The 72089-nt window shown below is 43.5% G+C and overlaps 1 protein-coding gene across 1 annotated transcript; it reads left to right on the forward strand.

The window, feature by feature from the left end:
* Window positions 1-7929: 7929 nt before the first annotated feature.
* On the forward strand, window positions 7930-25323 carry TMEM275 (transmembrane protein 275). Its single transcript, XM_028733586.2, has 2 exons — window positions 7930-8613; window positions 20874-25323. The coding sequence occupies exon 2, from the start codon at window positions 20953-20955 to the stop codon at window positions 21499-21501; it is 549 nt and encodes a 182-aa protein (XP_028589419.1). The 5' UTR covers window positions 7930-8613; window positions 20874-20952; the 3' UTR covers window positions 21502-25323.
* The last annotated feature ends 46766 nt before the right edge of the window (window positions 25324-72089 follow it).

Below are 72089 nucleotides of genomic sequence, written 5' to 3' on the forward strand. Positions count from 1 at the left end.
CTGTCACCTGTGGGTGCTCTCCTTCTGGTCCCCTCATTGTCTGAAGTGAGATGGGTGGTGACAAAGCCCTACAAAAGAACACGAGAAGAGCCTTGCTGGATCAAAGATGGCAAAGGCTCATCTAGTCCAGCAACCTGTTTTCACAGTGGCCAACCAAATGTCTATGGCCAGCCCCCAAACAGGACGTGTGCACAACAACACTCTTCCCATTTGTGATTCCCAAGCAACTGGCACTCCAGGGCATTCCATGGAAGTATAAATAGACATTGTGGCTAGTAGGATGCTTCTGGTTGTGGTGCCCCAGCAATGGAACCAAACCCTCCAACGTTTTTCAGCTGCGCTGCCACATGAGTCAGCTGGCTCAGCGCATTGCACCAAAAGGCACACAAGTCAGCTGCTGCCTCCCCTGCCACAGCCTCTACCTGGCAGTTGCTCACTCCCTTCCCTCCTCGCTCCCTTCCTCCACCCATGCCACACCTCATGCCACTATGGCGGCAGCAGAGAGGGACCGGCAAGAGCATTGCACACATCTGCCACCTACACTCCGGCAGGGAAATGCCTCCTCTGCGCACAAAGGTCTCATTTCATGAGGATTCCAGAGCCAAGCACAAATGTGGGCTGCAAGTGCTACCTGCAAGCGCCAGCTGATCTTCCTCCCTTGTTTAGCAGTGGCGCTGGAGGGAAAAACAGGACATTCCCAGAAGAAATCAGAAGGTGGGATGGCTTCTGAAATTCCATGAATGTGCTGGGGAAATAGGGACCCTTATGGGTATGTGGAACTCTCCCCCTGGTGAAGTTCATCTGTTGCTGTCCACATTGCTTTTTTAAAAATCCCCCAGTGCTTTTAAACAAACATTTTAAATGGTTGATTTTATTCTGCTGCTGCTTTTAGTGGCTGTTTGAATGTTGTCTTATCATGACTGCGTTTTTCTTCATTCCTGTTTGTTTTGCTGTTTTTAATCCTGTAAACAGAATTATCTGCTGCATGGAGCTTTGGAAATATATTAACAAACAAACAAACAAACAAACAAACAAACAACATCTTTAGGCCTTCCTACATAGGATGGGGGGACGCGGGTGGCACTGTGGGTAAAAGCCTCAGCGCCTAGGGCTTGCCGATCGAAAGGTTGGCGGTTCGAATCCCCGCGGCGGGGTGCGCTCCCGTTGCTCGGTCCCAGCGCCTGCCAACCTAGCAGTTCGAAAGCACCCCTGGGTGCAAGTAGATAAATAGGGACCGCTTACTGGCGGGAAGGTAAACGGCGTTTCCGTGTGCTGTGCTGGCTCGCCAGATGCAGCTTGTCACGCTGGCCACGTGACCCGGAAGTGTCTCCGGACAGCGCTGGCCCCCGGCCTCTTGAGTGAGATGGGCGCACAACCCCAGAGTCTGTCAAGACTGGCCTGTACAGGCAGGGGTACCTTTACCTTTACATAGGATGGGAGATTGTAACTGGCTATCCCACCCTTAAAAACAGATGTGGAAAAGGAAACAACTGTTCTTCTATTCTTCTTTCCTTCTATTCTTTTTCGCTATCCCATCTCAAAGCTGCTGCGATTAGCCCTGCTAGGAAGGGAAGTCACGTTCAAAATTGATGCCTGCATTTTTCTTTAGTGAGGCTATCAGCCACCTCATGGGGTGATTTCATTGGGGAAATTGTGTGAGGGGAAAAGGTTAAGCACCCCACTGCTTCATCTGAGCCAATTTTCCATCTATCTCTTCTCCCACTGGATCAACTGCTTTAAAAAAGATTTTGGGGTTTCCAAAAAGCATAATAGTATAAGTCCTATTGCCTGTGACTAGTCTAATTTAAACATGTTTCCTTGGAAGTAAGCCTAGCTGCCTTCAGGTGGGACTGTATGAAGCAGACTGTATGCTCTGATTGGTGTGTACAAATACCTGAAATATAAACATAAATAATCATTGAATGAATGAATGAATGATTTCCAGCCACATAAAGTCTGCTTTTCTAGCATCAGCTGACACCTGGGGTGGGATTGGACAGAATGTTCATTATAATGCAACAGGTTTCTTTAGAAAGTTGCTTTTTCTGTGAAATAATATTCATTTTTTCCCTTTGGATTTTCACTTAGCATTCCTTATCTCTTAGCAGCATTCAACTGCTATAATTTAAAATGTAACATTTCATAGACCTGCTCTGTGCTTTTTTTTGGCTTTTCATCCTTCAGCAGCATATTTCATTTCCCTTTTAACCTTTACTCCTTTTAAGGCTGCAATCCTAAACATTGTTATTAATTTGTAAACCACATTAAATGCAGTGGCACTTGGAGTAAATAGGAATATTATTGTACACTGTATTTAATCACCCTGCTGTTAAATGTGTCCAACTACTTTTAACGCTTATATATTTTGTAAACCATATGCAGTTGTTTTGAGCTAAGGCATACCCAGAGTAGATCTCTGAAAAATCAATGGACATAAGATAGGCAAGTATATTGATTTCAGTGGGAGTATGATTTACAGTGCAATCCAAACCCAAGATCCACTGACCCCAAGACTGGGTGTGACATTCATAACTCCAGCAGCATACAAGTCCCAAGAATGCCTCTGTTATTAACCTCAGCACATGCCCTGGACTGCAGAAGCTGTTGTGTATTGGCCAGTAAAAAATTCCAGGTCAGCTGTATTGACACTACCCTAAAAGGCAGAAAAACCTACCAGGGAACTGAGGCAATGAGGGGTCTTTAGCTGACATTCATACGTACTCTCTTTGGGTTGAAAAGCATGAGGCAAGTTTTAATCCTCAAAATCTCACTCCACATTTACTGGATAATTGCTTCACAGTGTACTGTTTGGATCATTCCAGTATCTTGCACATGGGGAAACATGTTTGCTATTATATAGTAACCTTGATACCTTTTGTTTCTATTTACTTGTTCACAAAATATAATAATGGGCTCTCATGACTTGGTCTTTTTGTTACATAAAGATTCTGCTACACAGAATTTACCTAACACATGGGAAGAGGGAAAACAATGTCCGCAATGAAGCTTTGGCTCTTCAACAAACATGAGTAAATTCCAGTGGATTGCCATTGTCTGTTTCCAGCCATGGCATATGCTGTGATGAAAGACTTTGCAAAAATGGACCCAATGCAGTACCATCTGCTTGACAGTTTCCTGCAGTGGTTTGTTTTTCTCTTGTGGACATCGGTCAGTGCTCAAATAAAATAGTGACAGTCATTAGCTAACTAATCCAAACAGTTCAGGGAACATGTATCTCCAGGGAATGGTAAAATAACTGAGAAGCAGGGCTTCAGATTTAACAGCTTTGCTAATTGGTTTGCAAATGGAAATGTCTGAGAGTTAAACACTGTTGGTGCAAGAACTCCCAGAAGTTAATTAAAAAAATATTTGCCTCTTGCTGATATAAGACCAAAGGTAGCTGCAAGACAGGTTGGTGTCTTTACTTTTCCTCTCCTCCTGTTGATTTGATTGTATGTAAGTATCTCTTTGTGATTGTTGTCTTCTTTTTGTCCAACATCTCTCCCCCCCCCCCATAAACTGTCATGTACATTAAGCTTAATTGGTTTGAGAGGCATTTCTCACTAAAATAGTCCCACTAATCTATCCCCTTGTGTTCTAAGGATGTTTAGCAAGGTTTTAAGAGGACGAGATGGTTGGATAGTGTTCTCGAAGCTACCAGCATGAGTTTGACCAAACTGCGGGAGGCAGTGGAAGACAGGAGTGCCTGGCGTGCTCTGGTCCATGGGGTCACAAAGAGTCGGACATGACTAAACGACTAAACAACAACAACAACAAGTTTCATGTCCCCTGGACTTTGGAGAAGGAAATTCAAAATTCCCCACTTTCTAAATATTTTTAGATTATTGATATCACTGACGCTGGAAAAAACAACTTTCCTAAGGTGAAAAGTGAACAGTCTTCTGAGAAACTGCATCTCATATGCTTTACCTATAAATGAGTGGATTCCTCCAGAGGAATGCAAAACACTGATAATAAAATCATTGTTGCAGTACGAACAGATCTGGTGGCAATGTAAAACATTTCACAGAGTGTGAGTGATATTTACTTCCATTGAATATAAATCCTGCATTTTAAATACAGAAGCTTCTGTTGAGTCAGAGTCTGATTCCGCTGCAATACCGAATCAGCTTTATACTGCTGCATCTCCACAGGAATTGTTAATGAAGATAAATTTATGGTGGCTATGAAACGTTATTGTATAATCAATACAGATTAAACAGAGCCAGTCTTGAACTAAATAGTTGATAAGTAATTTACCTGAAAAGGGGTGGGGTCAATGATCCACATCTAGATGCAAAAATCAAATTTATAATCCTATTACCATTTGCCCTGAAATGAAAGTGAAGGCAAATGCTTTAGAAAAGGGACCATTATGTTACTTATTTCCTCAAGGTACCAAGAACCTGAAAGGAAGTTATTGCAAAATAATGTTTCAATGGCATTCGAGTTCCATTTAAATAAATACTAGAGATGCAATTTTGCTATACCTTTCTCTTTCCAATTTTATTTAATGTCTGTGGAACTGTAGGGGTTGTGTCTAAATCTTTAAAATATTTCAAAATATGACAGGATACGCTTTACTCTACAATCCCATGGGAATCCTGCTATTCAGCTGCTTACACTACAATTATGTATGTGTTTACTCAGAAGTAAGCCCCTTTGAATTCACTGAGACTTAGGTGTATAAAGAAAGCAAATATGAAATTGGTGTGAAAATATTAGACATGGTAAGGATGGAAGTGGTATATGGTATGTTGGGGAAATTCCAAATTGCCAGCAGCAAATGGTTGGCTATTGAGACTGCAGAAAATGATCGATGGTATAACATTAACAAATGTTATATGTATATGTAAAGGCTCTCAAAATCTGAACCACATTTCTGATTTTTTTGGTCTTATCTTAATTGTTTCAGTATTGACTTGTGAAACGTACAGTGCAATCTTAAGCATGTCTACTCAGAAGTAAGTCCTAGTGAATTCCCTGAGTATTAGGCTGGTGGGTTTAGGACTACAGCCTCATTCAGTACATTGCCTTAGGAAAATAACTTGATTAGCTGTAGCTTTCTTGCATTTAAAAAGCAGGAAAGAAAACCAAGAAAATAGATTCCATTTTGTCAGTGTGTGCAGCCCAACCACAGTTATTTGAATAACCAAAGGATTTGGACAATGGCCCAATAACTGGATTTTCAAATAGATGAGAATCCCATAGAGCTATAGTTGCATTGGCACGCACTTCATAGCCACAATTGGATAATTCGGACTTTCAGGTGAAAATGATGTTGTATAAGGAGTCTATTCTTTAATTCTGCACCTACCTGGGGGGGTTAAGTCTAATTGAAACCAAGGGGAAATATTACTGAGTAGACATGCATAGGATTGCGTTGCAAGTTTAATTGATGATAGATGATACAATTCGGCATTTATTGTTATGTATCTCACATCTTGGCTGTGAGTTCTGGAAGACCCGCTCCCTGCCTTGAAGACTTTCCATCACCTGGCCTGGAAGGGCCCAGTTGCCAAAGCTGAGGCTGCTGAAAAGGCCAGAGACCACCTTGACTGGCTCTTGGCTGCAGACCCAGGTCACTGAGCCTGAATTTCCACAGCCACCACCTGCCATGAACCACTATTGGTAGGATTGGCAGCAACAGCAGCAGTGAAAGTGCACTACCTAAGGAAAGTGCCGCATTTCCCAACCAACAATATATTGCAGTGTTAGCGCTTTGAAAAAGTGATGATTGTGAAACAGAGAGGAAAACCTGATGCGACATTAAATGTGTCCTTGCGTTTAAGGTGCAGGGTTTATAAAATGCAAATTACATCAGCAGTGAAGGGAGTGCTGATTATTAACAGGATCAATGAAGATTTGCCCTGATGTAAATAAGATTGTATTAGGATTATATTCCCTTTCCACACCTGCTATAGTTATCACCCCCTCCCAAGATGATGCACATTAGATGCAATTGGGTCCTGAGGGCTTTCTCCCCCTTCAGGGATCATATCTGGATCCTGTGGAACAACTGTGCCTTTTATTTGGCTTTGTTTTATTATCTGGAAACTATATACCTCAATATAGTTGCCTTAAACCAAGTCATCAACTTCAGATAAGTTAATTTGAAGCTTGCAATCTTTTACTGCACTCCATATCGGTTCCCTGTCAGTTGCAAATCCATTTTGAGTGCTAATTTCCTTCGTCAGAAGCTTGCTGTTTATTTAATTCCTTTGTCAAACATGGATTTGCTTCATGCAGATCCATAAAATTAATAGATTAAACGCATGCACCTTTACTTCATGTTTATAGTTTTCTGTTTTTTATTCCAAATTATCTATTGCTTCCTCTACAGTAATCTAAATATATTCAGTTAGCGTGAATTAATCAGCAATGTTACTCTGCAGGGCGAATGAATCCCAGGATAATTTAGGCACATCTCCTAATTCACAGTCTTAAATCACCCACAGGTCTTGTTGTAAATTCAGAGCTTGACGTAGACTCTGCTGTCACTCACCTTTGTCAACCAGATAATGACAGCCCTGCTGTTCACATTATTGCTTATATCATTGTAAAAGAGAGTTCCTTCCAAAATCCTTTCTGTACGTATGAAAAGGGATAAAGCATCACTGGATTTCTCAGCTTGCTACAAGGGCTAAACACTACGGTTGTTGGTTGGGGGCTAAACACCCATTTGCATCTTGTAGCATCTCAGACATGCTGTGTGAAAGGTGGGGAGGGTGCAGTAGGACTAAAAGATCTCTAAGATCTTTTTCAGTCCTCTGGTCCTCTGATTCTACTCACACGCCGCAAAATGATGTGGTAAAGTGAGAACTCTGAGGTTGTAGAGTGGATGGAATTCAATTCTAGGCTGAATGCTATCATACATTTTTTAAAAAAACCACACACACAACATTTCTCTCAGACTGCAAATAGAAAACAGCACACATGGGTGTAGACTCGGCTAGAACCTTTGTCCCCGATGTGCTAGATTTCTGGAGTTTGTTTTTAACATTTTGGAGTTTGTATCGGGAGGTTTTTAATGCTTGAGGGTTTTATTATGTTTTTATATGTATTGTAAGCCACCCAGAGTGGCTGGGGAAATCCAGCCAGATGGGTTGGGTATAAATAAAACAACAACAACAACAACATGGAGCTTTTAATTGGAGGGGGATCATTTAAAAATGGTAGCCCTCTCTTACAATCTGAAGTGGTCCCAACTCTCCACCCTATGAGTTCAGAATTCCACCCCCTCATTCTGCTTATAGGTCCAGGCCTGACCAATTTGCACCACCAATCAGACCTAAGCAGATCCCATAAGCATCCTAAAGAGAAGGAGGGGCATTGCAGCTGATAACCTTGCCGATGCCATCCTCTAGCGCCTTTTACGCAGTTTTTCCTAGACAATCCAAGGGTTTGTCTGAATGCCTAAACGTGCCTTCTGCTGATATCTCATTGTTGTCCTTCCACTTTGATGTCCCCAGCTTTAGAAGGATCCCCGAAGCCTTTGAAAGGGAAGAGAAGAAGGGGGGGGTGTCCTCAATGAACGCCTTCTTGTTTCCATTCTCGCTTCTATTGCTTGAATGCTGAATGAAGGAAGCCACAGTGTGATGTTGTTTTGGGTGTAGGTGGGATTTAATGGTCTGCGAATATACTTTTTTTTAAAAAAAGTCAAGGAACAAAGGCACGAGGAAGGGACAGATGGCAAACAATAAAACCCATTCCCCTTCATTAGAGATGCAAGTTTGTGCAGATCTGTGCCAGCTGCATTTTTCAAACTTATCCCCTGCTGTTTGAAGGATCGTGGGTCTCCCGGTAGTTGCTGCCTTATTAGAAAATTTCACTAGGCAGAAAAGGAGCGGCGGGGAGAGAAGTTAGGTTGATTGGGGTGGTGGTGGGGGGTTAGAAAAAAGAAGAAGAATCAGAGCCACACTGCCCCTGGCGTTGATAGTCCAGAAGGCAGCTAAATTGGGAGCAGTTGCTATTTTCAGCACCAAAGCTGTGAACAGCGTCAGGGAGAGCATGGAAGGGAGTCCTAGCCGAGGCTGGGTTGTTGCAAGAGGCTGTCGACCAGCTCGAAATAGGAGCGGAGAGATGTAGTGGTTGTGACATCCTCCTGGCAGCAAAGCCATCGAGACCCGGCTCCCTGCATCGCTGGACTTGGCGACCAGCCGATCTCCCTGCTGTGTGCGTGGATGCAGCGGCCGGGGGAAGAGGGCAAACATGCGGCACGTGAATCTTTCTCTCCATAGGAAAAAGCGTAACATCCTCCCTGGAGGCGGCTCCCCAAAGCAAGGCACTCTACGCAAGCTCCGATCAAGACCACTTGAGGCTCCAGAAGATCCGTGCAGCCGGCACCAAGAATACCCTCCTCCCAGGGAGCCTAAGACCTCAAGGATGCCTCAGCTCCGTCTAAGTTTCTCACGGTTGTGATGTCCCGGTGGAGTTCACCCGTCACGGAGGACCTTCCATCTTTCTGGGTCTTGTGAATCGCCTTTCGTCTAAGCTTCCCTGAACCCGTTCCTCCCTTCCCTCTGAGGTTTTCCTAAAGATTAAATGGAAAAAGAAAACTGTCTAAGGACGCAGAGCTTCTCTTGCGCTCTTCATAGTGCGATTCAAGTCCAGGTAATTTTCCCCCTATTATAATAAACCTATTTTAATTTTTTAAATTAAATTTTCATACTCTAAATAATGAAGTTTATATTAGTTAAGAAATTGTCAGCCCCAAATACCACTTATTTGGGAGAAAAACTAGCTTGATTCACATCTACCATGGAAGAGTTTTGAAATGGTGTTTGAGGACAGAGGCTTCCATTCAGCTCTCTGCCGAGTGCTTGGTAGCTTTTATATATAGACTATATATATAGACAGTGCTGATCATAATAAAGAAGTGAAGGGGGGGGGGAGGGACAACTAATCAGCCAATTATCTGAAAATACAATGTGTTTGCTTTACATCTGATGTCTCAGCACCAGCAGTCCCAATCCACAGGTTGAAAGGTCGCTGAAAACCAGTTGATATTCTTCCCATTTAGACTAAAATGGAAGAGGTGTCCCTTAGATACGCAACTTCCTAACTGCTTGTTGCTGTCTATTAATTCAACCCATTTCCTGCAAGCTGGAGAGCATTTGAAAAATTCCGTAATTCGAGTCTCCTTTTGTGGAGTTATAACACGGAATGATTGCTTGCTGCTTGAGCTTTTCTTTTGAATATCTTTGTAATATTTTTCAATTCTTGGGTGAGCCTCTATTTTTCCATTACAAAATACCACACTTATTCAGTTTGCAGGTTTTCTTAAAATATATGTCTGAGAAATACACTCACAAAGAAAGTAGACACCTCTCATGCGTAAAACACTTCAGCAATCTCTCTATAAAACATGTACTTCAGTTTTCTATTGATCTAAGGACTGCCACCCCCCCTCTTCACCTTGAGGGTAAACTTGTAATTCATTAAACTGGAGATTACAGCTAATTGATTTACCAGTAACGGAACCCACTTATAGTGGACCATCCTATGCTTAGAAGTTATTATATGAGATTTTGGTTACAGGATGGAATCACTCTAACCATGCACAGGATTCTATAAACTGACAAATCAATATGTACCCCAGGTCCTGCTCTAAACCTCAGTCAAGTGAATGAAAATTGGAGGATAGAATCAATGTACTGGATGTGGCCATTCAAAGTTTCTTTAATCAAGCAGTTTTAAGTTGTTTAATTTAAACCCTTTAAGGCTGCCATTCTAAGGTTGGTCTCCTCCAACCTTATATATATCTTCCCATTGTTCACAATGGGAGAGGCAAAATTGGGGTGGCACCCTTGCCAGCTTCTGGGGCTGGTGTAATTTTCACTCTGGTTTGGGGACATGCTAGGGGTCGGGTAGACTGGAAAGGTGTTGGATCTTTTCAAAACAAGCCTTCTGGTGCATCACTAGCATGCTCTGTTCTTGGCTCTACCAAAGTCAGATTTCCAGTTTTGGTAGGACAGAGGCTGTGCACATTTCTGCAGCAGGGATTAGAGGACATCTAACATTAGATCTCCCACCCTGAGGTCAGAGCTCACTTTCAGGGGCCAGTAAGTGTTGGTGCAGTATATGTTCAAAATGTCCGATATGTAGATGTTTGGACTGTTATTCATAAGTTCAGATAAGGAGTGAAGGGATTCCTTATTTCAGGTGAAGTTCTTTTGGCATTCCCTGATAATACTGAGTTGGCTGGTCTTCCAAGATTGATAGAGTGCTTCACAAGTTTAAAGTACTCTCATAGCATACTGTCAACATAGAATACCTGTGCTCAGAGATCTGCATTGGTTGCTGATTTGCTACCAGACCAGGTTCATGGTGTCATTATTAGTATATAAAGGCCTTAACAACTTGGGACCACTTTACCTACCCAAGTAGGCCTTACCCCATATATGACAATTTGACCGCTTTTATTGGCAGAAATGGCACTACTACAGGTGCCACATAATACCCATTCTGCATTTGTAAGTACTTGATATTTCAGTGTGGTGGCCCCTACACTTTGGAAGTCCCTGCCTATTGAGATCAGGCAGGTGCCTTCACTGTATTCTACTCGGCACCTGCTAAAAACATTCTTGTCTAGACAAGACTACCCAGGTGCTTAGAAATTAGATGCGAATTTTAATCTTTTTGTATTTAAACTTTTTGTATGTTTTAAAATATTGTACTTTTTCTTGATTTTCTTGTTTTATCTTTTCGTAAACCACTTTGAGGGTTTTGGGGTTTTTTACAATCAAGCAGTATATAAAATTTTATAAAATAAATAAAATATGCCATCCCAGTGCTTTATCTGACTCTAAAGATTGTTAGTTAAAGTCAACAGCAGCCAAAGCCATGAACGCTCTGTGGTATTCTGTAAACTATTTAAAGTTTTCACTCTCCCTACATAGTCACCTCTATGAACTGATGCAGGGCAGTTCCATACAGAAAAATGAAATGTACTCTGAAGTACGCATGTTGCAACTCATTATCGAGGCCATGCTTTCAGGCCACATCACACATGCTACATCTCCTAAATTGATTCAAGATCGAGACTCCAACCCTTCTGCTCACCATATGGAGCTCGTGCCAATTGCTCTTCTGATGGTAAACGTCAAGAGTTCTATATCATCAGCTCAGGGGCTAAGTCAATTTATCTGTGACACAGATACAGCTTAAGCCTTTCTGATTTCACACCAGATTCCCCAAATGTCAGTGTGTAAGCATATCAGCAGCCATTAGATTTTAGAAACACTGATTGACAACAAATCTGGAGAAGTAGCAGTGTGATCCCATGTATGTCTACTCAGAAGTAAGATTCATGGACCTCAATGAAACTTACTCTCAGGAAAGTATGTCTGGTCTCTCTGATTTAAATGAAGTTGACTTTCTGGTAAGTTTAAATAAGATTGCACCCTTAAACTTTGTGACATGGAATAAGATTAAGTGAAAAAGATATTAAAGGCAGCTAGCAGTTTTTTTCTAGGCAGTTACAGCTGAAGTACAGATGCAAAGTATCTCCCTTGGAAGGAAAATGGAAAGATAAATCTTTATGGAAGTTATTATTATTTTAATTTATTTTATTTCAAAAGATTTCCATACCACCTCTCAATTAATAAGAATTTCTCAGTCCAGTTTACAACAACAGAATGAAATAACAACTGAAACATTGTGCATGGAAAAAGAAACAGCAATGCTATCTGTAAAAAGCTGGGGGAAATGAAAATGCACATAAAACAAAACAGCACAGATTATATTACTCTGGTTTCTCTTTGGATTGTATAACAGCACAGGCACCAGGTCAGCCTCCCATGGGAACAAATTCCACAAGCAGGGTGCCACCACTGTGAAAGCCCTGTCTCCAGTCACCATGCACATCACCTCATAGAGCAGGAGCCTCCAGAGAAGGGCCTCTGAACCAGATATACCGGTAAATGCAGAGGTAGCTAACCTACCATTCCCATCACCCCTGCCCATTGACAATGTTGACTAGGGCTGATGGTCACACCTAGAAGACCACAAGCTGACCACCCCTGTCTTAACGTATGGGCAGGTTGATGTGGCAGAAGGTGAAGGTTGATGTGGTTTGAATGTAAGCTGCCTCAAGCCCATGTGGAGTTGATGGGATAACATATATTAGATGACACTATTTTAAGAACTTAAGACTTGTCTTGCTTGATCAGTCCAAAAGTATCTCTATTCTAGCAACAGTAGCTAGTCAGATTCCATCGAGGGCTTACAAGCAAAGCAATGGCCTTCCTCTGAGGCTTGTCCATAATGGCTGTTATGCAGGTATCTATAGCTTTTGAACATAGAGGTCCTATGAAGGGATCATTTCCGCCCCCACCACATAGACATTTGCTTCAGGTTGCATGTGGTTACTCTTCAGGGGATACTTCTATGTCCAAATACCTTACTGGTTCTACAACCAGAGGCTGGAATCCTTTACTCAACTATGTGGCAAAATCCTACTGAACGCAGTGGGAATTACCTCTGAGTAGACATGTCTACGATTGCATTTTGACTCTTTTAATATACAAATAAATGTGTGAAATGCATGCTAAAGGCACAAATCCCTCCTTTCTCAAAAAGATGGCTCTTAAAATATATTGCACTTTTTAAATATATATTGAGTATATCGATGAGGCTGTAGAATCGTGCTGTAAAACGGGCCCCATTCCTGAAATCTCCTCCCAGTAAGATTGAAAAGACGCAGTGCTAATTATTCTTCAGCAAGGTTTGTTCTCCTGTATGTTTGTCAGTACTAGACCTCATAATATCTGGGGCAGAAATTGAGCTAATGCGGGTGGCTCCTTTCCAATCCCTCAGGTAAGGGGGATAATTTTTTGAAATAAGTCACATATTGGAACAGTGTGATTCAAAATGAGAAAAAAACATGAAATGCTTTGAAGCAGGAATTGCTAGCAACAAGAAGACATTTCTGCATTGCAGAAATAAAAGTCATTTGAACACACACACACACAAACACACACACACACACACACACACACACACCACATACATCCCAGGCTTTTTGATTCGGACATTTGATCAGTTGCTGAGGAACTTGACCAGGAGAATGCCATTGCATTCATTTTCTACTTGAGGGCTTCACATGACTTCTGATTGCCTCTATGGGAAATAGTGAAGGGCCTTGGCTCAGTGGTAGGGCATCTGCTTTGGATACAGGTCTTAGGTTCAGTCCCTGGCATATTCAGGGTGCACAGGGTGAGACCCTTATCTGAAACCCTGGAGAGCTTCTTACAGTCAGTGTAAGACAATACTGAACTAGATGAACCATTTGTCGGACTCAGTAGAAAGCAGCTTTCTATGTTCCTATGTAAATGGGATGCTGGACTTTGGTCCGTTGGTGTGATCCAGCATGGCTGTTTTTAAGTGAGGTCCTTAGTATGTACAGCTGTATGTTCATGTGCTCCTCCTTTCATACAATGTGTCAGATATGCAGGTTACCAGTGGAATCAGGGGAGGAACCAGAATGGGCAGTCTCATTCCACACTTCACATGTTTAGTCTCCAGTTAAAAGGTAAAGGTACCCCTGCCTGTACGGGCCAGTCTTGACAGACTCTAGGGTTGTGCGCCCATCTCACTTAAGAGGCCGGGGGCCAGCGCTGTCCGGAGACACTTCCGGGTCACGTGGCCAGCGTGACAAAGCTGCATCTGGCGAGCCAGCACAGCACACGGAAACGCCGTTTACCTTCCCGCCAGTAAGCGGTCCCTATTTATCTACTTGCACCCGGGGGTGCTTTCGAACTGCTTGGTTGGCAGGCGCTGGGACCAAGCAACGGGAGCGCACCCTGCCGCGGGGATTCGAACCGCCGACCTTTTGATCGGCAAGCCCTAGGCGCTGAGGCTTTTACCCACAGCGCCACCCGCGTCCCTTTAGTCTCCAGTTAACTGTTTGTAAAGGACTTATGATGCAGTCTCTCTCTCTCTCTCTCTCTCTCTCTCTCTCTCTCTCTCTCTCTCTGTGTGTGTGTGTGTGTGCATGTGAAGTTCTGTATTTGCAAGGGGCTCACTGTGGTGTACCTGCCAGTGGGGACTGAGCCACCCAACGCTGAAGCTGGAGTGATAACATAACACTCGTTCCCAAGTGTCCCGCTTTGCTCCTGCTCTGTTGCAATAAATGACAGCCATTCATTGACATGGGAGAAGGTGGAAGTGTGCATTTCAGGGCACCAGTTGGGTGAGGAGGGAGCTAAACCAGCCAACTGATTCTAGTGATCCCAGACAGTGAGAATCAAGCTTGTTGCTATCTTCTTAACCTCGACTCTGGGTCATGCTTGAGTGTAATAGAATGGGGAAGATTGTTGGGAAATGATGTCATGTTTGCCCTTGAAAAAGCAATTAGTGTTTCGGAGAAGCTAACCTAACTGAAACCTGATATGAGCTCTGGCAAGCTGCTGACAGATAGTTCTCTCCTAAGCTGTGCATATATTCTGAACTTACCATATGCGACGTACTGTACTAAATCCAAATACTTCATTGAGATAGAATAAACCACCCTTGAATTCTATGGCTTGAATATATTATGGAAATTAGTGCTTAATGACAACTTTTATTTTACTTCTGGTCACAGGAAAAGGCAACATGCAGTGAAATTCACTGATATCCATCTCTATATTTCTGATTTTTAATGACTTGGTTGTGGATTTGGAATACAATGGAGATAACTGTGCAGGGAAAAATATTCTATATGAAAATTGATTTATTGGAAAATGAGTGATGTTTATTTCTAATTGGAATGACAAATCTAGGGAAGGCTGAATTCATTTTTTTTGTTAGTTAAAGGAATCAACCGTATGTACCTGTTGCTTCCTTCCTTTTCCTCCTTTTGTACTATGCTATGATGCACTATAAAAATTAAGATTAGGGGGGGAAAGATGTTGAGATTCCCAGACCACCTGAGAAGTCCACTGTGAGGGAAGCTGGTACAGAACGGGCTGGATTGTGCCAATGACTTATAAGTAGCTACCACTGCTCACTCTATCCAACCTAATTCCTGGTGAGTGAAAAACCCAAGACCTCCATTTTATTTAGCCTACTTTTAGCAAGCTCTGTCTATCCTGACTGCAGCCAGGCATAACTCAAATCATGGCTCTCTTTACCTCTCCTTTAGCCAAGTACGGACATGAGCAATATGACAGAAACTTTGAGCCATGCGAAATATCCAGTCATCTTCAGAATCCAATACAAAAGATGTATTGGGGGATGGGGAATCTTTTTCAGCCCAAGGCTGCATTCCCTTCTAGGCAACTTCCTGAGGGCTACATGCCAGTGGAGGGAGGGAACAGAGGCAAAGGGGTGTGTGTTAAGTTGTGGGTGAACATATCAGATGACACAGCGATTCTTCAAACAGCTCTTGTTTATTCACAGGCCAGGACAGAACTGAACTGAAGGGCTCAGTCAGCCTGCTTATATACAGCTCCAGTACCATGTTACAACTTTCTAAAACTATCCAATCACTGAACGTCAATCCTTCATTTGCATAACTCTCTACAGTATCCATCCAATCACTGAACGTCACTTTCGATCCTTCATTTGCATAACTATCTACAGTATCCCCCTGCTGGGCCAGGGTGAGAACTTCAGTTCATAACAGGGGGGGAGCACATTTCAGCCAGACACTGGGTGTGGCTTGGGAGAGTTCTGAGGACCAGGTAAAGAGGCCTTAGAGGGCTGTATTCAGCCTCCAGGCCAGAAATCCTTCAACCCTGATTTAATAATAATAATAATATTAACAACAACAACAACAACACTATTTATACCCCACCACCCATCTGGCTGGGTTTCCCTAGCCACTCTGGACAGCTCCCCACAGAACACTAAAAACAGAATAAAACTTTAAACATAAAAACTTCCCTAAACAGGGCTGCCTTCAGATGTCTTCTAAAAGTCAGATAGTTGTTTATTTCCTTGACATCTGATGGCAGGGCGTTCCATAGAGTGGGTGCCACTACTGAGAAGGCCCTCTGCCTGATTTAAGACAGTGAAGCTGGATAAATTAGAGGTAGCATAAACAACAGTTTTAACCATGAGGCTACTAAGGCCTTAGGCCCTCAGTTTTCCAGCTCAGTCACTAGGGTGCGGGGGTGGGGGGGTGGGGTCCAGTGACAAATCTGGGGGTCTCAAATTTCAGTGATGCCAAAATTTGGTGCCTCTTATGCTCCATTGTAAATCACAGTTGCAGTGCCCCTGAGGCTCTGCACCCAGTGCAATCAAACCAGCCATGCTCTCTTAAATCTTCCTCTGGAAGACTCATGTATTTATGCCATCTTAAGCCACTTGGAGGAATGACCCCCTTTTCTCTCACTAGAGTCCAGGTTAGGTGGGGAAAGGGATTCACAGGTGGAATGACGTACTCCATTCACAGCTGTCAAAGGGAGTTTGAGGTAAACATCACAGAAGCAGGTAATTCTTCTGAAGATGAGAGATTTGTGCTTCTCCAATGCAAGAAGGTATGAGGGGGAGGTGAGACAGCTCTGCGGGACAGACACACTTCTTAATTTTGCTAATTTTTACTTGGCATGCGTCTTGAGAAAACATTTAGTAAGAGTTCAGAGTACATCAACATTTTGTGTTTGTGTAGGTAGGTAATGTTATTGATGAACAGTACAGTTATTCATCTCACCACAGTTTCTTGTTATTAATTCAGTTACTCACACCCAAGCTTTGCATTACTTGCATCATTCTAAATTCTCTCAGTTGAGGAATTTTAAACTCAAATAAACATTTATGGGTGGCTAGGGCCCCCACCTTTATATGTAAAACAACAGACTATTTAGAGTCCAGTCAAGCTGCTAGTATAAATTCTATCCTGTTTTGCATAGAGTTGATGGCAGGTAGTACTTTAGATCTCATATACTTGGCGTGGGGGGAGTTATCAAGCAAATTCTCCTAACTTGAATTTGATGTCATAAATAAATAGGCACTGGCCATCTTTTCCATTGTGCACTGAGAGTCTGGAGTGACGTTCTGGATGCAGGTATGTGAGGTGTGGAAAGATATCTTATTATCCAAACACAGGAGGCTGCTCTCCAAGGTTCTAGTTGTGCTCATCCACACCATCAGCTACTGGATCCTTGAAAACTAGGCACCCCAGAGGACTGGATGTGAGACCTTCTGCTTGCACAAGTTATGGCCCCCACCCCATTTTTTTCCATGCTGCTTTTTCTCCTAGGGATCTGAGCATGCATGGTCCTTTCAACTCTTTCTTTATCTACACAACAACCCTGTGAAGCAGATTAGGCTGAAATACAGTGGGTGCTTCCAGGTAGGGGTAGGTTGTTGCGACGGATCGTGCAGATTCAGTTTTTCTGTGTCTGTGATTGGCATGTTAGCCAAGAAAGATCATGCTCCATATTTCATAGAATCATAGAACTGTAGAACTATGCCCTTAGGTTCACAAACTTGTTAGACCCAGTTCCTAATGAACATAGCTTTATGTATGGTTTATGTATGGTTTGGATATCTGTGAAAATTCCTCTCCCCACCAAACAAATAATTCTATATGGTTGAAAAGATGACCCAGTATCTATATTTTATGCAAATACCTTGAGCAATGTGAATCTTAAGAAGATAATTCAAGGTATCACTGATCAATGCTGCTGATTGAGTAGCCTATATAATGTCTTCCAGAATAGCATTGTTCTTCCTAACGCAAATCAATCAATCATGCTTCTTTAATGAAGTGACTGTGGCTTTATTGGATGGTAGTGACAAGAAATGGGAAGTAATGGCACAAATGAATTGAGTAAGGATATTGATTGGATTTGACCACTGAGGAGAGGTATACTTAAAGTGAAGGGAAATCATTTTATTCCATGTGAACACGGGACTTTACTTTTGGGGTGGTACATACCACCCAACCACTAGGTGTTGTTGTTGTTTAGTCGTTTAGTCGTGTCCGACGGTTCGTGACCCCATGGACCAGAGCACGCTAGGCACTCCTGTCTTCCACTGCCTCCCGCAGTTTGGTCAAACTCATGCTGGTAGCTTCGAGAACACTATCCAACCATCTCATCCTCTGTCGTCCCCTTCTCCTTGTGCCCTCCATCTTTCCCAGCATCAGGGTCTTTTCCAGGGAGTCTTCTCTTCTCATGAGGTGGCCAAAGTATTGGATCCTCAGCTTCAGGATCTGTCCTTCCAGGGAGCACTCAGGGCTGATTTCCTTAAGAATGGATACGTTTGATCTTCTTGCAGTCCATGGGACTCTCAAGAGTCTCCTCCAGCACCATAATTCAAAAGCATCAATTCTTCGACGATCAGCCTTCTTTATGGTCCAGCTCTCACTTCCATACATCACTACTGGGAAAACCATGGCTTTAACTATACGGGCCCCTGTTGGCAAGGTGATGTCTCTGCTTTTTAAGATGCTGTCTAGGTTTGTCATTGCTTTTCTTCCAAGAACCACTAGGTAGTGCTACCTATTTTGACTTTTGTGTACCTAATGTGCTAAGATTTATATCCAGCTTTGCTAATGTACATAAACTATCTGATTCCTTTCTTTTTTTTTACTTCTGTGCTCTGCTTCACAATGAACCTGAATGTTTCCCTTTGAGCTGAAGACTGCTCCTAGTAACAACTGGATTCTATATTTTCAGCAGCAACAACAAAATTGGGGCCCTCCCATGATTGTTTCTTCATTCTAAATCTTCATTCCAAGTGTGGGGACCACATTTTGGCCCCAGACATGAGGCTCCCTAGCTCTTCGACTCTCTTCCTGAATGACTCGGTTATAACCAAAAACTGTTTTAGAAGGAGACTTCCTTTGCCCCTCCCTTGGCTGGGGACAATGCTGCCTGTGTGGATGAGATCTGAGTAAGAGCGTGTCAGAGAGCTGAGTTTTGGACTCTGGAAAGCTAGCAACATTTCTGGGAGCAGGCTGGCAGTCTCCCTGGAAAACTATTATGCGGAAGCCATGGATTTGGGCTATGTGTTGGAGTGGTTTAAGCACTGCCTCTGCATAGGTTGTAAGCAAACACAATTTTGTTTAAAAGGCCAATACCAGGGAGACGAAACCTGGGGAAGGCCTGCACCCCCTAGAACCTCTCACTGCTTGGAGAATTGGGCTGTGCCTGGCAACAGTAATCAATACATGAAGATAGCTTTAACCCACAAATCTATCAGAAATTTAATTTGAGAATTTACTATGTAAAGCTTACATACGCTGGAAACTTCTTATAAAACAGGAAAATGAAATCAGTGGTGCTTTGATGCTTTTAACATCCCATCTCTGCTTCCCTTAGACTTCAGTATTAGCCTTGCTCATGATTTTTCAACACACACACACACACACACACACACACACACACACACACACACTGCTGCAGCATTTTCTTTAAAGAATCAGTGGCCTTGTAGAACAGGAAAAGGGATGGGAGGATGCACAGTCCTTATACTATTCTGCACTGCCTCTCTGATGAGAAAAAAAGCAGGAAGCTTCAAGGCTGCCTCTTCTGGCTTTAAAAAGCTGAGACAGTTATTGGGGACACAAGAACTGCTGTAGGCTTAGGATGAAGAGTGTGTGGGTTATCGCTAAAGGAAGTTAAAGTAAGTATTTTTTCCTTTTCTTTATTTTCTGTGTTTGCCTGGGCCACCCAAAACATGAGTTTTCTGGGCAGTTCGCAAAAGAGAGAGAGAAAAAGCAACAGGAAAAATGAATTGCGATATCAAAATACAAAAATGTAATATCATAAAACAATAAATTGCTGCATGCTCCCCCTCCCCTCTTTCCCCAGCAGATGAAAGGCAGATGGCACTGCAGATATACAATAAATAACAGATCAGGCATTGTGAACTAAGATTCTAAGATCACAAGCTAGGATCAAGCTACTGTACAGGTTACATTAGCTATGCACCTGTGTCTTTATGTGTGGAGCCCTAATCTTGATAAAAATAGCAAGGAGGTTAGGAGGACTTTAACCCTTTGCCCCCTGCTGTGTTCCTACTCCAAATTAGGGCCTATAAAATACAATGTCTCTCTGCATTTTCTCCACACTATGCATAATGTTATGTTCCTCTCTATACATCTTGCATAAGTTGATATGCATTACTCACCTTTTTTTGAACTAAAAAGCACCAAACATTGCAGTGTTTCCTCATAGGAGAGTTGTCTTAGCTTCATGATGGTTTTTGTTGCCTTCTACTGAACCTTTTCCAGCTCTGTAACTATCTTCCTGAGGTGTGTCAACCAGAACTGAATGCAGTATTCCAAGTGTGGTTGCGTTTCAGGTCGACTCTTGCAGGAATCAAAGGATCACAGGGTCGGAAGGGTCATCTAGTCCAACCTCCTGCAGTGCAAGGGAAGGAGATCTTTCTTGGCTGCTCATCCTGAGGCAATTGCACTTGGCTCCAACCAATGTGCAAACCAGAGCTGGCTCCAGGTTTCTGTGGGTCCTCAGACATGGCGCCAATTAGCTAACCTGGAAGAGGCGGGACATGCAAACTGAGAATTCTCTTATGCTGCATCTGATCTTCACAATGTAAATGCTATAATTTCCCTGGGCCCTCTGTGACCAAATGGCCAACCCTGCCAATGGCATAGCGTGGGGGGTGCAGGGGGGGCCGGCTGCACCGGGTGCAACATCTGGGGTTAGGGCAAATCCACAGGTTAGGGGGCGCAAATCCACGGGTTAGGGGGCGCAAATTACTTGCCTTGCCCCGGGTGCTGACAACCCACGCGACGCCACTGAACCCTGCCACCCTCTGGAGCTGCCCGTGGTGCAAATGGCAACTTGCAGAGGCGAACAAATGGGGTTTAAACATTGTTACCGGGGTTTGAATCTTTGCAAATCACGCAAACAGAAAGTCTGAATGAATCAACAGGTTTATTTCACTCCTTTCTGCCTTTTCTTGTTTTTCAGACTTTCGGAGCAGCGATCGACCATCTTGTGGGCACCATGTATGTTCAGTGAAACCCAAGGCCCCACCTGAAACACTAACATGTTCAGCGACAAGAACAGCACTCCTTTGTCCCAGAAGCCAAGCAAGAAGAAAACAAGGCCGCAGGGTCTCCCTTCCCCAGCTCTTTGCTGTGCCTGTGGACTGTGCATCATGCTCGCAGGCATTAACATCACCCTGGTGGGAGCGTTTGCTTTTGGGACATTCTTGCCTGTCAACAACCCTCCCATTGTCATCGGTCCCATCCTTTTGGTTGTGGCATTCACTTTCTTTGGGGCGTGCTGCATCTGCAGCCGGAGACCTCCTGCTCACGGTGCAAGGAAATCCAAACCGGGGGCCAATATGGGGCTCATCAAACCTGGGAGCACAGCTTTTGAAATTGAAACCAGCGAGCACACAGTTCAAGACACCACGGCCGTGCAACTGAGCCCAACCAACTCCCCCATGTCCTCCAAAAGGTCTACCCCTGTTCACGAGAATTCAAAGACCTGCAAACTTTTTACAATGGATAGCAATGGGCCGGCGGCCAAATACATAGCAGGTGGAGAATCCATACAACTGAATTTGCCCAGAGACATGGGCATGTCATAAAGCCAAACTGGAGAATATTTATGAGTAGCTGGGCAGCAGGCACTTCAGCATGTGACCAGATGGTTAGATGAGCTTGCAGCACACCAAGCATCTGGGATCCAATTTAGTGTTGGCCGACACGTGCATCAGAATATGTTGAGAAATTTAAGGGAAAGGCATAATAAAGTAGCAATTACTTAGAAATCAATGCACAGCTGAAGTGGGAAGTGCCAGGCACTTGTGTGGAAGGACTGGATTTTGAGCAATGAAATTAAAGTGAAAGATGGCACATACGAATCAGCAGGGCACAGCTACTGAAAACACCACAGCCTCTGGATCTCATTCATTATTTTAATGGGTTTATAAATGATAATATGATGGTCAGAGTCTGATGATACAAGAACAGTGGGAAATTTATAGATTCTGGTTATTTTTTTAGAAGGAATGTGGATTGTAATGAACATTGAACAAGGAGAAGAAAATTGGCACTCAGATTTAATGAGGTTGATTTGTTTTCTTATTCTGAGGTCAGTGCTTCTTGAGTGCAATTTAAAATCCATCTGGCCTCTTGTTTTGCCCTGCCTTCACACTTTCCTCCTTTTCACTGCTTGCTGCAAAAGTCACTGGAAGTTCCACACATAAATATCGCCTTGGTTGACCTCCCTCCATCCTCTGGTTTTCAGATTCATGTTTCGGTTGTGCCACTGGCAGCAGGCTCGGCTGCGTTGGGTTGGGTTTCAGATGGTTCTACAGAGGATGTGCAGGGTAGCAATGGGCAGAGTTGCAAGGTTACAGAGAAAACAGGAGGAGAAATCATGGAAAGACTTTATATAACAGGAAGTGGGACAAAACAACGTTTTATAACTAGCTTGCGACCAGCAGGCTCATCTGAACATCCACCCATTTGGGAGGAAAATGGCTTGACCAAGATTTGACCTCTGAAACATGGATATGTATAATAAGGAGACATGTGCAGAAATATATGGTGACAAACATTAGTGCACATAATGGAAATTTTGATCTCTTTACATCTTAAGAAGAGTCTTAAATTTGGGGAAAATAATCACTCAAAGCCCTTCTTATGCAACTACTCTATGATATTGATTGTGAATGAGAGAATGAACATGTTCTCCTCTGCTTGTATCAAAATACCAGACAACACAGTGATTTCAGGGTTAGATGATCCCTTCCTGAGGTCATTAGAATTGACGATGCTTCAGAGAAATATGTTGTGTGTTGGTTGTCCAATCAATGGCCTCAATCTAACTCAGAAAGATTCATTTTTTTAACTTGCAGATATTATTTGTCCCCTAAAAGAAAAGTGGCCTATTTAGCTGAGACTTCCACATTTTGCTTGGGAGCATTTTTTTACTGTAATATAGTAGGGATGCTCATGACACTTCCCCCATCTGAATTTCTCACCAAATGTTGGTGTTCCAAACTTCTTGCAGTGATGCCGATGTGTTTGTGATTCTTCCACTCTTGATTTCTGGCCTTTTTAAAAAGACTATTGGGCATGTACAAATTGCTGGTTCCCCAACCCCTTGTTTTCACCTTCTTGTGTTTTGCCCTTGCATGTCATCAGTCCACACTGAACATTAAGGAAGATATCGGGCAACAAACCATTATAACCTGGGATCATGCCTTTCTTCTGTGTGCAGTGACTGAAGGAAGGGGAATGCAATGTGAAGGGAAAGTCAGAGGGGAGTAAGAATTGCTGGGAGACAATGATGGTGAAAGAGACAGATGCAGGAGGAGATGGCAAGGGGTGGGGTGGCACCACAGACCTGTATTGGGATGGAGCGGGGTTGGGGCAAGGCACCAGCGAGGTTGAGGCAGGTGCAACAGAAAGAGCACTGGATTGGCTCCACCAGTGCATCTGCGCCACCTGACTTTGCTGCCACCCTACATCACTTTATCCCAGTGTGTAGTAGTGAGAGTGCTGCTGGGAGACCATGTTCACAGCACCACCCCTTCTCTACCAACCACTCTAACAAAGAAGAGAATAAATTAGTGCAGAAGAGCAGAAAAGAAGATCTAAGGGAATGCTCCTATGCTCCCTAGAGTTGGTCTATTTGACTCCCTCCAATTTGGGTTCAGTGAATAAAATAAGGCACATCCTCCACATCTTCTGTTCTGTTTGGCATGAGCCAATGGTGCTGGCTCTGTTGTACATCTGTCAGAAAGGTAGGCTTGCCCCACAGTAATCCTATGTGTTTTTCTCAGAAGTCCCACTAAGTTCAGTGGGTTGTATCTGACTTATCCTCATAGTAGACCCACCGAAATCGAAGGAGAAGTTAGTCTGTCCAACTTAAGTCCGTTGATTTTAATGGGTCTGCATATCAATGATGTCAGTGAGTCTGTGTTCAATGAGTATGACTTAGGTGGATACAACCCACAAGGTCTTACACCCTAGTAAATAGGTTCATTTTCTGCACTGTTGATAGTTATCATTTATTTGTTTACTGTGCATATTTGTGTTATAAAAGGGATATTTCTCAAGGGTCCATCAGTTGCTTGCCACCTCTTACCTCGAACTGAAAAGGTATGTTTTACAACAGAAAGAAATTCTGAGGCAATCATTCTGTCTCTCACCAGTAACCTGTTAAGGAAGGTGACATGTAAACCAAAAAGTGCAGCAAAGTACATAAGCACCAATCTTCCTGTAACTGATAGTGGAAGATCCTCAAGAGAAGCTGATACAGTATGATTGAAGTAAGTGGCTGAACCCACTCATGGAACCATGCCTGAATGAATGGGGTACACTGGCCCATCTCTCATACCAAGGGGGTTCACACAGGAACTCCTGCAACTTTGGGGACTACAGGGTTGTGTGTCTCATAGTTGGGGAACATGTGACCAGTGGGGTAGGCGGCTGCTGGCCTGCACCAGTCCCCCTCATGTATGCTTTTAAGGTGTGAGGGGGTTAATCTGAACCTTCCAGAGAGAAGAGAGATTTAGAATCCATTCACATTTGGAACAATATTCTTCAAAGACAACTTTCATAGTCTAAGATGCAGCCCTAACTAACAAGATGCTCCCTACAAGTGTATCCTGAGAAGTTGGATGTAATAAGATCCAAGTGCTTATTATGCTAGTACTTAATTGTTGTTGAGATTTAACACTGTAAATGCACCCTGAAATTAGCACAAATTGCAGCAAAGAAAAGAGCCAGAAATATGTGATGATGCATTGTTTTAGTGAGTAAGCCCATGCATGTTAAGGTTGACTACTAAATGTTAGTAATTTTCTTCATTGTCACCTTGATCTAAATATTTTCTTCAGTACATCATGGAGAAAAATGATATTGCCCATTTTAGGGAGGTCTACATTTAAGGTCCTTATCGTCAATCTGTACAACAAGTTGCTTAACTCCATTTTCTTCTAATGGTGGAGAACTTTGAAGCAATCCAAAAGCAAGTGGATTTGTGTTATTTTTCAAATTCATTTCTTGTCTTCAGAAACTGAATGTTTTGGGGAGTGGGGGCATTTTGCACAGTAAGCAAAATGAAAAACAAAACAAAACAGCTGCCTGAATTACTTTTAAAGATGGGGTGTTGGGGGTGGGGTAGAAGGCACTTTTGTTCCCTTTAGAAACATGTTGAATTATGTCAATTTCATTGTGTGAAATGCTTGTGGCCAGTCCTGTACAGAAGCACAGTCTTTGGAGTTAACATGTGGTCATGCTTCTGGTGACAGTTTCCATGTTTACAAAAGCAAGTGACTGTTTAGCACGTGTTCAGTGCTGCCCTTTGGACTTTCCATGTGTTCAATAAAATATATTCAGATATTTCCTTAGTCTTCTGCAGACCTGAGCAACCTCATGCTTATCAATCAATGCATCATGCCGTAACCTTGGGAGAAGCAAGGTATACATTGGATGTTGTGAAAGAGGTCCATATATTATCAATGGTATATGATGGGTTACCTAAGAACTGGAGATGTGTGTGTCTATCTAAACACTACAGCCCCATCAAAACAATTTGCAACATGATCTGCTTTGGCCTGCAGTCTGTTCTGATTCACCATTCGATCAATGTGTCGCTGGAAAACGTAAAAGTCACTCAGAAACTACTCAACCAAGTTCCTTAAAGAAGGAGGTGGTTGCTCTTATGAAATCAAGAAACCTTTTAGGCCTGCTGGATAGTATGATGGCTCTGTTAATTGCACTTTTATCTTCCGATCCTACTGTTTGAGAACCTAGCCCTTTAGAGCAGCACAACACTTGGAGCTGACTAATGGCTTTGATTTTGGGACCTATTATGCATAGGGTCCAGAAGGATAAATACAATGTCATTTTGACACTGTAGACAGAGGTGGATTTAGGCAGCATGACTGGTTCTGCTGCACTGGGCGGCGAGCATAGGGGGCACTGCAGGGCAGCACAACTATGATGTAGTAGTGAATTGAGCAGAATGGAAGGTGAGCGGGGAGGGCAAATTGATCAGGGCACAACCTGCTCAAAACAATCCCTCCACTACAGATTTCCAAAAGCAGGATAGGAGCCTTGTGGGTAGTTTAACAAGCTATATGAAGTGGGTGTGAAAACCCAAAGTACATGAGGCTACTATGGGGAAATGAAAGGAATTTTTAAGGGGACAATGTGATAATGACAGTTGGGAATAGGGATCAGGGAGAAATTCAGTTAGCTTCACATTTTAATGCAAAACTACCCAATTCATATTTCCAGAAAGAATTTGCAAACCAACCACAGATATTCTTTAAAATTTGCACTTCCCTGAATGTTGCTATGTAGGTCTGCAAGCAAACTATAGGCACAAAAAGGCAGACATTAAGGGAAAGCGTGCATAAAAATTCACATATTGGCACAAACAGCACCTGAAAATGTGTTGTTGTTTTAAAAAATAAGGCTTACAAAAATTGTACATTAGGCAAAATTGCATACAAAAAGCTGTGTATATGGAGAAATGTGCAGTAAAATGATGATGTATCCTTGTGAAGGCTTTTTAAAAAAGCAAACAAATGTGGAGAAATGAACCTAAGATAGGAAATGTGGGAAACTGGGAAAACCCACCCCCAGTTGGAAATAGTGGTGATGGAGCTGTTTAATAGTTGCTCTGGACATTAAAAATTGACCCACTTACAACACATGCTGTCACAAGCTCTGTTCGGGCATTCAGTGTGAGGGTTGTGGGATGATGCTAAGAACTCAGTGATTGCCATATGAACCTACCCAGTCCCTGAGATCCATCTTCTGAGGCCCTCCTTCGTGTGCCTCCTCCATGAGAGGTTCGGAGGGTGGCAACACGAGAACGGGCCTTCTCTGCAGTGGCTCCCCGTTTGTGGAATGTTCTCCCCAGGGAAGTTTGCCTGGTGGCTTCATTATACACCTTTAGGATCCAGGCAAATACGTTCCTTTTTAACCAGGCCTTTGGTTGATTTGATTTACATCCTATGCCCTTTAAAAATGTGCTTTGTGTGTGTGGGTGGGTGTGTATTGGGTTGTCATTTTATTTTTGTCAGGTATTTTGTGGTTTTATATCTTGATTTTATTCTGGGAACTGCCCTGAGACCCCCAGGTATAGGACGGTATATAAATTCAATAAATAACAACAACAGCAGCAGCAGCAGTAACAACAACAACAACAACAACAACAACAACTTACCTCCAGCCCTTTGTGCTAAAGGTGTGAGGGATGGGATTGGGGTGTGCTGGGATGATGGGTCTGGTGCAGGCCCCTATATAGCTTGTGCCCTCAGATATTGGCCTGAGCACCTCAATAGGGCTAAAGGCTGTACCTATTCCAAAGAACTTTTTCAAGTTTTACGAGGGCCAGCACCAGGCTGGAGTTGGTCCACATCAATAGCTGAGCCTCTGTCTTGTGCCTTAAATAGCTGCTAAGCAACCTCAGTAGCTGAAGTTTTCCCCTTCTTCGCATCACCACATCAGGAGAAGCTCCACCTATATTGTGCCATTGTGAAAGGCACAGGGATCCCACCCAGGGATTAAAATAGGTGGCAACCTTGTACGTTAATCACCACCTTCATAAAAATGCCTTGATTTTCCACAGCAAAATTAAGACCCACCTCCCATTCTTAAAATGGCATTTTGCTTGTCTGCTGGAAGAATTAATTTCCAGAAAAGACTCGTCTCCTGGCTATTGCAACAGTTGTCTTTGATTTCATGGCCGAGGTGATTAGTCTCGTCTGACATCCAAGAGTAATGAGATTAAGGAGTCTGTGGCAAAAGAGAGAGAGAGGGGAGAATTTTGCTCAAAGATTAAAATGTAACAGAGAAACTAGGAAGGCTGATTAAATAAAGTGCTGGCTAATAAATAGTGCTTGAGGAATCTTCAGGCTTGAAACAAGCTCAGCTGCAGGACACATTGTGCTAATTGGTATCCACAGAGAGACCAAGATGTAACCTAGCATGCCCTCTAGCATTTGCTGGGTGAAAATAAGTACCTAGGTTGCGCGAAGCTTGCAGACGAGAGGCAAGCCTCTTGTGAATGCAGAGACTCAGCAGTTCCTGAGTGAATGCAAGAATACTCATGGTCAAGAGAGTGTAAAAAGAGTCCTGCTGGATTAGACTAAAGGTCCATTTACTCCAGCCTCCTCCTTCCTGCAGTTGACAGGCTCCTGGAATTCCACAAACATGGCATGAGTGCAATTGGCTTCTCCTACTGTTGTTCCAGCTTCCCCACAATTTAGAGGAAGGGAGTTTCTGATACTGGGGAAAGAATAAAGCCATGAGTACTGGCAGCTATGGACAGGCTCCACAAAATGATTTGACCACCCAACTTGGCAGCCTTCACTACATCTTGCGGTTTGTACAGACAGCACAAACATCTTTATTTTTCTTTCTTGCATGGAGAGATGCACAAAATCCCCAGACGTTCACTGAAAACCATAGGGATAATGCTAGGTAGAAGGTTACAATCCCATTCAACTCTTCTACAAAGTAAATCCTATTAAACTGAACAAGGGGAAACTTTTAGGATTGGAACTGCTCTGGTGGGCACTGGATTTGGCAGGCACGGGCAGAGGCCTGCTCATACAAGATATTGTGTACCATGATGCTAGTGTGTGCATAAGAAAAAGAGAGGTCAGAATTGTGCCTACTGCCCCTGGCCCTCATGTCAATGTATACATTTGATTTACATGGTATTTTGCAGCAGCTAAGTGTTGATTTCAAATGCACGCAAAGCCCTGGGAGAAGGATAGCAATTGGGAAGAAGTGATAAGCAGCAAGACTCAAACATTTGTGTCTGGAGACAGTGGAGAAAATCCTGATCGGCATAGTTTGCTGGCATGAAATTTCAGAGCACACTGGATAACATGGGAAACTGCAGCTGAGACCTGAATTGTCACTAAACTTCACTGTAATTGCAACCTGAAATACACAGCCATTGTGAAATCGTTCAGTACACATTTTGAGGCTGGGTTGGATTGAGTCAGTTTATGATAGCTATATGAATGGGCAAACCTGGAAAGCAACTGCAATGCAGAATCCTCAACCTGTTTTCCTTAAGCACCGAGCCTCCCCAAATCATTTAGCACCACTGCTTTGGGGGCTATTTCATGTGGGCATGAAAGTACCACATTGGCTTTCACACTTGATAGCCAAACATGGGAAAGGATTGCTGAGTTGGAGATGGTTCCACAACTGTTGACCATTCAACAGGACTGCCTGTCAATAATGCTGGCCATTTACATTCATGGTGTTCTTACATATCCTACCATGAAGCCATCAAAGGATACAGTCCACATTAGGCTTCTGTACAAAGCAGCGATTAGCTTAAATGCCCTCCCTGCCCATCATCTTTAGGCCTGTCACCAGTTCAAGTGGCTGATGGCAACAATAAGCCCTCAGCATTTCCTGTGACAAGTGTTTCCCTGGTGGAACACATTTCCCCACCTCCCTCCCTCATCTTCCCTGCTTTAGATTTGGCAGAGATAAAACAGCACAGAGAACAACTTGACAATGAACTGTTATTAGTGGTATGAAATCAGAGTCTCTGGAAACTAGAGAGTGAGTATAGTTGTAGTGATGCTTAACAAATGGCTTTGGGCAAGTTGCCATGCTCCAGCCTAGCCTATTTCACAACACTGTTGTTTTTTATAATTTATTTTTTATTAAATATTTTCTTGGTTTACAAAAGTACATGCCTTGTCTCTATTTTCAGGTTGTACAGTCTTTCTTACAAATCACTTAGGGAAGAAGAGCGGGGAGAAGAGTGGTGGTGAGGCTTATATTCTTTTGTATAGTGTACATGTGGGATTTTGTGTCAGCGTCAACTGGGTAGGTTCTCTTTCTATTTGTTTATTACATTTACTTGGTGGTGAGATGTATTAGGGGCAGGGTGTGGTTAGTTGTCTGTGGTTGTCTGCAGTGGGGTTTGCTTGCATTTGTGAGGGGGGGGGAGGGCTTGTTAGGTCAGGTAAGCCAGATTGATTCATATGCTGTTCGTGGATTCTTGTCATTAACTTGTTGGGCTGTGTAGGTGATAAAGGGGAGCCAGAATGGGGTGAAGGTGTCCTCTTCTATTTGTCCTTGTGACAGTTTCAGTTTATTGGTTAGCTTTTCTAGCAAGGCCGTTTCCCCATACAATTTGATACCATTGGTTCATGTTTACTCCTGACAGGTCTCTCCAGTGTCTGGCTATGAGGCTTCTGGCTGCTGAGAGTAGATGGGTTATAAGCTCTCTATAATGTGAATGGTCATTCAGATCTTGGAAGATGTTCAGTAGGGCCAGTTCTGGGGTGGGTTCTAATACAGTGGTACCTTGGGTTACAGATGCTTCAGGTTACAGACTCCGTTAACCCAGAAGTAGTACCTCGGGTGAGAACAGAAATCGTGCGGCGGCAGCGGGAGGCCCCATTAGCTAAAGTGGTACCTCAGGTTAAGAACAGTTGCAGGTTAAGAATGACTTAAGTTCTTAACCAGAGGTACCACTGTACCTGTTTAGTTATTTTGTATATCTCTTGTAGAACTGCTGTCCAGAAGGGTTGGATTATAGGGCATTTCCACCACATGTGGAGGTATGTGCCTGCAGAGGTGCAGCCTCTCAAACATCTTGGTGAGGTTCCTGGGCGTATCAGCTTCCGTTTCCGTGGTGTTAAGTAGCACCTATAGGTGAGTTTCAGAGTGAGTTCCCTTCTTTTGGCTGATATGGACTTAAAGGGAAGTTTAGACCACATTCTAGTCCATTGGGTGGGGTTAATTTCAAAGCCTATGTCCTGTTCCCATTGTTCTTTGATTGCGTCAAGGGGGTTTGTGGGATTTTGAAGCAGTATTTTGTATATTGTGGATACCATCCCTTTACCAAGTCCCTCTGCTATCAGGAGAAGGTTTTCAAAGGTGGCCAAGGGCCTAGTGGCTACTGGTTTTACTGTTGGATTGTTTAAGAAGGCATGTAGTTGATGATGTGTTAGCCAAGGTATTTCGGTGTCCCCTCGTTTGTCTTGTATTTCTTGTGTTGGTATAGGTTTGTTGTTGTTATAGAAATCTTTTAGACAGTGTTGGCCTTTGGCTTGTCAGGTTTTTATCTGGAGGTTTGTGATGCATGTTGGTGATAGGCCAGGGGGATTAGTGGGGATGGGGGATGGGGATAGTTTGTCTGCTTTTCCCTTCTGTGTGAACCTGTTCAATGTTGTGGGGATTTTCTTTAGTTTGTTTTGGAGAAATGGGTAAGCTGTTGTGGGGATGTTTTCGATGGTGTCTCTCTCCAAGTGGAACCATCGCTTCATCTCGTCTTCTAGAATATACATTGTTGTGGGTAAGGATGGATGAATCTGTCAGCAGGCACCTTTTGCCTTAACTCTTAAATGCCTGCTGAAAACTTTTCTATTCTTCCAGGCATTTAATGATACGTCTTCCTGTAGTGGTTAATTGATGTCTTTTTAAATGGTTTTATATCGTTTTACTGTATGGTTTTATGTATTTTTGTTGTAAACCACTTTGATATTATTTACGAAATAGCAGTTGATTTTTTAAAAATAAATCACATAATTCTGTTTATATTTGGTTTTCATTTTTTTAGTCTCTAAGTTTAAGTCTCCCCATTTCTGCATCAGTTTGCATAAAAACTGGAGAACTGCATCATAAAATTTGGAGAAGTGCAAAATTCAGAAGGATAACTGCATTTGGTTCATATATTATTTCAAGAAGTGTAAATTTAAGTAGGATTTGCATTAAAATTCAGACTGGTCTAAATTTCTCCCCCAGTCCTTGATGCAATGTACTCAAATACCACCGCTCCATGAAGGGAATGGAAGATGCACATCTGAAAGTCAGAGAGAGAGAGAGATGAGAATTCTCCTATATCCAATATGCAGGAATTATTCAAAAAACCAGAAAATTTGGAGGGTTTTCTGAAAACGTGAAATACTACATCCACTTTCAAGCTCCTCCAAAAAAAGACCAAAATTGACTGGTGGTGGTAAGAGATCTGTATCATTGCCTTTATATTTTAATTACAGGCATGGCTTCTGCAATATTAAGCGACCTATGATGGGATGGCTTTCAGATACTCTCTCAAGCCTCCTAATGCAATCAACAGGCATGCTTATTAAATTATCCTTTTGTAGGGGAGAGGCTAGCAATACTTCTTGCACGTAGCGGCATGGAGCAGGAAAATGGGAACTTGCACGCAGGCTTTTAGCACTCTAAGCTGAAAATGGAAGTGAGCACCACCAGTCAGAATGGAATGGGCTTTCTGATATTGCTGCCTGAGGGCAGTACTGTCCAAATGGAAGTTTAGGGAGCATTTCCTGGGCAGATGGGAAGAGCAAAACTTCCTTCTTCCCCTTAGGACAATGCCCTTGATATTGCAATTAAAGGACAAGCTGCTTTGCGAACCCCTTTCACCTTAGCTTCAGTCGACTGGCTAATGCGACTGGCTGTGTGGGAAGCATCCCAAAGCCATTCACAGAGAGAATGTAAAGAATAAAGCAGCCTGCCTATGGATACTGCCATAGTAACACCATACAGGTTTGCGTCATTATGTGCGTAGCTGAAATGTACTCTCACCATTGCAGGAAGCACTTCTGCATCCCCATGGCTGTATCTTTAGTTGGGGCAGTTTGCTCAGTGCAATTTCCAGGCAACTAGAGATGGGCAGGGTACTGCAAGGACGTCAAGAGAAATCTCAGAGAGGTGCTGTTCACTGTGTGCATCATGTGTACCTATTGAAGCACCACTTTCTTCTTTGTCATAGATCTTTTGTTTCCTTCTAGCACCATCTCCTCCCAAATGTTACAGCAGGCAGTAAAAGGGCCTCAACACCGCCCTGTTTTCTTGCTTTTCATCCACCTGCAAATTCCAAGAGAAGTGGTGCAATCTTATTTATGGTAACTTGGAAGCAAGTACCATTGCAGGGCTGCATAGGATTGCACCCCTAGTTTCTGTTATTTGGTTTTACTATTGCACTCGGGAACGGGAACAAAACTGGCAAAAAACAGAAGTTGTCTACGAAAAACACTTCCTCTTTGTTGCAAACCACTATGATGGTGCCCTCTGGTGGAGAGAAACATCCCATAATTTGCATACAGTATTTTAGAAAAGACAGATTGCTTTCTACCATATGCCTTTCATAGATGGGGAAATTTATTTACAACAGCTTGGACTCTGGCCTATAATTTTATTAGCTCAGGTCTAAACTCTACACACCAGTATAAATCTATTTCTTTCACCCAGAGAGCTCACTTGTCACCACATAAGCATAATACAAGCTTCCACCAGCTGCAGCCAGGATGGCCAATGGTCAGGGATGATGGGAGCTGTAGCCTTTTTTTTATTTTTCGTAAGGCACCAGGTTGTTAAGGGTTGATTTACACTGAGGGAGGTGCATGGGCCCCAATATTTGCCTTATATGTGTACATTTTAAAAAAATCTTATTTGTTTCTGAGTTGCTCTGTACTCTCCCTCTCTCTACTTCAATCTATAAATTGGGTCCCTGATATAAAGTAAAACTCCTTATGCCAATAAAGGCCAATAACAACAACAAGTAAAACTCTCTTTACCACATTTACTGTAGCAAGGAATTCAAAAACTACTATAACTACTATAACTTTGCCAAAGTGGATAAAATTTATAGGCACAAGAGCCTCTCCATAATGTCTCAAGTCTGCCAAATTGTAGGCAAATAAGTCCAGGGGCTTTTTTTGTGAGGTGGTGAAAGGTATTTAATTTCCTCCATATTCTCATATGGGGGCAGCAGTTGGGCCTTTTCCTCTTGGTCTTTCTCATGTGAAAATGGTAAAGGATTGGTCAAGTGGTACATATTCTAACTCAGGCATAGGCAAACTCGGCCCTCCAGATGTTTTGAGACTACAATTCCCATCATCCCTGACCACTGTTAGCTAGGGATGATGGGAGTTGCAGTCCCAAAACATCTGGAGGGGCGAGTTTGCCTATGCCTGTTCTAACTTGTATATTTTTACAATCTTTGTAGCTCCACACAGGCCTCCCCTTTCTGGTGCTTGTTTCTGTCCTCCATTAGATGTTAGAGGCCTCTGATACTTCTTACAACATGAAGCCATCTAGAACACTGCATACAGAATTGTGAAGGGCTTCAGTTTTATCTTTCCTTCTCAAAAAAGAATAATGTAGCATTGGGGGGTAACTTCAAATGAATCTTTTAACCTTTAACAAAACAAAAATGAAAAACAAAACAAAACCAGAACTCTTCAGTGTTCCTCATGTGGCATGCTGGGCAACCTTACCATGGTCTTAGAGAAACTCAGAGTTATAGGAACATGTGGAGCTGTATTAGGATAGAAAAGTATGATAACAACAGAGTGACACAAGACGTGAGAGAGCTGTGATCTGACTGGCAGGGATTTATTGACATTGCATTTTGGAGGTGGGGTAAAATACCCAACTTATCTTCATTTGATTTGCTATTCAACCCTGCCTCCCAGAGCTGATGCACACACCTAGTAGACACCAACCAACTACTATTACTTGTATGCAAATATGAATCCCCTCTCATTGACTCAGCTTTAATTTTTTTAAAAAAAATCTGGATGACCCTTCATTAATTGCTTAATATAAAAGTGATTGGACTACTGCAATGCACTCTACACGAGGCTACCTTTGAAGGTGACTCAGAAACTACAACTAATCCAGAAGGTGGCAGCTAGACTGGTGACTGGGGGTGGTTGTCAGGACCATATAACACCGGTCCTAAAGGATCTAAAGTGGCTTCCAGTATGTTTCCGAGCACAATTCAAAGTGTTGGTGCTGACCTTTAAAGCCCTAAATGGCCTTGGCCCAGTTTACCTGAAGCAGTGCCTCCACCCCCATCGCTCAGCCCAGACACTGAGATCCAGCTGCAAGGACAACAACTATCTGAGTATTAGAATACACCTGAAGGCAGCCCTGTACTGGGAAGTTTTTAATGTTTGATATTTTATTGTATTTTTATATGTGTTGGAAGCTGCCTAGAGTGGCTGGGACAACCCAGCTAGATCACTGGAGCATAAATAATAAAATTAGTAGTAGTAGTAGTGGTGAACTTTCTGCTGTCTAAAAATGCAGCACTGGAAGGAAGGTGCTATCTGGAAACAATGGTATCCTTCTTAAAGATAGTTGAACAGAAAGTGAAGAGTATAGCCAGCTTTTCCCAGCTGCTGCTCTTCAGATACTTTGGTCCACAACTTCCATCATCCCTCACCATTGGCCATGCTGATCAAGGCTGATGGGAGTTTGAGTCTAACAGCATCAAGAAAGCATGGCACTCTGGCTATTAACTGAATGATGCTTGTGGCCCATATTCATAGTAATTCAATAGGTAACCTGATTATATCCAGAAAGGTTGTTTACTGCTTCTTCATACTGACTACAGAGTCCACGGGGTCCCAGTCCTTGCTATACCTGCCTACTTTCTTGGAAGCAAGTCCCATTGCACTCCGCTTTTCTCTTTCCCACACAGCCCTGCTTTGATGGACAGTCAGCATAATGGAGACTAGTGGTAGACTCAGAAGATTCCTCACCATTTTGTGTCCTTTGGGTTGGTCCTAAGGGAGGTATTACCTGACCAAGCATTTTAGAATTGTTCTTATGGACCAAAAATGGCTTGCTTTCATTTTCTTCAAGTTTGCTGTGTGTCTTATTTGCTAATGACAAAATGTGAATTAGTCCATCGTCAATATGAGCATGGAAATTGTACTGTAGAAAAGCAGAGCCCAGAATGAGCAGAGAGGTAAGTAGCAAGAGAGAAATGAATCACAAGGTGACTAGCCTGGCTCATCCCCTTTGGGTCATCTGCAGCTTTTTGCATTAAGCATCTTTCTGCAGTGGTGGACCTGCCCTCTGATTTTGGCATGGAGAAGCATGTGTTTCATAGATGGACCTTTGGGACTGAGGTGGGCAAATGATCACGCACGCAGGGTATACGAAGAAGTTTTCTGGATGGCTGTAAAGTTACGAAATCGAGGATATAAGGACTGTTTCAGTTTTTCATTCTTTCGAACTGCTGAAAGAGGTGTAGTCAGCAGAGGGCAGTGGTTCACATGAAATGAAATCATCCCTTGCAGTTGGTGTCCCTGATTATGAAGCAGAATAGAGCATCTTCTGCAGTTTCAGGTGAGGATCCCCTCTTCCCCAAAACTGGACAGTACAAGCAATTGGACAGTCTTATTTAGAAATTTCTAAATAAGAACACAAAAGAAGAAAAGGAGAGTGAGTAACATATAGTACCTTGACCTTGCAGGGCGGCAAGTTATTCAAGTCCAGCAGCTTGGCAACCAGTGATCCAGACTGGGGCAGGCCAGATGGCATCCTGTGGATTGATTCTCCCCACAAACAGCTCCTCCCCCCCCCCCAGTAAACTGGTCCAGCGACTTCAACAGCTAGCTGGCAATGATTGTATGTATCAATTCCTGCCACCTCATGCTACCATGCCACCCAGTTCATTGCTATCTACAAGGTAAATTCTTCACAACCTTATTGATCCCTATATGAACAACAATATGTGAACTTAAACACTACTATCCTTCAAAATTCACATTTATCCAAATTTTGTTATGCAGTTCTCCAGCCAGCAATGTTTACAAAAATGTATTTGTTATGGGAAAGTGTGCATAAAGCTGAATAAATTCACAAACATTTAAAAGGCATTATATTAGGGGAAATCGCCTGCAAAGATGTGCACATCAGTCGAAACGGCATATGAAAATGTGTCTATTAAGAGAATTTTGCACTAAAATGCTGGTGAATTTTCATGAGGATTTTTTAAAAATTGCAAACTGTGGAGAACTGACCAATTTGGACCAGGCAACGTATCAGGTCCCAATAAGAGGGTTCTTCTCACCATAGGTCTACAGTTCCCATGGAGCACTCTGCACACCCTGTAGAATGACTGATATCTACATAACTTCGAGTCTCTTTTTAGTACTGCAGTACAGAAAATAATCACTAGGTGGCAATGCTGGTGTTTTAAGTTTCCCATACTTAAAATGTAAACTGTTCAGGTGCCAGACACCTGCCTGGGTCGTCTTTTTTTCTGCATTGCCCGATCAGAAAGTTTTCTTTCTTGAGAGGTAGCTGGCTCTTCCTGAAGTGCTGCAGTTGTTTCAGTGCAAATGCAAATGATAAATCCATGGGAAAAACAACCAACCCATGTTATGTGCACAGACAGATAATGGGACAAGCGCAGAAGTTTGAACCTGGGGCTGCAGCTTGAAAAATTCATGATGGACAATTAATAGAATGAGAAAAATATTTAGTTTCTTATACATTTTTTATTCTGCTCTGAAACAGCCTTATTTATTTGAAATTGCAGCCCACCCTGTCTCTAAAGCTTCAGGTATCTTCCATTATGAACATATTTTGAAATTTATGACAGTTTAATCCTATACATAGCTACATATCCTGCAACATTTCCCTGATGAAAAGAGAAACATCCTATTCCATCATAATAATTATTTTAAAATGTTATTCATACCCCACCCATCTGACTGGGTTGCCCCAGCCACTCTGGGTGGCTTCCAACAGATATAAAAATATAATAAAACAATGAACATTTTAAAAAACCTTCCCTATAAGGGCCTGTCTTCAGATGCTTTCTAAAGGTTGTATAGTTACTTCTCTCCTTAGCAGCTGCAGAACTCCATACCCTCCAACATTTCTCCGATGAAAATAGGGATGTCTTAAGGAAAAGTGAGGCATTCTGGGATCAAATCAGAAACTGTAATGTGGCTTCTGTAAATCTGGCACTCTCCCAGGAAAATAGGGACACTTGGAGGATCTGTATCCATCCAGATTCCCGTTAAGTTCAAAGGGGTTTACTTCCAAGTTAAATGAGCAGAGGACTGCAGACTGAATGATTTGTATTTACTGCAGCATATATCAAATTGTCAGGAGTAAAAATGTTCTTGAGCATCAAACAACAGCTTAATAAAAATGACATGGGGTGTCATTATATTTTGGGGAATCGCAGAATTGCTTTTTAGAAATACATAGCAGAATATGAAAAGGAGCTCTAAAAAAGTTGCACATTTTTCAAAACAGAACCTGCCTCTTGCCACCCCCATTACAGGAGATTCTAACTCAAGAAAGTTTCACAAGCAATCTGTGAGATGACATCCAAGCTGAGATGTGCCGTCCAATGAAAACATTTAATTTGTTATAGTTCCACTAGACATGCACAAGTCCCTGTGTGTGCCTAAGCAGATCTTTAGAGGGATGAAACTGACTTGGGCTGAGTACACGCCATACCTTTGAAGCACATGGCTTTGCCCAAAGATTCATGGGAACTGTAATTTACTCTCACATAGCTACAATCCCCAGCACCAGGGCTTTTTTTCGACTGGAATGCACTGGAACTGAGTTCCAGCACCTCTCAGGTGGGTGCCATTGCCATTATAAGAGAACAAGGGAGGTGTTCATGGTGAGTTCCAGCACCTCCTTTTCTAGAAAAATAGCACTGCTCAGCACCCTTAACAAACTACAGATCCCAGGATTCTTTTTGGGGCAGCCATGTGATCTAAAAGCATGGTGTGTCCACAGCCTTGGAGGTATGCAGTTGGAGCTCTTAGCGTGTTTGTTGTGGGGAGGGCCATGAGGGTGCTTCAAATAGGAAAATTTTAATACAGTGGTACCTCTGGTTACGTACTTAATTCGTTCCGGAGGTCCGTTCTTAACCTGAAACTGTTCTTAACCTGAAGCACCACTTTAGCTAATGGGGCCTACTGCTGCTGCCGCGCCACCGGAGCACGGTTTCTGTTCTCATCCTGAAGCAAAGTTCTTAACCCGAGGTAATATTTCTGGGTTAGCGGAGTCTGTAACCTGAAGCGTCTGTAACCCGAGGTACCACTGTAGTTTTACAGACAAGATGTCAGATATTTTAAATGAGGGAATAAAAACTGGATATTTTTGGCTGATATTTCCACTTCTGGCACCTACTTAAAAGGAACTATCACAGGCACCAACACTAATTCACTAATTAAAGCAAAAAAACAGACAGAACACTCACACCCAAACAAATGCAACAGAGGCAAAACAGACACTTCCAACCCTAAACAGGGAAAACAAACCAACCAAACAACAACAAAAGGACAAAGGTAAAGGTAAAGGTACCCCTGCCCGTACGGGCCAGTCGTGTCCGACTCTGGGGTTGCGCGCCCATCTCGCTTAAGAGGCCGGGGGCCAGCGCTGTCCGGAGACACTTCCGGGTCACGTGGCCAGCGTGACAAAGCTGCTCTGGCGAGCTGGCACCAGCGCAGCACATGGAAATGCCGTTTACCTTCCTGCTAGTAAGCGGTCCCTATTAATCTACTTGCACCCGGGGGTGCTTTCGAACTGCTAGGTTGGCAGGCGCTGGGACCGAGCAGCGGGAGCGCACCCCGCCGCGGGGATTCGAACCGCTGACCTGACGATCGGCAAGTCCTAGGTGCTGAGGTTTTACCCACAGCGCCACCCGCTGTGGCAACAAAACAACAACAAAAGGACAAAAGGAGGCAACAAAACCAACTAAAAAAAAGGTGTTTAATGGGAGGGGTTGTACCTCTGGTATGTTGTGCTCCTTCTTGAGTAGCAAGGTCCCCATTTTGCACTCAGCTCTCCCATGTGGCTCCTAGAAGTTGTCAGCATGCAACAGTGGCCACACCTCAGGAATGGCTTTGACTGGCCAGCTAAACCAGGTGAGGGTAGCTGATGGGTCTCAAATCTTCAGTGAGTTATAGACTTCCCCAGCATGCAAAGACCAGCTCTGGTGGATTGAGCAGATGAGACCAATAGTGGGTCCAATGGTCAAGAAGGTGGTTTCTGCATGTTCCTTAGAGGGAAATGAGGGGAAGATTGGACTCGTCAACCAGGGAAGGTAGCTCATCTAGGGGAAGAAAAACTCTGATACTAAATCTCTGGGAGAAGAAAAGGCTAGGGAGTAAACCCTACACAAATCTGAAGTGGACTCCCTAAAGTGGTTGGATGACATGTTGTACGCTTCCTTCCAGCTACTCCTGTAGCCAAGCTGGTACCAAACATCTTGCTCTGCTCTCCTTTGGACCACATCCATTAGGCCAAGAAGCAGGTCTTATTATCTGGGCAGCCCAGGACTTCCACACACACACTGCCCAAGCTTGCATTCTGGGGAGATCAGTTCAGTGCTCCTAATGCAGCAGTTTGACTCCACCCCTGGAGGCGTACTCCATTATCTCTCAAGCCAGACAGATGCTAGTGCTAGCACCAGATCACCACCATTTATTTGTAGGCCTCCTTTCCATAGTATAGGGACGTGGGTGGCGCTGTGGGTTAAACCACAGAGCCTAGGACTTGCCGATCAGAAGGTCGGTGGTTCGAATCCCTGCAATGGGGTGAGCCCCTGTTGCTCGGTCCCAGCTCCTGGCAACCTAGCAGTTCGAAAGCATGTCAAAGTGCAAGTAGATAAATAGGTACCGCTCTGGCGGGAAGGTAAACGGTGTTTCCGTGTGCTGCTCAGGTTCGCCAGAAGTGGCTTAGTCATGCTGGCCACATGACCCAGAAGCTGTACGCCGGCTCCCTTGGCCAATAAAGTGAGATGAGCGCCGCAACCCCAGAGTCGGTCACAACTGGACCTAATGGTCAGTGGTCCCTTTACCTTTACTTGAACGGCTGTCAGAGGACAGCCCGCTGTTTGAAGGGCTGTCCAGAGCCATTAGGAGGCACAGCAGAGTTGGCCATCCATAGGTAGCACCCTGGACAGCACCTGAGCTGCTACACAGGTCACAGCCTTGATGAGCGCTAAAGCGAGATGAGCGCTGCAACCCCAGAGTCGGTCACGACTGGACCTAATGGTCAGGGGTCCCCTTTACCTTTACCTTCCACAGTATACTATGCTCAAGGTGGCTTACATTAGGAACTTTATTTCCATAATTCACAAGTTATTTAGTTCATAATACGTTCTTAATTCACACAATATAACAAAATTCAAATTAACAAGAAGCTAATGAAAGCATCTCATTCAGACATTTTCAGTAAAATTAAATGTCCCCTTATAATGCATAGTAAGGTCAAACAACAACTTACAAAAAAAGCAAAAATAAGACACCATCAAAATTAGATCTTGGCCCCAACAGAATCCCCAACACCTCCCTCCCTGAGCAGCATGTTTTTTCTGGACTCCCAGCAAGATGGCCTCTGGTACTTTCAGCAGCAGCTTTTGCAGCTGGAATCAGTCAGGGCCCCAATAGCTGTCAACGTTTCCCTTTTTTAAAGGGAAATTCCCTTATTCCAAATAGGATTCCTCACAAGAAAAGGGAAAAGGGAAAAGTTGACAGCTATGGCCCCAACCCTTGCAGGCCAGGTGGAAATAGGCCAGCAAAGCAGGGAGCAGGTCTTGCAGGACTCACAGTCAAGATTTATTTATTTATAGTATGCTAACCATCCGTCATATTCCCAGAGCAGTTTTATTTTGATGCAGATTTGCGGACCCCTCCAGCTTTAGTGGCTTCATTGCGATGGGAAATGGGAGAAGAGGACGCAAGGCATTTTGCAGGAAAGTGATACGATTACTCTTTGACATGGCTGGGCTGCTCCTGGGCTGCCTTGTTGCAACACAAACTTCTGGTCCTCTGGGACACTTGAAGCCCCGCCCACTAGCAATGTGGCAAAGTATCTCAACCCACCCAGATCTCTTGGAATGCTCTGTCCCTCCCACCTCCTCACCCCACCCCTAACTTTACATTGCAATTTAGTATGCAGATGTGGGGAACAAGCATACTTTGGAAATTGTTTACTATCTCATGATTGCTGGCTGTTATACTGCACATTTCAATATTTATAGTCTGGTTCAAGTTAAAACGATTAAGTGAGAAATAATTTCTGAAGCAGAGGACTGAGAGCATGAGGATAACATATTTAGTAAGTTTCTTAATTGGCATTTTAACTTGAATCATACTTTGTTGCTTAAGTGTTATTTATTTCAAGGTTAGTAGCACTAACGGTGATTTTCTTTTAAGCATTGTTTCATTTACACATAAGAAGACATAATAAAAGTATTAAAATGCTTATTTATAAAACTTGAAGCTATAGCTGAGGTTGCAACCCTATGCCAATTATTCAGGAGCAACTCCCTTTGAACCCAGTTCAAAAAAGCAGACTTAAGGTTGTCCTGTTATTGATATTTTACAGGCAATAAATTCATAAGCAAGTTAAGCCATGGTAACATGTTTGGACTCAAACAAATCCCACTTTATCTGCATCAAATGGAACTAGATCAGAGCAAGTTGACAAATGGACTGTGGAACATACTAATCTGTAATAAGAATTGATCTGTTAAGGAATTAAACTTATGATCATGTCTTTACAGCATGGGTTTAAATATTTGCATGTGTGCGTGCGCCTGATCAATTTTGACATCATTTGGGTTTTTTTAAAAGAATCTTAACTTTTATATATAAAAGTGTTCCAAGCTAGGTAGATAATAATAATAATAATAATAATTTTTTATTTGTACCCCGCCCATCTGGCTGGGTTTCCCCAGCCACTCTGGGCGGCTTCCAACAAAGATAAAAAATACACTAAAATGTCACATATTAAAAACTTCCCTGAACAGGGCTGCCTTCAGATGTCTTCTGAATGTCAGGTAGTTGTTTATCGCTTTGACATCTGATGGGAGGGCGTTCCACAGGACGGGCGCCACTACCGAGAAGGCCCTCTGCCTGGTTCCCTGTAACTTGACCTCTCGCAGTGAGGGAACCGCCAGAAGGCCCTCGGAGCTGGACCTCAGTGTAGATGATCTTATCAGTTATCAAACCAAAAGAATTTCAGTTGAAATAAGACAGAAGAACTGATTTAGTATTGTATACTTTAAGAAACATATGGGTCACCAACCTAAGAGTACATGCATGTTCTGTGTGGTGTCCTGTATGCCTTTCACGGGACTGATCTACCCTGGGGGATACTGTACAAGGGAGCCAGACAAGACCCTGATCCCCTTGATCTTCACAGCTTGGGAAAGAGGTTCCTTTTCAGAAGATGTCTCCAAAGGACTCCCAAAGTTGTTTTTTCAGCACTACCACACAAAGTTTATAAAAAAAATATTTGGGGCAGCTTAAAGGAACACCAAGCTTCTCTATTTAAACTGCTCCTGTGTCCACTGTCTGGATTGCTTTTAGTTGAACTAAATCAACTGTGACCTGTTCCTAAAAAGAAAATCCCAAGGGGAAAGGGTATGGATGCATTTATGCCCATCAGACTTCACTAAGTAGCTATCAAATGATTAGAAAAAGCCATACACACACACTCCTTGTCTGGTATTGATGCCCTTGCATTTTCTCCCTTAGATACCTTTTCAAGGGATTCTACTTATTTAATGTTCGCCTGTTTGCCAGCGGAACTTTTCAGCTGAGAATGATCCATTCTGTGTTATGTGCCCCATATTCTGATAGCAAAAATGCTTAGAAAACCAAAGCAGCCAGGTTGAAGGAAAGATGAAATAAGATTGATTTCATTTTCTTCCTTTCTTTTTTCACTCAAAGCCACAAATGCTGATTTTTTTTTGAAGCTAGCAGTTGGGGGAACTCTGCTCTGTTCTATCACACAAAGAAAACACCAGCATGGTTATAAAGAAACCCAGACCCTCCATACATAAAATAGACTTTGTCTTGTCAAAATAATCCCAACTGGTTTTTATACGACAAGAACCTGCATTTTTTTAAAAAAAGAAAAACCCCACAAATGACAGAAGCTTCCTACTGTATGATGAATGAGAGAACGGACACCAAAATACGGGGGCATACATTTTTAATGGCCCAATTGCTCAATTAATTCCTAGCTCCTTTCTTCTCTCCCCCCTCCCACCCCCCGCTCCCATACTTTTAATGTGAAAATCGTCATAATTCCTCCCAGATTAGTATAGATAGAGGCCGACGGACTTTCCTGCTCAAGGTATTTGTGGGACATAATTCATTCATAAAGCTGTAATGCACTCATCTATCATCTGAATTTCCCCCCCCCCTCTCCTCTCTCCGCTCGCCCTTTCTCTTTCTGGCTCCGGGCTCTTCAGAAGTCTCTGGGCGCTGATGTATTAGCCCGCATATGCAAGCTATGAATTATCAACTGAAAGAAGTCAATTATCCACTCCAAAAATGAGTGTCTGGGCACCAATAGCCCGAGGGGCCTCTTTTGTATTTACGAAATGATTTCATGGCAAGTAGAAGTAGTGCAGGGTGGGGGGTGAAAAGGTGTATACGCATGTGGCGCTGGCCGGGGGACGACGAAGAACCATTTCCAGTCTGGTTCCCCCTCTTTCTTTTTTTTATCCACATCTTACCTTAACCAGAGCTGGGGAAACGGGAAAAGGAAAGGGATGGGGCGAGAGAGGAAGGAACCATTTTAAACTTTTAATGCAATAATCCATTTTTATATACACCTACTTTTATGACTGATTTCAGCAAGCTATAAAGCAGGCTTGTTTAGCAGCCACCCGGCCTCGGCCTCGTTCCCCGTCTATCTGGTCTCAGCCCAGCCTTCAATCAAAACTTAGAGGCTTGGCTGACTAGGGTAGCTAATAGACTGGATAGGAAATGGTATATTGGATTGTTTTCGAAGTCCCCAGCTACTGGCCTCATGGCTTGTCATCTCTACAGACATTGATTTTTCCCTTCTCTCCCTCTCTCCAAAAAAATAAAATAAAAAAAATTGAAGGAACTACATCCTACTGAGAGGCCCAAACCAAATCAGCAACACTTCCACTGAGTGGCATGGGTTACACTTAGGGAAATGAGGTCATTAGACAGAATTACAGCGGGTTTTTGATAGCTCAGTAATAGGTTTTAATGATAGAATTTAACATTGGCCCCCCACTAGGGAAAAGTTTGATATCGGTACAGACAGGCCACTTAATAAATCACTTTGCTTGCACTTGGGATCCTGGAATTTCACAAGGCTTTTCAAACGTCGGTGTGTTGAGTGAAGGCTGCATTTCATCATCACGGAGCAGATCTGGGCCGATTTTATTTTTTATTTTCCATTTTGTCTCGCGGTGGCTGATTTGCCTGAAATTGGTCCTTCTCGTTTCCACAAAATTGAGTTCTGATCCAGGGGTTGCCTCCATTGCAGAGAGCTTTTGTAATCATCATGGAGCCGAAGGACATTCATTCAGGGGCAAGGTAAATTGCTTGGAAGTGGTAAGAGCTTAGCTCTTCTTTAAAGTGTTGGCTCCTGACAGGTAAATTGCAGGTTAAGTGCAAAAGCAGCATTAACAGAATAGAGGCTGGCTTCCGCAAATCCACCTTGGCCTTTAATCTGAATACAAAAGCGGGGAAGGAATTAAATTTGACCCCTGAATACACTGCCTGTTCAATCCCAGACTTATTTAGTAAACTCTTTTAAAGATGCTTTTGTATTTGTTCTGCGATCACCTCAAGGAGGTATGAAAATGCCCACAATTGCAAACCCTTTATGCATCATTCAATGAGCCTTAGAACTGAGGCCTTTGCTTTTCACATTTCAACAATGCAGAGGTTCTACAGGTTTCTGAGGAGGGCAGTTAATTTAATTTCCTCTGCAAAAAAGACTATTATGCTATAACATCTTGTTGAAAAACACCCTCTTGCATTACTGGATTAAAAAAACAACAACTATTGTCTTCAGTATTGTGTGAAAAAAGGTTGTGACCCCTTTCAGAATTCTTATTTTCAAGTAGCCTGTTGCATCAGTGAGATCCAGTGGATTGGCAGAGACTTTGACTTTCACCGAAGAGTTTGCAAGGAAGCTTGCGACATAGAAAGGACTGGCGCTGGTAGTGCCACAGTGCTTCTTGCAACCTCGGATTGCAGAGCTTGGATTATACATTATGCTGGACAAACTGCAGACCAGGATTCCTACAAATTATCAGCAAACTTCTCAGTGTGGATAAGGGCAGCCAGGGTTTGAATTTGCGCTTCACTTTGAGCACTTCATATTGACGTTGAGCACAGGGGAGAAGATTGTCTTTCTGTGGCACCACAAAGCATAAGTGTAATGGGTCCAAACAAAAAAAACACCCAGTGCTATTCTCTGGTAGTGGCCCTGTATGGAGCAGTGGAACCATTGTAATGCCCTGTTGGTCTTTTTCAATCTCTCAGTGGTGAGTGGGCACAACATTTGAGAGTCGGGGTTAGAGCATGCTGCTGACGACGCCCAGGTTGCACATTCAGTCCCTGTGTGGGAAATTGCATATTCCTGCATTGCAGAAGGTTGGGCTAGATGATCCTCAAGCTCACTTCTAACTGTACAATTTGATGATTCTATGATATGTGTTTGTAACATCTCCTCCCTGTTCCCAGAGTCCTGGTTGCCTCCTTTTCTGGCTGCACAGTTCAGCTGCTCCGAACTGGGCTGGCATGTCTTACTATCCTGAATGTGATGGCCTGGGACTTGGGCTCAGACTTGGAACCAGAGGGGTCTCAGTCTGCACTGGATCCTTTGCCTCAGGCATCATCTGAACCAGGTCTGGGGCTTGATCCTGAAAAGTCCCAGTCTGCACAGGTGCCCCTGCAGCAAAAACCAGCTGGGCCAAGTCAGGGGCCTGAGCCTGCCCTGGCTCCAGATGCGGGGAGTACCTCGTTGCCTTCAGCTGGGCCATCACTTACAGATGTTCCACTACCGGTTTGGTCATGGAAGGTTGAGGTGGTCTAGTAACCCACCAATGTCTCCCGAGCTGCAGAGACTAAGGTCTGAGAGAAGGAGAGACCTGAGTACTTGCAGGAGGAGTCCTCGCCTTTAGGTGAAACAGGGAGGTGAATCGCCAGGGGATCAGGACTGGCCGTTACCCCGACAAAGATAAAAGGCTGTCATAACCTGCCCCAAGTTGCAGGAGCAACATTGCTGTGTGCCAGAACCTGCCTGAGATCCTGTACCTGTCCCTGCCTGGTTTCCTGCCTCGTGTCCTGCCTTGGCCCCGTTGGACTGACTCCTAGCAGAACCTTCAGATTCTGGACCAGAGCTGGACCACGTTTCTTGGGTTACGCCCAGGGCCAGCACACTGAAAAACAAAGCACAGGATGGGTTGACTTCATCCAACGCACTGCAGCACAGCCCATTGTTCCTCTGCACTGGTTGCAGTTTGCTGGTGAGTGCCCACCCCTAGTGTATCAGTGTCTTGGTTTCCTGCTGCTGCACAGTTATGGTCCACTGCTCCTCCTTACCAGTCAGTTAGGGCTTGTGTTCTCCCAAACATCTCCACAGTCCAATCTGCCCTTTCAGTTTCTGGAGGCATTCTTGGGAATTAAAGATGGGGTATCACGGATGGGAGCTACTCTCTGACAACATTCCACTCCCTGTGAAAAGTTAAAAAAGAAACAAAGAAGAAAGCTGTCATTTGCCTTGCTGTTGCAGGGGTGTGCTCCAGTGCAGCAGGTCCTGGGACATCTGTCTGGAAGTCTGACCCTAGCAGAACCACTGGGCAGGAGCAGTTGAAAGTGAGTTATCTCTTAGGCTGGGTGGTTGCAGAATGATTGCAGAGGGTATACACAGCACTCATCTCATTCGTTTCTTTTATATTTATTGCCCAGCAGATGTAAACAATTGATCTATTTACAAAGTCAAACCCAGCTCTGGGTAATCTTTTAGAGCCCAATTTTGTTAGAAACAGGGTGAGCCAACAGAACATCTTGGACTAGTTCAGAGATGGGGAAACTAACCCTCTAGATGTTGTTAGATTCCAACCCACATAATCTCTGTCCATTGACCATGCAGGTCTGGGGCCAAAGAAAGATGGAGTCCAGCTACTAACAAATAGCTGCAAATTCCTCATGCCTGGACCAGAAAGTTGTTCTAGGAGGCATGCGTGTGAAAGACTTCATGAACCCCCTTCCCATGGGTGCTGCATCTGCTTACTCTTGATCCTGGCAACACTGAGAAATATAGATTCCAGCCTCCCTGCTTTCCAGGTAGCAGAGGCAGGTGAAGGACAGAGCAGGATTCCTGCACCGTTAATAGCTGTCTATCAATTTCCGTAATGTTGTGCAGGCTGATGCCTCCTGAAATGCCCACATCCTATTAAAGGTGCAGGAACACTGTCCTGTTTTTCACCTGGTCACCCTATTTCCAAGGCAAAGAAGAGCCCAATTATTTCAGAGGTCCTTGCTGTGGTCAACAGGTTGCACTGCTTCCTGTTACAATTCTTGTGAAGGGAACGAAAACCGTAAGTGACCCCTGTTTTTCATTTGGCATATGTCTGCCCTGTGTTCAGATACAGAAGAGGTTGTGAGAATTTCAGTCTTCCCTCAAGCAAAACCTGAGAATTTTCACAGTCCTCCCCCATCTCTGCTGCATTTCAATCCTTGTTGTTCTTCAAGCAGTCAGGGCGGCTGAAATGTGATAGCTGGTCTCCCCTGTAGTTTTGCAAACTGTCATAAATGATTTGCCAGCTCAAACGATATTAGCGCCTCCCGTAAGCTACATGTGATGCTAAAAGCCTGTCTGTTTAATTTGCAAATCCCTGATGAAGCTAGGTAACGAGCTCTCAACAAAGAAGAAACTGCCGCTTTTGGGGAGAAAGCCCGCTGATTTACAAAGGGCACCCTTCAATTATTTAAGGAGCAGTCAACAGTGCCATAACTTTAAGTATGAATCAAGTGGCATGACTGAAAAATTTGTCACAGTGTGTTAGATCAATGGTAATTACCTCACTGACACGAGTACTATTATTATTTTACAGGGCTGCAAACAGGATCATGGACGCAAGGAAACACAAACTGCAGTCTGATCAATACTCTCTGAAATATGACTCTCCACGGTCCAAAATGGAGTTTTCAAGCCAGGCAAACCATTATAGGCTGGTCTTTTCCTCTCTCTTTCTGCCTGAGATGGATACCCTGAAGTAAAACATAGCAGCAATTGGTCAACTTATTTCTGGCTTTAAACAAGGCCATAGTCACTTATTACTTTTAAGAACTTGTGGACCCCATTAAAAAGTCCGTAGTTCCTGAAGAAACAGGGAATGAACTTTCTGGCATTATTTTTCTTTTCCGAAGTTTGGTGGACAATCTGGTGCCATTAATTTCCTCATTTTCATACTTGGAGAGAATGAGTTTGCTCTGCTGTCCCTGGAAACCCCTCTCCCTTCTCTTACTTCCAGTTTTCAGGGCATCTGGGCGTTTATAGGCCACAGAGTACCTGACAGGAAGGCAGGGGATGACTCTCAGTCTTGACTAGGGATAGAAGAATCTGTCAAGTTTGGTTCTTTCTGTGTCTCCTTTTTCCAATCTGAAATTCAGTTATCCACAGTTTGCAGCAATTTGCAATTTTTAAAAAATCCTCATGAAAATTCACCAGCATTTTAGTGCAAAATTCTCCTCATGGACACATTTTCATATGCCGTTTCAAGTGATGCACACATCTTTGCAGGCAATTCCCCTAATATAGTGCCCTTCAAATGTTTGTGAATTTATTCAGATTTATGCACACTTTCTCATAACAAATACATTTTTGTAAACATTGCTGGTTGGAGAACTGCATGACAAAATTTTGATAAATGTGAATTTTGAAGGATAGTAGTGTTTAAGTTCACATATTGTTTTGGAGACTGCAAATTTGATATATCCAGGTTGAATGGCAAATTTCTCCTCCATCCCTAGTCTTGACCAAAGGCACCTTCAATACCAATACCAGGATGCTGGCTCAAACTTGGCAGCTTTGGGCAAAGCTTCAATTCTCCACTGGCAAGATGGGATAATCCTGACAAATACTACAGATATGTTGAGATTATATCTAATAACTATGAAGGGCTCTAAACACTCACAAGATGTGATATAAGTGGTTGTTATTGTTTTTTCAGCACTCTGAGTGCTTACTCAATAAAGGATCTTTCTCTAAGGCAGAAGTAGCCAATCTGGTAACTTCTGAACACTGTTGACAACAACTCCCATCAGTCCCAGCTAACATGTTCAATGGCAGGGATGGTGGATTTGTGGTCCAACAATATTTGGAGGGCACTACAGCCCTTTTCTATGATTGTTCATGGATTTATTCATTACATGGCAAATATGGAAAATAACTTTTTCCCCGCATTTTGCATTTTGTATTTAATAGAAATAATAGCACAAGAATTTTCTCCACATTTTGCCGCAGGCTATTTGGAGCAACTTTTTGCAGTTTATATACTATACAAAATTGCCTTGAGCTTCCAGACACGCTTCGTTGCCAAGACTGGGTTTTGGTATTTGTAGCAAATCCAACGAGCGGTATCTGTAGCACAACAGATCATAGGTTGTATGGTCAGGTGGGAATGTCTTCACATAAAATCCCTACCCATTGCCACACATTGTTCACAAATCAGGTGTTTTATCAAGATCACACTTAATTCTGACCCTGTCAAGGTCTCAAGCAGAGATTTTTTCACATCATCTGCTACCTGATGGCTTTTCAACTGGTGACACCAGGGAAGGGGTAGCCAAAATGGTGCCCTCCAAAGGTTGCTGGACTTCAACTCGCATCAGCCCAGGAGATTGGCCACACTGGCTGGGAGCTGGAGTCCACAGCAACTGGAGGGCACCACGTTGGCTACCCTGAAGTTTAATATTGAATATTGGGCCTTTTGCATGAAAAGCACGTGTGATCAATCTCCCTGAGGGTGGAGACCTGATATGTTGTCTGGTCTCATGGCATTTATGGTGGCCAGGTTGCCTGTAGCCACACTTTCACTCACTCATTTGGGACTGTTAGAATATGAGTGTGCCCTGGCAACCTCATATTATTCAAGGAACCTAATTGATTGCATGGTATTGTTAATTTTTAAACAAAAGACACTGTATTGTGATCAGAATCCATGTGTGTAGGTAGTGTTTTTCACTGTCCAAGTATAGGGGCAGTAGTAAAAAAATGTGATCTATGCAGGGGCACCATCAATGAAGACTGTGCATGCATACCAATCACTCTCCCACTGTCCATCTTTTTTATGGGTTATAGATGTCACAGTAAGAACTCAGGAAAAAAGAAAGACTATACTTAATTCATTGCAATGTCAACTCCTCCTTTGACTGTCATTTTTAGCACTGAACCTGAGAAAGAAGCCGAAAATGTGAAGCGATGCTGAGAAAAAGCCATAAAATTGCTCCTCTGGGTCACTGATATAGTGAACTAGGTCCAAACGTTGACCATTTCCTGGTTGCCATTGCAGAATTATATAAATGCAAGCAACTGGGACTCGTTAGCTCTAGTTTCTTTATTCTTTGTACTAGAGATGGCAGGAGAAAGAGGGTTCCTAAGAACCTGAAGCCAGGACCATCTGGCTGAGGGGCGGAGAGAGAGAGAGAGAGAGAGAGAGAGAGAGAGAGAGAGAGAGAGGCTGAAGAATGACAAATGCCAGAAGAGGAGGTGAATAGTTCAGAAGTGACCATGTATTATTTTGGAAAGGGTCGCAAATTAGGTATAAAATCATGTTACACCTTTAAGTTGTGACCTCCTAATAAAAATGATAAATAGTCAATGGTGTATAACAGGATTCATAAGAGAAATTTATTGGCCACTCTTGTGGTATAAATATATTGATACCAGGCCAGTGGGAAATAAAAAAACACCAGTAAATCATATTACATCTACAACCGTACTAATAGCATGAGCTCCTGTAAGGTATAACCAAAATTTTTATACCTGCAGAAACCCCTCTGGCAAGGTACAATCAGAAGGCATGAAAGCAGCATCAGGCCTGCTATTTCCATCGGTTGGAGAGGGCTATACGTATCCCATTGGTGGGCTGTGCAGACAGGCCTTCATAATGACTTGCGCTCCATTCCCCCTCTGCTTAGGAACTGACAGAGAGTACTGTATAATCTGTCTCTCCCAAAATGGTCTCACACATACTAGCATGTGGTGGGAAAGTCAGTCAGCTGCATGGCATACAGACTCAGGAAGAAATTCTGGTCTGATTTACCTGATCAGGTTGGCACGTTGAGACTTGAGGATGCTGTTTGAGGGGAACTGGAATACCATAGCTTGGAATACCATGGAATTGCTAGTGGGATTGCTTGGCTGCATGGCCAGCATCGGCGAAGGCAGGAATCCAAACTCTCCCCACTCCTCTGGGGTGGCAAAGCTAATGCAGCCTGGAGCTGGCACTGCACCCAGGTGTGTCCACAACAGTGTTGTTTAGTACGGCTGAGGCATTGCTTCTTTGCCATCAGTCATGCTCACTCCCAAGACCACGATCAAGTCCTGTTAAGGAAAGATCCCCTGTAACTTTAATTAGTAACTTCCTTGAAGATTTTGTTCCTGCTTTTTCTTTTTTTTACATGGAGGTAGTATTGTAGACAAATAGCCTTTTATTTGGCAGTGGGGAACTATTTTGCTCTATTATTTTCTTTTCATTTTAAAATTCAAGATAGCATTAACGAAAAGGTAGAGAATGAGATGAAACCTCCTCACATCTGGGAAAGGAATCAATTATTTAAGGAGCTATTAACAGGCAATTAACAGGCAGCTGATCAGTAATGCTGCTGCCAGAGTTGGCCTGGCCATGACACAGGTTGAGGCAGCTGCCTCAAGTGGCAAAACAGGGAGTGCAGCCACTGGCTGCCACCATATTAAACAGGAAACAACAACAGAGGTAGAAGCTTCAAAGAAGAAGTTACTAACTAGAGGCATGAAACTTCTGAAAAGCTTCAGTAATACTCTACTAGATCATCATCATCAAACCTTCTATTGGCATCACATACAAACATCCAAAACAAATCAATACAGAATTACCACTTCCCCAGTGGCACAAAACATTTGCTAAAAGAATGGAGGCAGAGCAGTCTATCGTCTATCGTCATATCTCTAGGTGTCCAGGGAGATCAGACGTCTGCAGTGTATTTCAACAGCAAAAAACCAAAATAGAGGTATTTAGCCACTAACCTGGTGAGTTAGTATGACCTCCAACTCTGGTTTCCATTTGGGGATACAGAGTTGATCTAGAAATTGCTGACGGAGATCAGCATATAGTTTACAATTAAGAACCATATGTGTAAGGTGAAGACCAGGTGGTTTTCACATGGGCAAGTTCTTTCTCCTTCCACCCTGCCTGAGAACCTCCCCCAAAGGAGGTTTGATGGATTTGAATTAAACCTGGCTAGAGAAAATGCCATTCTTTCTTGAGGGTTAAGCAGAAATTCAAGGTAATTGTGGTTAGTTTCATGTGCCCAAGAAAGTTGAAAATAAAGAGAGGAACATGTTTTCTCTGCTGCTACTGTTATTCTCCTAGTTGACTCTGGGCAGGCTGGCACTACAGTTGCATTTTAACAGGCGGCTAACCTAGAAGGCCCTTCTCTCCCCACACCCGAAGAACTGCTCACGAATAAGAAATTAGCCACCTTATCAACAAGTGTCTGAACACAAGATAAGAAATGCAGTTGGCTAAATAAAGGGTGCAAGACTCCAGAAAGAAGGTCTTGGCAGGAGACGAGCCAATGCTGTACATCACTAACTCCTCAAAATACAAAGGCCTTCCAAATTTCCGTTGCAGCAGGTACAGAGTGTGTTTCTCTGTACGGCCTTGTTGTCCACTAAGTTTTGAGCACTGAAGGAATAATTCAAAAGCTGTTCTCAGGAGATCACAATGAGATGAACTGGGAAAGATAGCTTCTTAAAGCCAAACGAGATGTGACACCATTCACACAACCAGCAGTTTTTACGAAGCAACCTTACTCAACCTGGTGCCCTCCAGAGGTTTTAGACTACAGTTCCCATCATTCCTGACTGGAGCTGAGGGATGCTCCTGTCCAAAACATCCATAAAGCATCTTGTTGAAGAAAACTACTACCTAGTCAATAGCAGCTGTTATGATCTATACCAACTTGGGACCCTGGCTGGGGTAGGTTTTTGTTTTTTTAATGTTTTGCCTCCACTGACTGTGGCCTCAGTTTGATCATATATTATATGATCATATAACATTTGTTTGAACATTTGTTGCCCAGGGCAACAAACACAGGATTATAAATAGGAAACTGTTTTATACTGAGGGCACTTCCAGACAATCTCTATTTTCAGGTGGGATTCTGTCCCATACTAACAAACTCAGACGGGGTAATTAATGTTGATCTAGAGTTCTTGCGCAACAAACTTGCTTTCCTAAAAGATTGGGCTTTTTTCAATAAGGAAATGCATGGGAAAGTGCGGGATAAAACATGCTTTGATACAATATCGTCTAACTTCCTCACAAATGAATGAGAATAAATGCTTAGTAAACAGCCAGACCACTGAGCCACCCAGCTCAGTATTGTCCACATTGACAGTGGTTCTGCCAGACATTGATGGGTCTTTCACAGCTGTACTGAGAGATGCTGGGGACTGAACCTGTAACAGCCGATGGAGAGCCACTGAGCCATGGTCCTCCCCCGGATTCTGACAGGTGGGGGAGAGAAGGGATATTGGATCCTCCAGTGGCAACAAGAGGAATCAAAGCACATAACATTACCAGGACTCTCAATGGGGCTAAATTCCATTTAAATAAAATAAAATAAATCACACCCAGCATTTATCTATGTTTTTAGCTGCTATAAACTTGCAGTACTGCTTTGATTTATTCCTGCTGTTATGCAGTGAGTTAAGGGTACATTGCATCTGAAAGGGAGAAAAGGAAGGCGGTGTGTGTGTGTGTGTGTGTGTGTGTGTGGAGGGGCGGAGGAGAACATGATCTAAATTGTTGGCTTCCTACAATATTTTGTTATCATTATTCAAACCGTAACTGGCTTGACTTCATAGGGGGGGGGGACCCCATCCCCTTACCCACCAGCAAGAATATTAAATCGTTTTTCTGTTTTACATATTTTCAGCTAAGCTGCAACCTTTTTCTTTAAGAAAAAAAGAGCAATTGTAGTTATGAATTTGTTTTCTAGATGCATTTTTCATCATGCCTTTTATCATCTTTGTTCCTGGTGATTTTTTTTTAGGGGGAGTGGGGAGAATAACTCATTATAGAGTCAGAATGGGAGGTGGAAAACCACAAGGGAGTCTTTGTTAAAATGTTTAAGTATTAATTTCTTTCGTGATGAATTTTCAACTGTCATTTTCTTAATATCATGCACATGAAATAATCATGTCTTAAAATGCTCAGTAATCGAAGGACATTTTCATTTCATGATCACCCTGGGAATTGCAGTTCGAACCTTTTTTATGATGCTGTGATGTAAGTACAGGGTGATTTCACACACACACACACGACACATTCCCTTCCTTATTCCAATAATTCACTCTTGCTGGCTTTTACACCTTTTAAGTCTTTAATTATTGGCCTTCTATGACAGTTGGGTGAAAGCTTACATTATACATTTAGGTATTTTCAAGCTGCAGGATAACTACAATTTCCAGGATAATTCAAGACCCATTATGCCCTGCAAAAATGATGTTATGGGAGCAGAACTTACAAATTCTCTGCCATATTGTGTGTGTCTTTGCATGCATGCACATGTTTATATAGAAAACATTTTATATCTGGCTTTGGTTTATAGTCTACTATGCTCTGGAAATTGAGACCATTTGTAATATGTCATTATTTTTGTTCATATTTTCAACAATCTTGCGAGACAGGCCACTGTTATTCCCATTTCACAGAGGAGGAAAATGAGGCTGCTTATGTGGCTGACCTGAGATCTGAATCGGTATCTGTCATATCAATCACTGAGGGACAAACTACATAGGACACTGGAGAGGCATGATTAGGATGTCTTTGGTGTTTTTTCTTTCCTGAAAACAATAGCAACCACCCAACCCCACAATTGACGCAGGAATGCAGCAATGTAAGAGAGAGAGACTTGGTTCAAGCCACCACAATGCCAACCCTAGTCCTGATCCAGCCCTCCTGCCCAGAGTTGTAGGAAATGGACTCTGACGTGCTAAGGGAAGAAGGAAAACAATTTTGCTCCAATCTTCCTCCACACCCACTGCTGCCTCCTGTTACATCAGCTGCCTTTATTTCTGTGGTGGTCTAGCTGAGAACCCCAGCCACAAAGAATGAAGAGTGTGAAAGGTGCAGATTCCTTGGCACAAACAGTGTATTTACGTGCTGTTTCCTGTCTTAGGTACTGCACCAGCCTTTAGGACCTTGATCTCTATTGAACCGCCACTGACGCAAGCAAACGTCCCTTCATCCAGGAAACAAACAAAAGCCAAGCCCTGAATGACAAATCACACACACGCTTGTCCTTCTTAGGGCTGAATAATGAATGCAATGGAGACCTCGCTTGGCTGTACTGACAACAGAAACATTCTTTTTAATACTATGTGTGCGTGCTTTACAATTCCTGTCTGAAGAGGTGTATGCAACTCACCTTGCTAGCCAGCCCATTGTACCCTTGCATTACAGGCTTGTCCTTCTTGACACAACAATATTAATTGTACTGGCCTAAATCTCACATTTCCTCCTCTTGCTACCCTCAAATGAATTCACACTGTCGATGTTCTTAAAAGCTTGACTTCTGGTTTTAAAGGCAGCATATTGTCTGAGAACATGCTAGATGAGAAGCGAGGAGGCACCTCTTTCCAGGTCCTTGCTTTTGCCAGTCACGTAGCCTATTAGGGCCTTTCTGTATGATCAGGGTGCTCTGTGCATTAAATTCCTCACTGGTTCTGTATGGCTTGCATCATGTCTCTCAAAAGTCCCGTTCAGGTGTTCCAAATCATGCAACTGGCATCACACACAGCATAACGGCATAAGATCACACATGATCATCCTTGCCTTCCCTATCCCACCCCTTCACCAGCCACAAACTGGGGGAACCTGCTCTCTGTGTGTCTGTGATTCCTCTGCAATTGAGTTTCTAAAGTTCTCTTCATGTGTTGCTCATGTGATAAAAGCATCACATAAATGCTGGTGAAAAGGCACATCCCTGCTTCTGGGTGTCTATGCATTAACATATAGGCAACAACCATTTTGTGCGCATTCAAGGCATTACAGGGCATAACGGAGTGGGCCGGGCTTACATGTGCTCCACTGTTGTGCAAGATAACCTGGAAAGCAACCACTGTGCAAATCAGGGGTTGCTGGTAGTTGTCTAAAGTTGTCTAAAGTGTAGCCTACACAATGGACACTTGGAGGTAGACCTCCAGTACTTGTATACTATCTGGCAGGTGTGTGTGATGCAGGCTTCTCCCTCCAGAACCTTCCCCAAATGCATGGGTGGTAAAGTGAATGCACATGAAATTTGAGGAAGACATCAAACTGATATGGCCTTAAAAGACAGAAACAGGATTCAAGATCACTCTGGCAGGATAGCAAACTGGGCCCAAACTCCCCCCCCCCAAAAAAAAATTTCAACAGAGATAAATGCCACGTTCTGCACTTAAGTAGGAAAAGTTTTTGTAGTGTCATCCAGTCAGGTTTGACAGCTGTATGTGTGAAAAGGATCTAGAGCACAAGATGAACATGAGTGAGTTGTGCAACGCAGTAGCTCAAAAGACTAATGCAATTCTGGGCTGCTTCAACAGAAATAGAGTACCCAGATCTTGAGAAGTAATGGTACTAATCTATTCTACATTGGTCAAACTTCACTTGGAATGGGCAGCACAATTTAAGATGGATATTAGCAAACTGGAACATGTCCAGAGGAGAGCAACGAAGATCATGTGGGACCAAGTTTTAAGAGGAAAAAATGATTGAGTTGGGTATGGGTAGCCCGGAGAAGAAATAAAAGAAAATATGACACTGTTATCAGATATTGGAAGTTTTGTCACATAGATGATGGAGCAAATTTTCTGTTGCCTCGCAGAGTAGGACCCAAATAAAAAGGTACATATTATGAGAAAGAGGATTTTGAGTAAATATTAGGAAGAAATTCCTGATGATGCGAATTGCTCATCAGTAAATCATAGAGCTCTGGAAGGTGGTAGACTCTCCTTTCTTAGAAAATTTCAAGCAGAGGCTGGATGGCCATTTATCAGGGATGCTGTAGCCAATGGATTTCCTGCACTGTGACTAATTTGATACTTCATCGGCATATTTGCAGATGCAGGTAAATGTTGTAAGTGTGGGACATTATTGCAGTCAAACCAACAATTCATGTTTTGCCAGATAGGCACAGGCGCATAGAACTTTCCTGTAAAAAAAATTCTAGAGAGAACTCTGTGAGATTACTTCCTTTGTTTGCCTTGGAAGGAAGCTGTAACACTACATACTTCCTGCCTGGGCAGCCTCCTCTTTCTTCATGCTTCCAAGCTGACCACATGTGCATATTTGAGCTGTGCAACTCAGACACAATTTTTGCATTTAAATTTTGTACTTTTGTAACTTAGATAGTTACTTTTGTAACTTAGATAGTGGGATGCGGGTGGCGCTGTGGGTTAAACCACAGAGCCTAGGACTTGCCGATCAGAAGGTTGGCGGTTCGAAACCCTTTGATGGGGTGAGCTCCAGTTGCTCGGTCCCTGCTCCTGCCAACCTAGCAGTTCGAAAGCACATCAAAGTGCAAGTAGATAAATAGGTACCGCTCCGGCGGGAAGGTAAACGGTGTTTCCGTGCACTGCTCTGGTTCACCAGAAGCAGCTTAGTCATGCTAGCCACATGGCCCGGAAGCTGTACGCCGGCTCCCTTGGCCAATAAAGCAAGATGAGCGCCGCAACCCCAGAGTCGGCCATGACTGGACCTAATGGTCACGGGTCACTTTACCTTTACCTAACTTAGATAGTAGTTATAAGCCTGCTTTCATTTTGCTACTGTAATTGCTGTTTTTGGATTACAATCCCCATCATCCCTAGCTAGCAGGACCAGTGATTAGGGATGATGGGAATTGTAGTCCAAAGCCAGCTGGAGACCCAAGTTTTGAGAAACCCAAGTATGGCCACAACAGGTGCAGATGGGACTCTCCTCCACACCACATTTCCTTGCCTCCCCTCTCATCCTCACATTGCTGCTTCTCAACTGCCCAACCCCAGACCCCCCCTTTCCCCATCCCACGCTCCTTTTAAGCCCCTCTGTCCCCTCCCCCACACCTTCTCTATTCTCTCCAACCCTCAAACATCCAAGTACCTCCTAACTTGCTTCCCATTTTCTACCACTGTGAACACTGGAGAGGAGAAGGAAAGTCAGGGGAAATGACTGATTGCCACTAAGAAAAGAAAGATTTATTAGTGTTTATCCAGAAATACTGGCTAGCCTGCTGCTGAGCCAACTGAGCCCAGCAGGCTGTAGATTGGGGATTTGCACCAACTCCATTCCATGCAAACACATTTATCAAAAGTGCAAGAGAGAGAGTGAGAGTGAGAGAGAGCGCAGGAGGGAGAGTGGAGGCTGGCAGTGTGTGTGGGCCTGAAGCACGAGGGAACCCAGCAGCGGCAGGGGCCCAGATCAGTGTACAGTTAGCATCCTTAGCATAGCCTTCCTTGCTACCACCCTTGGCTCCATCTCCCTGTGCACACGCAAGACTGTGTGTGTGTTTCTGGTCCGTGCTATGCAATCATTTTTCTCTCTTGGGTTCACTGAAGCAAGCAAGACATGTCAGCGCCTGATGAAACCCCATTTTCACTGATTAGCTCCCTTAAAAATATTTCATTTATCAGTGCCAAGATTTAAGTACTTCCCACTTGTGGGCAGCCAAGTGTGTCCTGTTGACTATGTAGCACGTCAATTTACATTGCCGGTGACAATGTTATAACAGGCACTAATGTCATCTCTTTCTTTCGAGTCCTCCTGCCTCCTTCTCCTCTTTTCCCTCCCTCCCCTTGATGGCTTGAGACCAGGAGGGGGGGAAAAGCTTAGTTCCATTTTCCTTCAACACAACCCTCCTCTCATCTGTTCAAAGCAGGGAGATAGAGAGCACAAGGAAGCCCTGATAGGGGTGTGTGTATGTCTGCTAGTCATTTGCAAAGTCATAAATTTCAATTTCAGTTGGACTCCCTTCCATTATCACCTGGGTCTTCATTTATTCCCAAATAGAAATGTAATTTCCTCCAATGTTTTGCAAATGATACCTGGATAGAATCCCATTTAGATTTTGCCAAAAGAATAATTTCATCTTCCTTCCCTTTTTTTTTATAAAAAAAATAGAAAGTCTATCACATCTGTTTCTTCATTGGCTACATTAGTGAACGCATGCAAAGGAGACAGTAGCTTGGCTTTATTCTCCGATGTCTCCACTAAGGGCTTTTAAAACATATTTCAGAGGGTGTCTTTTTTTCTTTAAATGACAAAGAGGGGATTTTGGGGAGGTGGGGTGAAGGAGGGTCAGCGGGCACAGGGCTGTCAGATTTGCGAGCATACAAAGACAGAGTGGCAACATTAAGGCTGTGCCGGATTGCATCGCCTGAAATGAAATGAATAGGCTGAATTTACAGGGTGCCAAGAAACATTGTCTGAAATAAATAGAAGTGAATCAGAATCCATTTTTCAAGCTTGCTGACAAAGTGCATTAAATAAAAAGAGGATGCCTAGACTCCATCAGGAAGGGAGCTTTTTTCCGGGTGGGGCCTTTGCTTAGCTTTTTGCAACTTGCCTCTGCTTCTTTCTGAATTTTGCCAGCAAGGAAAGCACAACATCTGTGGGCATAATGTGTATTTTTTAAAGGCCCAGCACTGAGTAAAGCAACTTCCTCTTTCTGGGTGATGGGGCAGAGCCAGCAAACAACTTCCCTCTCTAACCAGAAAATTCCTATCCCTGCCCTTGCTATTAGAAACTGTCAATGCATCGGTCATGAACGATGCAATGTCAATTTAATTTCAGCAGCTTCTGGAGATGCATGTGTCATGGAAGCATGCAAGTGATAATGAAACCCTTTAAAAACAAACAGTGCCAAAGATAACTCTGAAAACACCTAGGTGGTACTCCAGACTTTGTTGGACTACAACTCCCATCACCCTTGACTACAGGCCATGTAATTTGGGGCTAATGGGAGCTGGAGTCCAAAGCATCCAGTGGGCCATAACACAGGACCCGAATCCCTGATGTATTTGAGACATTGAAGAATGAGTCTTCAGTTTGCACCCTCCGCTTTCCCCACCTGGAAATAGTTCAGGCTACGGACAAAGGGAGATCTTCCTTGATTTCTTCATTGGGCTGCTGACATTTCTGCCAGGCGCACCACGTCCTTTCATAAAAGTATGTTCATGGCAGCACAGCAGGGGAGTGAAAACCAATATAGCCTTATGGCTTTGAGCATGTTGCGAAGCAGATGGAGTTAGCCTGCTCTCTAATACAGGATAATAACCTGCTCCTAGGTAGAAAGAAGGCTGTGATTAACACAGCGCTGACTTCATATAGTGTATACGGCATCACATCTCTTGGATCATGTCTATACAAGTGTCTTTTCTTGGTGGTGTGAACTTTCCCAAAATACATTTCACCCGTGGTTAGTAATTACTCTGAAGATACTGGAATTAAAGATGGTCGTTATACACCATTCATCGCATAAGTATGTAACATAGGTGAACAAATATATGATATGAAATTTTACCAGGGTAGAGTCCAGATGGAATAGGTGCCTGCCTTTCTCCCTGCTGATTAACTCTCCCCCACTTCTCAGTCCTATATCTCCACTACTGGGTGCAGTGACGGAGCAAGCCAGTTGGGCGTCTGGAGAAGCGTGTGTGCCCTGTGCCCAAGGGCAGGGCCAGCTGCCCATGGGGGCGGGGTGGGTGGGGCAAGCCGGGACAGGACGCTCCACGGGGCCTCCAAGGAGTCTGCCTGCCTCCTCCCACTCAGCCACCCTACGGCTGAGGGGGAGGTGGCTGGTGGACTGTTTGGGGCAGCGCGGGTGCCCAAGCCACCCCGTCACTACCCAGGAGAGACGCTTGGCTCGGGCATGCTGCAGGCCCCGCGGTGAGTGCCACCAGCATTTTATCACCCCCCTCAGTGGTGACACTCGGGGCACTCGTCCCCACCGCACCCCCTTCCTCCGCCCCTGATTGGGCTTGGTTGCCAGCTATGTTGCAAACTACACTCAGGTCACAATCCAAACGTATGGAGCTTTGTGGAATGGCAAAGCCATGGCTGCATCCTTAGCCCAGCCACTCACAGCAGCTTCAGTGGAAGGTGTGTACGACACAGAAGATGACAACTGGGCCCAAGTGCCCTAGGCTGTCACAATGACCACATCCAGATCATGCCCAATGCCATCATGCGATCCATCCACACCATCCAGTGGATCCAGTGGGCTGGCTAAGCTCCCCCCCCCCCCCCCTGGTCTCAGAATACTGGGCTTGGCTAGCATATAATTCACCGACATATTTCTTGCCTAACTGCATGTTCTGAATCAAAACTGATTCGGCCAACTGGAGGGACACTCACACTCTAGCTGAACTGCCAAAATACGTTCATGCAAAAGAGGAAGTGCTAGAGCTAGACAGTGGGTAGGTACAGTACTTTTCAACATATCCAAGGCAATATACAGTGGTACCTTGGTTCTCGAACTTAATCCGTTCTGGGAGTCCATTCGACTCCCGGAATCATTTGAAAACCAAGGCGCAGCATCTGATTGGCTGCAGGAGTATCCTGCACTCAATTGGAAGCCACATCAGATGTTTGGCTTCCAAAAAATGTTCACAAACATGAACACACACTTCCAGGTTTGCAGCGTTTGGGAGCCAATTTGTTTGGGAGCCAAGCCATTCGAGTACCAAAGTACCATTGTACAGTGGTGCCTCGGGTTAAGTACTTAAGTCATTCCGGAGGTCCGTTCTTAACCTGAAACTGTTCTTAACCTGAAGCACCACTTTAGCTAATGGGGCCTCCTGCTGCCGCCGTGCCGCCGGAGCCCGATTTCTGTTCTCATCCTGAAGCAAAGTTCTTAACCTGAAGCACTATTTCTGGGTTAGCGGAGTGTGTAACCTGGAGTGTATGTAAGCTGAAGTGTATGTCACCCGAGGTACCACTGTACTTGGAAACAGAAAGTCAGGGATCAAAATAGCTGCATTCATTTCGGAAAGGGTTTATCTAGCAGTGGTGCTAATAAAGAGAGACACAGGCACATGTTGTTTGAACAGGAGCATGTTTATTTAGAGGTTGTTAATTTAGTGGTGTTTCCTTAAGCTAGGACAGAGGTGGAGAACATGTAACCTTCCAGATGTTGATCTACACCTTCCACCAGCATGGTCAGCAACTAGCTGCCCCAGGGCCAAATTCAGTTATCTAAGGGATACTATTAGGTCTCAGTTGTCTGTGAGGAGTTGTAGTTGTGACTATGGAAGTAGCCAGCTGCCTCTTTTCAGAGGTGAGAATGGCCACCACTGAATCTCTTTCATATAGTGCCCCTCTAGTGAAACCAGTTTCTAGTAGGCCACACCCACTATTTGGTCACACCCACTATTGGCATACGCCACCTATGTGGGGTGGCAATGGAACAATGTAGTCCTCAGGCTGGGACAGATTAGTCACCTAATGTTTAGACCTTGCAGAAATGGACAAATCAACAGATGTGATACATAGAGTGGTAGTAATCAGATTTTAACTGCTGACAAATGGACATGCTTTATAGACTATTGGAATGATTATTATAGAAAAGCAAGACTGAATCAGGAACTTATTCCTGTAATCACAGAAAATCATGGTTTAAAGAATTTGTTATTATCTGTATGCATGTCATAAAAATAGTTTAAAAACACACTCACCAAAAATCCAGAAATGATTTCTTGAAAGGCACCAGAGCACTTCATAAACAATGCATTGTTCCTTACATTTTTCTTTTTGATTTGGCAGTGCTTGTTCCTGGTATAACAAGGCATTAACATTTCCTTAGAATACTTAAGCACTACTGTAGCTCATTATTTTCAGCAGCATTTTAGGGGCACATTGGCCTTGTCAAATTCTCTTTAATTCACTCTATTCCTTTGACTCATTTCCACATTAGTTGTGCTGTGACATTACATGATCTGACCTTGTGACTGTATAATCAGAATTTCAATTTTGGAATGCTGCATTTGAGTTTGAGATGTTACATGTTTTTGAATGTCCAAGGCGATGCTAATAATAACAACAAAAATAGAGAAACAAACTAGTAATAATAATAATAATAATAATAATAATAATAATAATAGAATACCAGACCCTCCAAGTGTCCCTATTTTCCAGGGACGTCCCAGATTTAGAGAAGCTGCTCTGGTTTCTGATTTGATCCTGGAATGTCCCACTTTTCCTTAGGATGTCCCTATTTTCATTTGAGAAATGTTGGAGGGTATGGAGTTATCTGACCCCCCCCCCGAGCCATCTGAAGGCAATCCTGTATAGGGAAGGGGTTTTTTTTAATGTTTAATGTTTTATTATGTGTTTATATATGTTGGAAGCTGCCCAGAGTGGCTGGGGCAATCCAGTAAGGTGTGCGGGGTATAAATAGTAAAATTATCATTATGAAATGAAACGTCCCTATTTTCACTGGAGAAATGTTGGAGGGTATGGAATACGGCTTCTGATTTTAGATACAACCTTTGATATATAAGGCTTTGCTCTGAATGTTGGGTCCATCTCAAAAACACTTGGAAAATATTCCAAATGAAGCCTTAACGTGGAGCCTTATGGCTGCTTTCTGTATTGTGTTAAGCTAAAATGAAGCAAATGTTGAAACATTCCCTTGCTAACTCTCAGTCTCCTGAAATCCATAATGTTATAATTAATATGTCACAGGGAACCTGCTCAATATTTATCAAAAGCTGGATTGGCAGGTGTAGATGAGGGTCTGGACTTTCCAGGTTTGAAACATCGTAGCTCCTTTGAAAGTAAATAACAGCCCATCCTAAATCATATTGAATTTTAGTTCCATATTTCTATTGATGCACTTTTCATGTTCTTTCCTGCCATTGCAAATTGCTGGTGGGCCGATTTCAGTTGGGACCATGGCAAAGGGCAAAAGGATTAAAGTCCCCCATCCCTCATGCCAGAATTGTGATCTGGTTTATCTCCTGCATACCAGCTTTTTATTATTATTTTTAACCCGCTGTGTAAGGGTTGAAAAAGTGAATTATATCACGTCTAGTTTGGGTCTCACTTAAACAGCCTCTGATGGGGAGTGGGTGATTCCTGTCAGAGAGGTCCCCTTCAATCCCCTTCATACAACTTCTGTGGTAAGTGGATGACACATAGCTGATTACCTCAGCCAACACTCCTGTACAGAGCATGTCACGTCATACAAAGGATAGTTATATGAGCTGTGGAGGGTTCCCTTTCACACACCAGAATCAGCCTTGTGTCTAATAGCAAGGACCATGTCTCTATACCTCCACAGTGCAAGCTGGATTTATTATTATACACTTGCATATTATATATAGACACAGCATGCATCCTTTCTCCTTTTCAGAGTGTTTTGTTTATCTTAGTGCAGTTTTCAAATTGATTGTCTCAGATTTTGCATGTATTTATTGGGCATCCAACCATTCCACTTAAGCAAAATAGTGCTTAATATGCCCCAAGGAGAAACTTTACCCAATTGGCTCCTGGTGCTGTTAATTTGCATATCATTACCATCTTCTTAGACTGATAGCTTTGACAGAAGTGTCTCCCATTACTCTGCATTTAACTTGCACATTATCCAGGCTAAGTCACTCTGTGCTTCAGTTGCCATGAAACGTCTTTGATGGTGGGGTTCCCTCCCCTCCCTGAAAAATATATACCATGTAAATGAACTAATTTACAGACTAAAATTGGTGCAGAGAAGAGAGAAATACCCCCTCTCCAAATACACACACACATATATATATGCCTTAATCAATAATTACAAAGAACACACATGCTTTAAATACATCTTTCCCCTTAAAACTATGTGGAAGAAGTGGATAGGAAAGAAACAACTCACCCCACTGCAATTTTTGCGGATTTTTAAAGCAGGGCTGGGGAATCTTTCGCCCTCCAGATATTGTTGGACTCCATCTCCCATAAGTCCCAGCCCAGCAGGGCCAATGGTGGGCAGTTGTGATGATGACGGCAGTTGTGGCCCAACAACATTTGAAAGGCCACATCTTAAAGAGAGAAGCCACATTCGAAATAAGGTTATAATAATTGGTGTGTCACACAGACAACAGTGTTGAGGAGTGGGTCATAATCAGGCATCCTCCCATGTTTTTCAGCTTAACTGGTCTGCAGACAGGACTGGCACAGAAGGATTTGCTACTATGATTTCCTTGAAGCAAACAGGTTCATGTGTTGCACTCAGTGCATTCTGCTTTCTCAGTTTGTCTGCTAATGAGTCTGCTCTCACCTTCTTGCTCCCAAGGCTCACTAGGGTTACTTCATGAGGGTCATAATTCAAGTAGAACCATTATCCTGGCACCCATCCTCCACCCAAATGATGCAAATGTAATTATTACCCAATTAATTGTGTTCTCTGCTGGCTCTCAGTTTGTGCGTTTGCTGCCTACCTATTATTATATCAACATAATGTTGACAGGCCCTTTAGGCACAATTTTATGTTGCCACTGTATGTCCAATAATAAATGATAACATTTATTACATATAAAGATGATAAAATTGTATAGGTATTATTATTACTATCACTATTGTTGTTGCTGCTGCTGCTGTTATGTTGATGTTCTATTGTGCTTTTAATTCTGTTGCAAGCCACCAGAGTGGCTGGAGAAACCCAGCCAGATGGGCAGGGTATAAATAATAAATTATTATTATTATTATTATTATTATTATTATTATGACTTATATACTGCCCTTTTTCAAAATATCTCAGGTCAGTTCACAAGAATGTATTCAAATACCATTCAGCATACAAATGGGCTCACGTAGGGTTGCCATATTTTGAAGAGCAAAAAAGAGGACATTTGCTGACTTCTACTTTTAACTAGGAATCACTATGACAACTGTTTCGTTGTTGTTTAGTCGTTTAGTCATGTCCGACTCTTCGTGACCCCATGGACCAGAGCACGCCAGGCACTCCTGTCTTCCATTGCCTCCCACAGTTTGGTCAAACTCATGTTGGTAGCTTCGAGAACGCTGTCCAGCCATCTTGTCCTCTGTCGTCCCCTTCTCCTTGTGCCCTCACAGACAACTGTACCCATGAAAAAGAGAATGTTTCCTGGAAAATGAGGACATACAGCAACCCAACAAGTTGAGAGGGAAACACAGTTTAGGTTTGCATAACCACAGACTACAACACTACTAAGCATAGAGGCTGGGATGAGCTATGAATTAGGAAGTCCCTAGGTTGAATCTCACCAGAGCCGTCAACTATATAGATACGTGGTTCTTATCCTTCTTTAAAGTTCAAATAATGTTGTTTAATGAAATCTCTGTCCCCCTGGTTGGCTGGTAAGCACTGGCAGAGGTGGATCTCGATCTCCTTGAGGTTTTGCGAGCGGCTGTCACTTCTCCTGCCATCTTCCCCTCCTCTGGACCTGAAAGAGAGCAGTGGTCTTCCATATCATGCAATCATCGGCTGCTTCCTTCCCACATGCTCAGAGATGGAGTTTGTGAAAGATCTGTACTGTGTAGCTTGGTGGAAATGGTGCTTTTGAACTCTGGGATGTCTCAGTATCCTGGAAGGGACTCCTCATGCTTGGTGGTTCTATATAACTTCACGGACCATCCTCCACTGTGTTCTAAGCTCTTGGAACATGTTGGCCGCAGCATGGCAGAAACACCATAAGCTTACTTCTGCCTCAACCGGGAGCTTCTGCAAGCTCAGATCTAGCACTTGCATTCTGCCTTCTGCTTTTGGGCCTATTCCTTGGCAGCCTGCTTGTACTACCTTCTAGGCTCCATGATTTGGGGGACTGGGGGTGATAAGGGGCATTTCTGACACTGACACTATTTGGAAATGTCTGGTAGGGAAGAAGAACCTGTGGCCTTCCAGATGGTGCTGGACTCCAGCTCCCATCAGCCTGAGCATCATCTGGAAGGGACTGTAAAGCAACTCTACTATAGGTACCACTGCTCCCATGCTTGCAACCTTATGCTTTAAAGGATTACTAACAGACTAGTTTTGACTATGGAAGACCAACATGGCTACCTATCTGTAACAGACTAAAGATATCACCCAATATTTCCTTGATAAAATGTATATACCATTTGACTGTAACACACAAACACACTTCAAAGCAGTTGTGTAACATGTATTAGTTAGGTCCAATATGATTATCAGACCAATTGTCAGATTATTGGTTCTTCTGTGTTGCTTTCATTTTTAATCTGCGTGGACATGTTTATTTTAAAGTGGCACAGGGAATCTCCCACTGTTTTTGGTAGCTGACACAGAAAGGAAGGATTTCTTCTTCTGTTTTTACAACCCAAACTCTGCGGAAAAGAGAGGGAAACAGAGGAAACATAGCTCTCTCTCTCCTTTTAAAAAAGTGAGCATTTGGGAAAGGAGGAGGAGGAGGGTAAGGAGGAGGGGACAACCCAAGATAGCTCTGAGGTACATTTCAATCTGCATGGTTCAGGAAGGCAGGAATTTTCAATCTCCTCTCTATCATTTTCGATATCATTAATCCTAAACACTCCATTTTCCATGCTTGCCCGCCCAGGCCCTGAGAGTGAGCGACACAGAAAGTGACACATATTCATCACTTGGCACTCGGCGCTGTGAAGGCTGTAATATAATATTAGTGTTGGGTTATCACCGTGTCTTTCTCTGTAGCCTCGGCAGCGAGGACGGTAGATGACACAAATCGATCACCTGTGACATTTTTGATTTGGTGTCACTTTCCCTATTTCTGCCATTTGTTTTGGCAGTTAAGAGGTAATTGTGTGACATTAGCATGAAAAAGACTGACTTTCCCGGCATATTTTATAGAAAGATATAGATTTTGTTCCCCAAGCGGCAACAGAGGGATGTGTCTCTTTTGTCTTTACGTTGTGGACTTAGATCTTCTTTGGAGGTGGGGGAGGGTGGAGGAAAGGGTGTGACATTTGCAGAATCTTGCAAAGTCTCCCCCCCCCAAAAAAAAAGTTTTTGGCAACGATAGCCCTATCAAACAGTGTTTAGGAGACAGAATTCACACCAGTGTTGTATTTTCTACAGCCACTCAGTAAGTAGTATCTGGAGACTCAGGCCAATCAGAATTATTGGTCCATGTTGTAATTTAGCATATATATATTTCAACCCTTTGGTGGCCAGCAAAGCAAATTTCAAGCTCAGCTACTATTTATTTAAATGCAAAGAGCAGCTGATTTTCCAGCCAGTACCCTTATATTGATTTTCTGCTTAATAAATTCAAATCCAGATACATTCAAATGCAAGCATTAAAGCTGCTGGCCACCTTTGGGAAGGGAATGAATCATGTACACTTGCAAATAAAGCTGTCATCAGCATCTGCTTTTGGCTAACTGCGAGAACTCACATGAAGTATCCTATCCTATATACTAACAACAACAAATTCATTCTCTAAGTATCAACCATTATGCATCCAAAAACTCAGCAACCATGAACAAGAAAGAAGTATTAGCAGGCTCAATGGGACTTCCCAGTTCACAGAAGTACAAAATAAACTTTAGAAAAATTTAAGGAGGTCTTCCTTTAAATGATGACTCAGTTCAGTGAGGACTGGCCATGTTAAATGGACATAGAATATTGGCTGTTGGGGGTGATGGTGGTATGGAATTATATTGGGAAAGGGAATGGCTGGCCAGAACCTTGAACAGAACAGTCTACAATGAAACATTTGTTTTGCATACAGATGTCCCACTTACATCTGTCTTGGTAACGAGATCTAGTTCAGGCATAGGCAAACTCTGGCCCTCCAGATGTTTGGGACTACAATTCCCATCATTCCTAGCTAACAGGACCCAGTGGTCAGGGATGATGGGAATTGTAGTCCCAAACATCTGGCGGGCCAAAGTTTGCCCATGCCTGATCTAGTTTGTTACCGGAGATTGATGAATGGAATGGCTGGTCTTTCAGCTACCATGGGCAGGGCCACTAACCAACTGTCTTCATCCTCTTGTTAACAATAGATTATGAAAAATAAACTGTTTCATGCCAAATCAGAAATGCTATAAGGATCCTCTAGCCCAGTGTTTCCCAACCACTGTTCCGCGGCACACTAGTGTGCCGCGAGATGTTGCCTGGTGTGCCGCGGGAAAAATCAAAAAATTGTTTTTTTTTTTTTTAAAGTCAAATTTTCGATTGGGGCGCCGTCACTAGATGACCCCTGGGGTTCCCTCCCTCCCTCCCGCTCTGCGCCTCCCTCCTCCTCCTCCTCCTCCGGGGAGGCCCTTCCTGGCTCTCGGCCAAGGCTTGGCGGCTGCCACTCGCTCGCCCACCCGTCCCTCCATCCCTGCACCCGGCCTCTCCCCCTCCGTCCCCGGCGCGGGGGCTGCCGGGATCCGTAGTCCCCTCGCCCTTGGGCTCCGTGCCCGCGCGGGGTGCGCGAACTACGTTTCCCAGCGTGGCCTGGCGGGCCGGGCGTTTTGTTTGAAGCGCTCTTCTCCCGGCCATGGAATGAGCGCGGCGGCGGCGGCCGGGCGGGCAGGGGCTCTTCCGTGCAGACCCCGCGCAGCCTGCCTGCGCCCCCACGGAGATCGGGCGGCAGGATGGAGGCCGGGGATCCCCGCGGAGGCGGAGCGGCGGAGGCGGAGGCTGCACCCCAGGTAGGGCTGCGTCGGGGGGGTTTTATTTTTGCAATGCTGCATCCGCGCCGGAGGGGACGCATCGGACCGCGGGGAGACCCCTTGGCGTGCGTGCAAGGCAATGCATGTGTGCAGGCGTTGCATGGAGTGCAGTGCAATGCAATGGCAACGCGGCGCCCTGCATGCATGCATGCAACTTCCACCGGCGCTCCGGACTTGGCAGGTGAGGGGGGTCCCCAGTGGGCGGCAGAGAGAGCCGGGAGGGCGAAGGGGAGCCGGGGGGAGCAGCGCTGCTCCCCGAGCCGAGCCCGGGGGGAAACTTCGGCGTTGTTGCGCCGGGTGTTGGAAGCGGAGGCTGGCGGGGGCCCCTCACTTGCAAAACCTGGTCGCCTCTCATATATTTCGTGCATTGCATTCATCGCCCGCTTTCTCCTCCAAGGAGCTCCCGGGGGCGCGCGTGGTTCTCCCCGTGTTATCCTCGCAACAACAGCCCTGCGAGGTGGGTCAGGCAAGTGGCCCAAGGGAGCACCCAGGGATTGTCCTGGCCAGGTGGGGTGATTTGAACCCTGCTCTCTGCCCGGTCTTCGTCCTCATTTAGCCCCCACATGTGCATGACTGTGCATGACTGACGTTTTCCCCCCTCGTCTTGGCTATGGTGTGAGTCTGTGCTGTTAATTAATGGGGTTCTGCCTTTGGAGAAGATGAGCCAGCCCTCAAGGAGGTGATTATGTAATTTGCTAGCAATTCATGTCCCTCCCGGCGTGACGCTGCGCGCTGACGTCACGGGGCTGTAATGGTGGTGTGCCTCGAGATTTTTTTCATGAAACAAGTGTGCCTTTGCCCAAAAAAGGTTGGGAAACACTGCTCTAGCCTAGGAACACCCAGCCTAGTCTATTGAACTGCTGTTAGATAGAACCAGCAGTATCCCATATCATCCATGTTGGATGGTATTTTGTCCATGTTTTTTAGTTAATTATGTTTTCGTAGGAACATTTTAGTTTTATTCTTGTTGTAAACCATTCAGGGAATACGACTGAAATGTGATTTTAAAATGTTTTATAATAAATGAATGAAAAGTCCAGAACTCTACATTTACAAACAGAAATGAACTCGGAATATTTCACTTCAAACAAACAACATTTTTTTTAAATGATGCCTGTTAGCCAAGGTTACAACATTTGGGTCTGCCCAAGGCAATTTCAACAAGCTGAACAAATGCAATGAAACTAACATGTAGGTAAATTAACGTATGAATCAACCAGAACTCATCCCTAAAATTAAAATTAATCCCTTCATGGTTTTTAATGTGCATTCATATTAAGTACCTATGAATTTTTTTTTACCATTATCATCATATAGGAAATTACCCATACTACAATTTTAGTTAAAATTACTGAAAATCTTCCTTTTCGCTGAGAGTTAGAAAGATTACAAATGTGTAATATGCAAGTAAAAAATAATATATTTCCTTTTTAATGCTGAAAAATAATTTCAGGCAATTGGGTGAATTGTCAGTAAAAGATAACCCCACATTTCAATGCTTTCTTAGTTACCTTAAAATAAGCTTTATGAACAATGTGAATCCTCATTCAAAATTCAATTAAATGTTCGGAAATGCTCTTAGGATGTATTTTTAATCTTTTGTTAGAAGCCACCCAGAGTGACTGGGAAACCCAGCCAAATGGGCGGGGTGAAAATAATAAATTATTGCTATATTATTATAGGAATGTGTTGGGCGGATTCACATAAATTTTGTCACCACTGGACAATGCAAATGAT

Source organism: Podarcis muralis, chromosome 5 (genome assembly GCF_964188315.1).
Source record: "Podarcis muralis chromosome 5, rPodMur119.hap1.1, whole genome shotgun sequence".
In the NCBI taxonomy this organism is placed as follows: domain Eukaryota; kingdom Metazoa; phylum Chordata; class Lepidosauria; order Squamata; family Lacertidae; genus Podarcis; species Podarcis muralis.

Bases quoted from the DNA above. Each gene is read 5' to 3' on its own strand.
- TMEM275 (XM_028733586.2), top strand. From the start codon at position 20,953: ATGTTCAGCGACAAGAACAGCACTCCTTTGTCCCAGAAGCCAAGCAAG.